Source organism: Crassostrea angulata, chromosome 2 (genome assembly GCF_025612915.1).
Source record: "Crassostrea angulata isolate pt1a10 chromosome 2, ASM2561291v2, whole genome shotgun sequence".
Classification (NCBI taxonomy): Eukaryota; Metazoa; Mollusca; class Bivalvia; order Ostreida; family Ostreidae; genus Magallana; species Magallana angulata.
In genome coordinates this window covers 16,516,858-16,577,805 of record NC_069112.1, presented here as the reverse complement: position 1 = coordinate 16,577,805, position 60,948 = coordinate 16,516,858, and the positions used below count along the sequence as shown (strand labels likewise).

The following is a 60,948-nucleotide window of genomic DNA, read 5'->3' as shown; positions in this document are numbered from 1 at the left end:
GTAAGTTTTTAGCTTTTTTTGTAAAGGTCAATAATATGGTGTGTCGATGTATCTATTTCGTAAATGTCCGATGTTGACGCACGGGTCAAAGTCTAGTATATCTTTAAACTCCAGTACCAGTTTAAACCAAGGAGAACCGCGATGAGATATCCAATTCACACATTTATAGTCTCTCTTCACTGTTATTAACTCCATGTCAAAAGTTTAAAACGTCAAACATGAGTCTGGATGCATGAATAATTTATTTAACAATAACTAATTAGACTGATCAACAAGATAAAAATTCGATCTGGAGCTGTCGTAAATCAAACCTGAAACAACAAAAAAGATGATTAAATGACCTCAATAAATTTTAAACAAACTAACAAAAAATGTATTATTTTGATTTGATATAAAGAGTTATATATACAAAAGAGTCTACAGTGTCAACACTTTATTAATCTCTTGCACGTTATATAATAATGAAAATATATATTTAGCTATTCATTAATATTCTATACCAAAAAATCCTGTCAAATTTCACGATTGATGATTGTATAAAATACATAACATTAATATATATATATATATATATATATATATATATATATATATATATATATATATATATATATATATATATATATATATATATATATATATATATAAAAATTCGAATATTTTAAAGCATAAATGTGTCAAGTCCGTCAAGGCCAACCTGTATACAAATGCATAGGATGTTTACAATACCGAAAAAAGAAACAGGTTCCAGGTTCAAAATTGATTGAATTTACCTCTTCTTAGATAATAGATGTTTATTAATCACAAACGAACGAATAAATGCTTTAATTTGATAAAATTAAGATACATTTATAGAAATGAAAAAGTTGATAATTACATGTAATATTTTTATATAAATTTTGTTTATCAAAAAGCATTTTATAAGACTAAAATATTAACGGTTGTGTAAGCTCTTTTGTAAAACGCAGCCTAGGTTTTTTGAATAACTAATAAATGAAAAAATCAATTTTCAAATGTTATTAAAAAACTCTGTATTTCATTTTCAAAACCCTAAAAATCAAATATACATTTTATTTTGTTAAAAAATAAATTGATGTAAAATGAACTGTTTTTATTACCTGGCTTGTTTAATAGGTCCTTTTGTGTACACCATAGCCACCTGACGAGTAGCTTCCATATCCGCTACCAATTGGGTTGTATCCATATCCACTGTTTAATGGGTTATATCCATATCCGCTACTCAGTTGATTGTATCCATAACCGCTACTCAATGGGTTGTATCCATAACCGCTACTCAATGGATTGTATCCATATCCGCTACTTAGTGGGTTGTATCCATAACCACTATTGAATTGGTTGTATCCATAACCGCTACTCAGTGGGTTGTATCCATAACCACTATTAAATGGATTGTATCCATATCCGCTACTCAGTGGGTTGTATCCATAACCACTATTAAATAAATTGTATCCATATCCGCTACTCAGTGGGTTGTATCCATAACCACTATTAAATGGATTGTATCCATATCCGCTACTCAGTGGGTTGTATCCATAACCACTACCTAATGGGTTGTATCCATAACCGCTATTGAATTGGTTGTATCCATATCCAAGGTAATTATCATCTCCAGAGTATCCATTATAATTGTAACTGCTGTATGGGTTGACACCATATTGATATTGATTGTTGTAGCCGGTTTGGTAGTGACCGCCCACTCCGGAATGATGAGGTCTATCAATCATACAATAAAAAAAAACTCAATCAGATTTGCGATTGCAAAGAAAAAATATATGCTACCATGATGAACAAAATAAAAAAAATTACAAAACATAGCATAAAAAAGTGATTTGTTAAGTGATTTTCTTTTTCTTGCCTCTTTATTGATAACAATTCACAATTCTTTATGGCGGTTGAAATAATTTCATTTTATATTTATATTTTAAATGCTTGTGTAATGATCTTGTTATTATCAGGTAAAAATTGCAATGGAAACCAAATTTCAGTAATAAAAGAATATTGGAGTTGAACAATTTAATTGTTATGATAGTTATCTCACACGATGACATAAATATCATTATTTATAACATACCCATGGCCGTATCCTGCCTTTTTGTCATAAGAAGACGATGGAATAGCTACTGTTAGCGCAATGTATACAGCAAAAAGAACCAAACGCATCATTTTGACAGGATACACTGACAAAACACAACAATCTATAAAAAATCAGTAACATTTTTTAAAAGAAATATTTAATTAATTGAAAGATTTAAGAAAGTGCTCATGTTAATTCTATAATGATTTTGTATTGAGAATACAAAAAAGTTCTTCTCGTAAAACAGATACGTAAAATCTTATTTCGTGATAAAAAAAATCATTTCGTTTATAAAAAATAAATGAATAAATAAAAGTGAACAAGCAAACCAAATTATAAAAAAGTTGAAATGTAATATCTAAATGTAAAAAGAAGAGCTCTTAAATGCTTTAAGACTTTTTCTCACTCAAATGTAAAATGCATGTCAATACTTACGCTCAAGCCCAGCTAGCAACGGACAATTTGGGAAAAAAGAAAACAGTCTTTATATAGCTATCAAAATATCTGGCAAAGACCAATGAAAACAATTTCTTTTAAATTCATGAAAATCATAAATCTTTAATTGTCAACCTTTGGAATTTTTTGACACTGAGTTAATTTTATTAGTTTACAAATTATCTTACCTTATAAAGGAATGCAAATGCACTGTTTAAATTTAGAATGCAATTGTAAACAAAACAATATAGGGGATTTTATCTTTTATTCTGATTTATGAACAGTCTAATACAAACTCACAAATATCAATGAAATTTATCAGTAAATTGATTAAAATGACAGAGGACATTTCTACTTTTTGCACGATGGCATGTTTATTCCCAAACTGGTTTATAAAATTTTTAATTTGACACAGATTCATCAAAATGCTATGTCTCAAGGCCCTTGAGATTTTCGATGTTTGTCTCAAACACAACTTTCAAAATAGACGGTACACTGTTTTTTAACTATAATCGAAAAAAAAAAAACACCCAAACATTTCATTGTTTAAGGTTGTTTAGAACATAACCCACCTTTTCATCTAATCAGCAATCACTAAATATTCTATAAATGACACAATCGGTAAGATATGTTTCTATTTTCATAGCGACGTCACATTTGTATTCATATGAGAGATGATATTTAATATTAAGTAAAGTTTACACGATTAAGAAAGGGCTCGGTCGGTTCTCTCCATCCGCTCTCTTCTTAATCGCATAAATTTTATTTAATATGATTTAACTGTTATATGGGACATGTTGTGAATACTATTTATCAAAATTAACACTAAAATCATAAATATAATTTTATAACTAGTTTCTTTTCCAAAATTGCTACCTAAATGTTGGTTCAAGATTTCGTTACAGAATTCTTTTAGAAATTGGTAAAAGCACATGCGTAATATAGATAACGTATAATTGTTTCTATTCAAGGAGAAGAGTGCAATTAAGTCATTTGACGAGCTTGTCGACGCCAGGTCAAAAATATATTTATAATATGCTACATTTCCTAAATTTCTAAAGCGTATATATTTGGTTAGATATTGTAAAATTTAAAAACTTTAACCCGCTGAAAGTATTTTATTTATAATGTACTTTAATCAACTTAAATATAGACATACTAGACTTTGACCCGTGCGTGCATTGGTTGACATTGCATATGATACCGGGCATGTACAAAATAAATACATCGAAACACCGTATATTGTTGACATTTGCATAACCAAACGTCAAGCCTACAATAATGCTTTTGATTTCACTACACTCTGCTGAATTAAAATAATTTAACTGTGTCTCGGGAAAGGTCATTACCACTGTTGAAGAAATGCCTCCCATATACCCGCAATGTAGCAGAAAATTAAAGAATCGCTCCAAAACGATTTTGGACAAAATTGATAAAGTTGCATTGAAAATAACAGTCAAATTGTTAACAACAAAACATTTTGAAGCTGTAAATACCTTTCTACGAAAAGTTTAATTCTAAAATAGCACAATTCACCATATTTCAACAACGTTTTTTACACACCATGTTGACATTCGAAACTCTCGGGATTTTTATAGTAAATGCACTGGGTTAGAGTAAATCCCGTATTTTCTTTGATGAACAGAAAAATTTCCAATGGAAATTAACACGCATTTGTTTTATCGTTTACAAGATTATCCATGCAAATGTGGAAACATAAAATAAAGAGTCTCCCGTGATTTAGCCACTCGGCACACCTCGGCCGATTCGTTAGCGTGAATGTAATGTGCATGCGCAAGATTATAAAATCTAAAAAAATCAGATGATTTCCGGAATTTTTTGGGGAATTTTCGTTGTTTATTATTAACGAAGCTTGATTGAGAAAAAATAAATACAACTTGGTAATCTTCAAGTACCAATGATGTATTAAATTTATAAAACAAACGACAGTACTCTTCCGATTTATCGGTATTAAAGCTAAAAAATTCGAGGCTATTTAATATAGTAGTATAGATTTCAAACGCCACCTTAAATGACAAAAAAATCACTTTAAAAAGTAAGCAAACGAAATAATTGATAATAATATGCAAGTGAACTTCAAAATAAATAAATGTTTATAGTTAGACAGAACATGCTCTTGATCTGCACAAACACCCGATGTATACATCATTGTATAAAATGGAAAAAGTGAAAACCACACAAAGAACACAGCTTTCTGTCAATAAAAAAACCGTAAAACTTGAATCGTTTGATTTATCAAAAAGATATTGTGCAGCATTAATAAGTTCAAAGGCTTTGTGTGCAATACTTTTCCCTTTCAATATATCAAATCTGCAATATTATTGCGTTACTTATCGGCCTATCGAATTAAAGTTGCTAAAATGACATATTTTCTCCAGGAACATTGATTAAATGATTCCCAGCTCCTTCCCTTCATGAAGGGATGTCACTGTTACTTGTTGTTGATTGATCAAGAATATTTAGATAGATAAGTGCATCCAATAGCTTTAAATTTTTTTGTCATTTTCTTTCTTTTAATTATTGACAAAAGTCACGTTACTTACGATCAGTAAACATTTTAATATTTAATATTTTTCAGGTAAATAAATACACGCATCGATTTGCAAGTGTAAGATAATATATTCCAAAGTTTGTATGAAATTCACTTGTTTTACCAAAACTTGCTATATAGATAGATATTAAGAACGCGACAATTACCACATCTAAAGTGTCAACAGGTGGCTGATAATGTAATGGGAAATTATCATCGAAAACAACAACCTCATTACCCCCAGTGGAGTCCCGAAACATGCATAATTAAGGCAGTCAGGGTTTGTATGTATAATCTGTTGTGTTTGTTTGTTTGTGTTTATGTTGTCTAGTGTAGTCGCAGAAATTGGAAATCCAGAAAATAGTTTGATACTTTTTAGGGTCTTAATCGCAAACCCTTAAGTGTTGTTTGTCTAAGCCCTTAGTCATTTAAATGTTATGCAAGATTATGCAGTTGTCAAAAGTGCTAACAAAAAATCCAATAAATTCCTTAAAGTTATAAGCTCAGTTAATTCATTATCATCTGTGTTGTGAATATCAATATTGATATTGTCATAAAGAGTTAAAACATCATCATCATCGACAGCGAAGTATTAAAATATTTCGAAATGATTAATTTTTAAACTACAAAATTAAAATTGTGTGCATTCAAAAGACTAAGACATCGGCTGGACTATAATATAATGTAAAACACGCAAATAACGAAATGCAAGGGACTCAATCTAAGCGTGTTCGCTATAATCGTGTTTTACTGTAATGTAAAATCTAGACAGCGCAAATTATAAGGTAAACAAATTATTTTTAAACGTTAAATATAAAAGTCCTCTCATTTTTCATAATTTTATAAGGTTGTGTAACTGTTTGCAGTTACTGTACTTTCATAAATAACTTTACCAAATAATTTACTTTACATACCCGGTTCTGTGTAGTAATGCATGTCCATTTCCCCGTAATACCAAGAACCAATATTACAATGCTAGTCAATTTGTAACTGTAAAAATCAAAACGGTCAAGCCATAACAGTTACACATTTTTCTAGGAATTGGGACAATATAGTGTATTTTATTTGTGCCAGACAATTGTCGCTTGAATTTGTCATTCTTTGTCAACTAATGTCCACTTATGTCAAATCATTATCAACGCCTTTGCCAAATTTTTTTTGATAGGTTACAAATAGTAATAGAGCGACAGATCGGAATTCCACGGGTTTCTTATACGGATTTTGTTTTTATGCAGATTCAGGTCTGATAGCAATAACACGAGTCCATGGTTCCAAATGGACATTTGTGTTGAAAAGATAAATGTAATGATTCTTCAAAAATACGCTGTAAATAAACGCTGAAATAAAGTTCATACTTAGTCGTACATGTAAATAACGCATTGTATGATACAGAACAAGTCAATGTTCCTTAAAATATAATGCAAAACGTTCACTTTATACATGCGTTACTAACGGAAACGTAAAATATATCAGAAATCTACCATACTCTACCACTAAGCTTTTCTAGCCCTGAAGTTTTATTTCAGAATTTAGAGAGTTCATATTTTTAACATAATTTTATAAATATGTTAAAAAAGATTGCAAACATAAAATTTGGCATTCGGCAAATTGTTATAATATTTGCGCACATATTTCACCTCGCACTACCTTGAGAACTAAGCAGTGACAGCTTTGTGTGAATTAATTTCGTTTTTTATGCATTTTTCTTGAGAGAAAAAAAAATATATTCAGTGACATATTTATATGGGATGAAGTAATTGAAAAAAGTATTTGAAATTGAGAGTACTTAATTATATTTTTCAAAGTAATTGGAAGTAGTTTGTAATTGAGCCTGTTATCAATTACAAGAAGTTGATTGTATTTAAATACAAACCAAAAATATGTATTTTCAATAACTTTTCAAATACAATGTACATTTCAATTACTTTTTTCCAAGTTTAAAATTTATAAAGGTGTCTTATAATGATGTTTATAGCTTGTATAGTATTACATGTGTGGCGGGGGCTTTTATTTATACAATAATTAAACGTCTTATGAAGTTTAATATGTTTATACAGCATGACGCACTACCCAGGGCAATAGGTTAGGGTGAGTGAACTCCTCTCATACCCAAGAACTCCTCTATTTTAGACTCAAGGGAGTCTAAATATCACATTCTTTTGAATAATAGCCATTATTATTTATATACTGATATGCTTTATTGCCCAAAGTTGTACTTTCTGAATAAATATATTTAGGCAAACAAAAATTCACTGTAGAGATAATCTTGTTCAGAGCCAAACGTGAACTCAATGGCACTGGATGAAGCAAAATCTATAAATGATCATTAAACTGAATTCCAACCTTTGAAAACATTGTGGTACATAAATCCTTGAAAACACTAATGTTGTTCATATACGTTTACGTTCTCTAGATTTTTAAAAATAAAACAAAAGTAATTGAAATGTAATAAATTACATCTGTGATAGTAATTAAAAGAAATAAATTACATTTCAAAAAATAAATGTAATTGTAATTGCAAGTAATTGATAAAATTATCAACTTCACTGATGTATTCGTGAGCATTTAATTACTTTTAAAAGTAATTGACCCCAACGCTGATATTTATTCAATCATGCATTATATACAGCACATACTTATTCATTAATGCTTATATGTCTAGAGTTCTAATCGGGAAATACACTAGTATACAGTTGTTGACTGAGGTCGAGGGCAACAGTTGATCTGTCGGACCGGCTTGCAAACTGTTGCCCAAGGCGAAAGATGCGGGCAACAGTTTGCGAGCCGGTCCGAGAGATCAACTGTTGACCGAGACGCAGTCAACAACTGTTTTGTTATACCCCTTCTAATCAATAACACGTTTTCGCGGAATGGGACGTCCCGGTCAACAGTCTTTTTTAACAGTCTATTTTAATAGTTCCAATCTAACAGTTCCAGTCCAACAGTCAAAATGCTGGACTTTTTTTCGTATAGAGTTATATAGTTACTGTTTTACAGGGGTATAACAATATACAGTTGTTGACTGGGGTCGAGGGCAACAGTTGATCTGTTGGACCGGCTCGCAAACTGTTGCCCAAGGCCTTCGGCCTTGGGCAACAGTTTGCGAGCCGGTCCAACAGATCAACTGTTGCCCGAGACACAGTCAACTACTGTTTTGTTATACCTGTCCTTTTTTAATTAAAAAATCACTGATCTCATTAAAATTTAACAGGATTTTACTTAAACACTTGATATTGAGCAAAGAATAAATTGTTCGACTGTTACCTGAGACACAATTAACAACGGTTTAGTTATATCCCTACTTATATAAGTATGGTATAACTAATTTATCATTATATATTTAATAAAAAGAAACACTCATCTCACTAATATTAACAAGATTTTATTTGAACACTTATATGGAACATATAATGAATAAATAATAGTTCAATTGTTGAATTATCAGGTAAATTATTATAAAAAAAAATATCACAGTACATCTGATTAAAATTATCATATTTGCAATGTGTGAAGATATTTAAAATGTGTTTATAAGCTTGAAGTAAAAGCAGAATTAATAAACAGTTAAACATTAGTTAACAACTTTAAAATAAAACTACAAAAAATGTACATGAAATTAAATTATGATCACAAACATTTTAAAAAATTGCACAAGTTTTAAAAAAATTGAGTACATTAAAAAACATTTGTAGCTAACATTTTGTAAACAAATAACTCCAACTCCAATTAAATACATGTAACATCAAACACCCAAAAGAGTCCTACAGGCACTTTTATCATAAATACAGCAAGTTATGCATACCATTTAGTTATTGTGTATTGTTATGTTGCAGCCATGGAAAGAAAAAACAGATTTAGCTGTTTTAACATTAGGAATGCTGATTCCAGTTTCATGAAGATTTCCAAACATGGGGTTTTCAAGAATGGCAGCTAAATCTCTTTCATCAACATCGACAATGTCCTGGAGTTCTTGCACATTTGAGGCTAAATCTGGCATTAAATTGTTCTCAATTTGTTGAAGGGGTGTATGTTGAATTGGCGCGGACTTGCATACGGATAATTTTGTTGTTAAGGCATCTGACATATTGCGTTTTAGGGAATTGCTTAATTTGGAGGAATAATGTTTTAAGTTTTTTTGATTTATGTTTAGAAATACCAATAATGTGTCGAAACTCGTAGCCACATTCATCCAGCATGGTTTTGCAGGTGGCTCGTATGCAATGATTAGTATACACACATGTCAGTCCTGCATCTTTGCTAATCCTCTGCATCATACTTCCTAAGACATTCTTTCCAACAACCATATTGTCATACCAAACAGGTGAACAATCATCAATGCTTGTCTTTGGACGTTGCCATAGAGAGTCGCAGTCTGTATTTAGCTTGGCGATATACTTCTCAAAACTCATAACTGGACAATTGGAATTTCCTACACAATATTAAACAGAATCACAATTTTTAATACATGTACTTGCATTGTCATTTTGTATATATATCATCTAAATATATATGTGTGTAATACATTTTAGGATAAATTAAATAGAAAAAAAAAGTTTTAATTATGCACACATTTATTTTGTTATATGCACTCACCGGGTTGCTCATACATCTTTCCTCCATCCTGGTCAACATCATTACAATTCAGACCTCTATGATTCTTTGTTAGCTTTGCAGTGGTGCATGCAACATACCTCCTGCTGTCATGGTCCTTCCGGATTACATAGTCACTCTTTTTCATTCCACGAAGATTTTCTCTTCCTCGGTTGCAAAAGTACAACATTATTTCAAAGAAAACTTTCTGTTGAAGGGACTTAGGACTGTCACAACTAAACACACCGTTTTTGTACAAAATTTCCAGGTCTTGTTCGCTTATTACTTCCTTATGCTGCACCTCTCCAACACCCTCCTTCTTTATTTGGACCATGGCGGCGAAGAAGACGTCGTTTGCTGGTTTAAATCTAGCGCCGTTAATGATGTCAACTTCGTGCGATTTGTCGAACGATTTCTGTAATCCATACCTTATTGAAATCATCGACTTTTTTGCATACATGGAGCCGTCTTTCTTCCTCGCAGCGCAATAAAACTTCCTGAGAACTTCCACGATTTCTTCACATGATTTATCTTTTAAAAGATGTAGGGACAGGTCTAGCGTTGATGGATAATCATTCAGAATATTTTCTGCAGTTTTTACAACATTTTTGGTATTCTTACTGTCTCTACTTTCCAAAATTCATCTTATGTCCTCTTCTGAAGCTTCGCCAAACCGAGCAGCGGCAGCCATGTTTGTATACCAAACGACAGGAAAGATAACTCGTTTTCACGGAATATGACGTCACCGGTCAACAGTCTTTTTTAACAGTCGATTTTAACAGTTCCAGTTTAACAGTTTCAGTCCAACAGTCGAAATGCTGGACTTTTTTCGTATAGAGTTATATAGTAACTGTTTTACAGGGGTATAACAAGCATATCTATTAAGGTCAAGATCAAATAAATGATTCCAAACTGTCTTTTTGGTGCTAGAATCATTTTGACATCACAATTGACTAAAAAAATCTTTTCCTGTTTTTTAGGGCTTTAAAGGATTTATGTAGAAAATAAAAACAATATTTTGACATTATATATTTAGTCACGGGAAAAGTTATCCCGGTACCTATATTCTATTTGACATCATTTTAAAGACGGGGGTCAAGAGATTGTTTAATGTCGTTTTTGGAGAGACTGTAGGCATTCTAGATATATTTCATTGATCAAAAATGGACAATATTCTGATATTCGTTACTTTTATTCTTCATGTCATATTTCATAGAAAATAATTGTTTAAAACATGATTTTTCATTGTGTTTACCAAACAAGTAAGCCCCGGTACACCCTATGAAACATAAAATGTGTTATGAAGCATCATTAAAAGAGTTTATATCTTGAATTTTATAATCCTGTAGGCACCTTTCATTTACTAGATCTTGACCTTAAAAAGAAAGTTAAGCTATTACGGGTAACTACAAAACATCGCGATTTGTGCTTATTGATGCATGTTGTACTGTCAGAATAACATTAACTTTTTCAATGATGCTGGCATAGATTTAATTTTACAAGCTGACCATTTCTTGAAAGGAGTACATTTTTTGTACTGATTACCGACAACTTCACAATAAAGCGCCTTTAAACAGATGCTTTAACATGGGATCCCAATCCCGATTCAGATAAACGCGGCCCAGCCTAGTTCCCCAGAGTTACCAACGAAATCTTGCAGGAACTTCTCTAGCCCATGCGCAACCTGAATTTCCACCACAGCATCTGGTTTAACAGTGCTTATTTATTTTCTGAAAAAATGAAATGGCTTCGCTTCCAATAACATTATTAATTATTGCAATAATGTTAACATTTTGCTCAAATATGAGAGAATTAAGAAAATTTAATTGTATACACCCCTGGTACAGCAGGTTGCATACACATAACGTGCATCACCTGTTTTAATTTCATCAACAACTATGTAACCAATTGATTACTTGGTTATCTATGGTAAACATACACAGTGTAAATTGTATAGAAAAATATAACAAACAGAAGAATGAATTGGCCTTATATATAATAAACATACATCATGGGCAGTTTTGATCTGATCGTCGGAAATATGTTGAGGTGTTTTGAAAAAACTATAACGCAAAATGACGGAGTCGGACGTGTCTACATATTCTTAAAAAGTAGCTTTCTTCTGTAAACACATTCTGGGTGAAATAAGTTACTAAGCTACGAAATCAAACAAAAATTGTTGCTTTATTCCGCTGCTTCGAAAGCATCCATCCGTGTACAACATATATTGTTATACTTTCATGTTAAATACTGAAATCTGATTGGTTAAGACGCAGTTAATAATATTTACTATTACCCTCAGCGTTAGCAACGCACTTGGCAACGGGTAACATTAAAAAATGTTACATGCGCGAAAATTATGTGCGTACGGTTCGCTGTAGAATTCACGTTATTCCTATATAAAAGCAGTAAAATTTTCTTAAAAATTTTAAAAAAGACATTCAGTATAACAAAATAAATAGTGCCTGTTTGGGAGGATAACAGTTGAAATTGACACCCCTCGAAAACCATTGTCAACCTCCGCTTCGCGTCGGTTGACAATGGTTTTCTCGGGGTGTCAATTTCAACTGTTACCCTCCCAAACAGGCACTATTTATATAATATACCCCGGATGTAGTGTTATATGAATCGATAAATTCATTGTTGCACTGAATCTTAGTAGTTTGCATTTTGTATTTTCAAAATAGTCAGCTGAAATATACATGTCATAATGGTTTGTTTACTTCAACGTTTGAATTCATCTTCCAACTTATGCATAATGATTTTTGTTCATATTTAAGCTAGATAACAAATAGTGTAATCAAGATATCATTATATAGTACATGTACATCTGTAGCTTTAAAATTTATTTATGTAACAATTGAAATTAGTGTGTTTTTCCTTAACCGAATTTATATATGAATCTGGTCAATATTAATCTTAACGATCATATAATGAGAAGAGAAAATTATTGTTGTGTGCTTCATTTATTAAATACAAAAAAAAATCATGTACATGACAAATGGTAGTTGGTCGGTCAGTCGTTTTTCAATCTGCTAAAAAGAAAAAAAAAACAGAAATAAAAATCAAAAAAGTGCATAAAGATTGAAAATTTCATCATTTCCAAACCTTTTTATTTCAGTTCTCGTGAGTTAATGTATATGGAATTTTTGTGATGGGTGAGGTTTTCTGTCCATTGATTTTTTAACTAAATGGGCCATGAAACAAAGTATCGATGAGTGAATCATGGTAGCTAAATAAAGACCTTTTTTCTCTCATAACCTTTGTAAGATTAAAATTCTACGAAAATTTGTTACACGGAATATTAATGATTCACCAGTACCGTGTTGTCCGTTGAGTATGCGTGGCTTAATATACTGCTCTCTTCCTTAATCCGGGTAGAACTTGTGGGACGGAGGTAAGCAGTGGATTGCCGAGGAAGTTATTGTTCAGATAGTTCAATCCGAATGGTGAATATGATCCGTATCCGTTGTTTAGGTAGTTGTTCCCAAGGTATCCTGGGTAATTGTTGTAACCCAGATTTCCATATCCGAATGGGCTGTAACCACTGTAGTAGTTGTTCAATCCATATCCGTTGTTCAATCCATATCCGTATGGGTTGTAACCACCGTAGTAGTTGTTCAATCCATAGCTATAGCCATTGCCGAATGGAGAGTATCCACTATATCCACCATATAGACCAGGATAGTTGTTATATCCAAGTTGGTTAAAGTTGTAAAGAGATCCACCACCGAGTCTGTATCTAGAAAAACATTATAATGAAACATAAACATTCCAACTATTACTTCTAGATTAAGAGAGCTCAATGGTTGAGGTAATTTTTAGATTTTATTGGTCTCCTTTAAAAGAAGATTGCTCTATAGAAAATATAGGATAATACCTAAATTTCAAAAGTAAGATATAAGATTTTTTTTCTTTGTTCATAGCTCAATAAATCAAATCTTAAAGTTTTAGGAAGATCTAATGTCGACCATCTAGGGTACTTAAAGTTTAAATGTGTCCGAACTTCAAAACTTGTTTAACAACCATTTTTTTTTATAATAAATGTTTATTTATCAATACTTGTATGTCCATTTTCATATATATTTTAATCACAAACAAATTTGTTTTGCTTAATCATTTTAAAATATTTGCACATTGATATACAGTAAAACACGAGAAATAAGGACTTTGATATGGCATTGTGTCATATAAAGCATTTTTTCTGTAGTTCCCGAACACATTAATAATAATATTTTAATAATCTATAGAATCGTTAAAATTTCATAATATACAACGAATTGCTCTATAATTAAAAAGTAAGTAATACCTGCCAACATAGTTGTTTGAATGAGTTTACTCCCCACATATTAGGAACCGAGTTTTACTGTATGGAATGTTTTTTTGAAATCTACAGATGTATTGGTACTTACATGTTATTTACATGTACCTCTTATACACATCCCCTTAATACGAACTTTATTGTCGTTTTACTTTTTATCACGAATTCATTATAAGAATACAACGAATAACAGATCATGCAAGATAAAATACACCGGTCACTTGGAGTGTCACTGTATTAAATTATACTGAAATATATAAATATAACGATGAATAGATTACACGTTTTTCTGACCATATTCATTTCCTTCTAATCCAATATTTTTGACGCTAATCTTATCATTGCGAATAAGTAATACCGATTGAATAAATAATAGATCTAAGGAAAGAAAAAACATCTCCCAATAGGATTATGCTAGATTCGAGTTTTACTGTATTGAATTATTGTGAAATATACAGATGTAACGATATGTACACGTTATGCAGGCCTTTTTCATTTCCTTTCAATCCAGTTTTTTACGTTAATCTTATCATTGCTTATTAATAATGCAGATTGAATAAAAGGGGATCTACGGAAAAAAAAAATCACCTGTCATTAGGATTTCGCTAGAGCCGCTTTTTATGTATTGATACAGATGTAACGATATATACACGTTATTCAGGCCATATTCATTTCCTTCTTATCCATTTTTTTCTTTTACGCTAATCTTATCATTGCGAATAAGTAATACCGATTGAATGAATAGGAGATCTAAGGAAAGAAAAAAAAATTCACCTGTCATTAGCTTTTCGCTAGAGCCGAGTTTTACTGTATTGAATTATGTAATGATATAAACACGTTATTCAGACCATATCCATATCCTTCTTTTCAAATTTTTATTTTATTGACGAATTTGTTATAAGGACTGAACGAATAAAAGATCTAGTAAATGACATTCATCAGTCACAAGGACTTCGCTAGAGCCGAGTGTCTTTATATTTATTCATCGTTGAATCTACAGGTGTAATGATACAAACTAGTTGTTCACACCGTATCCATATACTTCTCATCCAAATTTCTTGACCCAAAACTTATTATTGCGAATCTGATATACAGATTGAATAGAAAAGAGATCTAGTCAAAGAAATGTACCGATAACAAGGACTTCGATAGAGTCGACTTTTAATGTAATAAATAACTTTGAAATCAGATCTAAAAATACATACACGCTGTTCACTTCCTATCCACATTCTATTTATCCAATTGTCGCTTTACTTTTTATCACGAATTTTATATAAGAATCAAACAAATAACTTGCGAAAAAAAGTCACCGGTCACCAGTGAAACCATCGTGAAATCTAAAGAGGTAATGGTACATACAGGTTATTCAGACCATATCCATATCCTTGTCCATATCCATATCCTTGTCCATATCCATATCCATATCCTCCGTATCCAATTTTCTTGTCGTAGTCAGCAGCTGACAAAGCAATGCACACAGCAATGATGGCAAATCGCAGCATCGTGTTGCTTTCTGAGTAATGCCTACTTTGGGAACAACAACCTTCATTGAAGCAAAACAAAGCAAAAAGAATTAGAGTCATTGTATAAAAAACAACAATTTCCAGTTGAAACAATCTCTTCAGTGCAAATTAGGCATTAGTCAATAAACCAAATTTTAAGCTTTCGGAAACTTTTGATGTCTTTTTGGATTTTTAACAATTTGTTAAAGTAGTTTTTGGATAAAACACATCTTTGCAACTTTCCTTTTGAATGAGTTCATAAAACCTAAACTTACCTTTGAACCAAGACAGTGGATAATTTACCGCACATGATAACCTTGTATATATAGGAAACCCTCGCAACTGAGGACCAATCGCAATAAAGTACTTCAAAAGAACAAACATAATAATTCTTAAATTGTCAGACGTTTTTGACCACTGAATTAATTACGATGTTATAAAACTAATGGCCATAAATTAGCCTTAGTGGTAATCAATGATAGAATCGTATATGACATTATCTATTAATCAAGCGAGTGATGGGAATTAGCATTCATTAAACGTTTCTCTTCAGGATCAGGCTGCATCTTTTCAAATTTGCTATTTTTTTTGTCTTGTTTACACGATAAATTGTGTTTGTGAAGTTCAGTTTTTAATTTGCACCTGTGTAATAGAGATTAACGAATGGGTTTTAATTTCAGCAGGTGACATTGTAACGCACACAATACTAATATGTGATACATGAATATCACATTTCACTCGTCAAAAAAATATTACGATGAACATATTTGAAAATTATTTAAGTAGTCAATTAAAAAAAAATAATCGGAAAATTTGTACTGTAAGCAAAATATGTTATCGGGTGTAAAACGCATTAAAAATGAGACTTACTTAGTTGGGAATATAAATGTATAGATGTAAGAAGTTGTTTTATTACACAAAAATATACAATTGTACTGAATTTTTACAAAACGCATTTAACATTCTCCTTTATTAAAACAGTATTGACCATAGGATGTTAAATAAAACACAAGAGGGAAATTCTCTTTTTGCCATTTTAACATAATCGGCATATCTTGTTTTCCAAATATCATTTTTTGACAAATATGAAAGACACAACTAACCAAATTATAGCCCACAAAATATAACTGTGCATGCATTCCGAAATAATAAAGATACGAAAATTAAGATTAATTGAAATACCAAATTACATTATTCAGAGGTTGATAATGATAAAAACTGTATGTTTGCGAATATGATAAAGATAAAGTAATTAGTGTATTGGTTTGTTAAAATTGGAAGATATCGCATTATATATGTTTGTCATGTTATTATCAACTCTTTCTGGTATTATCATGAAATAAAAACAAATGAATGGTGTAATGTACAACATTGTACATGTGTGAGCAATTCAAAACTGTAATGAAATTACAAAGCAATGGATTGCGCCTATCTTTAATTAGCTTTTGGGCGCCATTCAATAAAGATTCTAATCAAGTAGTAATGTAATTAAAAGTACATGTAATCTCTTGAGAATCTGGATTGATGTTTCCTTTTGTTTATCATGTGTTTTATAACGTGTACGACCTCAACATCCCAAACGAACGTGATACTCATTCCGAGTCAACATATTAGCATCAAAACTTCGCATCAAGCCTCTGTCATCTACATACTTCATTGAATATCTGTGATTAATGATCGTAACTGTGCCAATGTCGATTGCTCTGTCATTGGCGGGTTTTTTAAGGAAAGTAAATCACCGTATTATTCTAATTAATTTAAAATCGCATAATGTCATTGTGACATGGCCTTATTATAATGTTTTTTTTTTTAAATTTTATAAAAAGGGAAAACTTTATTCTAAACTTGCTTTATTTGTAAAATCTGTAATAACCGAAATATATTCTTTTTCATTTTTCAAACTGACAACACCTAGGAAAGGATGCTGGCAAAATCCAGCAATTTTGGCCTAAAACTACGGTTTGTTATGTATACTTTACATGATTATCTTTTCAAATCTGTTAATACAGATTACTAAAAAACGCTATTGTAAAGCTAACGGATATTCCAAATTACGTTAATAGTGAAGGCAAATTTTCTGTTTTTTGCACTTTGTTATAAGCTTGTTTAATTGCTTATCAAATAAGATTCATATGAAAGCCTTCAGATATACTTTTTGTGGATATATTAGATGGAATTATATTTTAAATATTTGTTTTCTTTGCAGATGATTAATTTCTACCTTTTATATTGTCATTTTTTATTTGGCATTACAAAAGTACATCAACAGAAAGTTGAAAACAATTCGTATACAAAATTGTTTTACCAAAATTTTAAGAATAAAAAAGCCCTGGTTTTCAATTGGCACGCATCACTGTATTTTACAGTTAAAAAGAAAAGGTAAATCAATAAAAGAGTTCAAACATATTCCGAAACCGTGTCATTATTAATAGGTTTTATCAAATAAAAGTCCTAAATCAAAAAGTTGCTCTTAGGGCCCTGTAACACTCATCGACATATACAAAATAAATGTGCTAATCATTAATGTCATTGTCAACTGAATGCAAGGTGAAGGTCGTTAACAAATGTATGAATGACATAAGCATTTCATTCGGTAACATGGTGGTTAATCAATATTAATTTAATTGATCTTATATATGATAGCCAAATTCAGTTTACATATACTGTAAACCAACTTTTATTTGCGTGCGAGAAATTTCGCGAGGCTAGTGAGAGCCTTGTCGTCGCGAATAATTCTCGCTGCGAACCAATCCTTTGTATAGTTTTTATGACAATACAGGTCTGGATAAGGCTTGGTCGCGAACATTAGTCGTCGCAAACCGGCGTATTGGCAATTAATCGCAAAATAAAGTCGCCGCGAATAAATATTGGTTTACAGTATTGTAATCGGTTTCTTTTCTTTTAAAAACGAAAGCAAGTCGAGGAACAAATTAATAAAACCGTTCTCAACCGGACGGTTTTTTTTAAACTCCATTTAACTTGAGCAGATGTGTTTTATAACCTTGCCTCGCCGAAACTAACTTTCTTCAAGGCGATACGTACTCAGCCTCAAGTCAGAGGTTTGACCTCAAATTCATGCACTTTTCTTTTAAGGATTCGAGTTATGTGATTTGAAAAGGACTATGTGCGGTATCGTCAAATATCTGCCCCGATTTCAACCAATTTTTAAATAGTATCGTATAAAGATAAAACCTTCACAAATCATTGTATAGAGGATGCCTATAACTTTAATAATGATTTTAGTCATCATTGCTCATTCGCTGTGTATCTATGACGTCACCTAAATGGCCAAATTCCCGAAATTTTGAAATCGAATGAAAATATACTCATTTTTGCTCTATATTATGCATTCGGAAGTATAGAGCGCAGGTCTGCTCAAGTGTGATATTAACATATGTTTTTCTTCAGATTGTTATACACATTATACTAAAATATGGTACTTGAGCAAGCCTGCGCTCGATGTTTCCCAGTCGAAAAACCATCGGAAAACACCCATATTTCGCTACAAAACATCAATTTATCAAAATAATGCAATCTTCATGACGTCATTTCTACATTATGACGTCACTTTGGTGATAACCTTTTACACCTTTATTTCCAATATGAATTTAACTATCTTTCACCTTATTTTTAAAGCTCTTTCTAAAACTTTGATTTTGGGGGCAAAAAATGCATAAAACCGCACACAGTCCTTTGGGTAACGGCGGGGCCAGGTAAGATAATATAAGTGGTTTATTGTCTGTTATTGCTGGTTCTCCCAACACCTCCTACAAGTGGGTGGAGCCCACAGTTTGGTATGTATTGCATTACCGGGTAGCACGGGCGACAGGGAAAACGGCATTTACCCATTCTTCGGTCCAGAACGTGGTGACCCTTCGGACGAGGTACTTGTATCTACACTCTATCACCTGAGAGAACATAGTTGTCTTTGTAATTTTGTAGGTATTTTGTTAAGACGTTCATTTATTCTTTGTTTCGTTCTTTCCCCTCAGCGTGTTACTTTTAGAGCAAGTCAAGACGAGACCACATAATTTTGTTTTATATGTGAATCTGTTAAACGGTGATCAGTTTTTGCAAACCAATTACTTTCACAGATCAGCAAAATCTATTCTTAATCATTTTCTTACAGCATGCGATGTTTTACACTGGTATTGTGCATGTAATGTACAGTGTAATACAGAAACATTTCGCACTGCTGTCTCATACTTGACAGTAGTTGATGCGAGTGAGCGTATATCGAACATTTTTCCATCTGATAAAGCTGGGTTTTCCTTATTTTTTATGTTTAATGGTCTGTATCAGGAAGATTTTTACATCTTTGAATAATAATATGATTTATTACTTTTATTGCTTTTTTTTACATCATAATTCAATTCCTTTTAAAGACAGAAGGCACAAACAATTAGAATGCAAATTAAATCCCCCGCCAATTTTAATATTTTAAACTCCCTCATTACAATACAAAATGATATGTTAAAAATATATATGAATAATTGACGAATTGCGTAGCGACAATTGAAAAAAATCAACGTCTTCACCAGGATTATAGATAACGTAGCATAGTAATCTAGTGATTTTTGTTTAAATTTAAAACATTAAAAGTCTTTGTTTAAACATATTAAACCATGGCTAAGATAATCTTACATATAATTATGGAAGATCTTGCCTCGGCGACATCAACATGTAAAATTCAAAGCTCAAAGCCATGGCTCAAAACTTATGACTCCGATGAGATTCTGCAAAAACGGTGTGCCATCAAAGTTTCTCAGAGTAGCCCCACGGGTATTTTTTTGATATATGCATTTAATTTTATGGTACATTTAATGCAATATTCTACTATCTAGCGTCCTTAACAACGTCACGTTAAAACTCAGTCAACTGATGTTAAGGTGCCTCACTACACCGTGAAATAGTTTCTCAAATCAGCAGAAAATCACTTGATTATGATAGAACGCATGATGGATAAGAAGTATATATGTCAAATAGGCAAAAAATGTGCAATTTTAGATTTAAAAAATGATGTTTTCAGAAATTTCATTCAGTAAACATAAACCTCAGGTGGATTCGAACTCATGGCCTGCGGTTAACAAGCCTGATACTTTAACCACTGAGCTATGACGATATACACCTGAATTGATTGATACAAACAGTTTAACAAAGCATTTAAATCGCCATCTTGTGACGTAGTGTCTTAAAAAGTATAAGTTTCGGTGTAGTGAAGTACCTTAACTGAAAGGTAGGTCTCTGGAATTGTCATACAGTCACCTATTATTTTAAATTACTTAATTTACCGTTTCGTCGTTACATAGAAGAAACAACTAATTCTCCCATTAATGTTAAGGTTCCCTTAGTAACGACAACAACTTGAAAGTTTGATATTAACCCGAGCATGTCGGAGGAGATTTTGCTCGATCATAAAAAGCATTGTCCACATCAAAAGTATAATAATGCAATACACAATTTACCGATATAGAATTAATATTTTTTATATTTTAACAATAAAATGCTTTCTTTGGTGAATCATTCGGGATATGAATGTAGCGACATTGCAGGAAAAATACATAACCTGCGTTAGCGTGTTATGTAAATTTTCCTGCAATGATAGCTACCTTCATAACCCGCAGGAATCTTCAAAGAAAGCATTTTATTGTTTATATTGACATCTTTCTTTAACTAATTAATAAACTGATTATGAAAAGTTAGTAAAATTCACTAAATTACTGTTAATGTACAAAAGTACGTTAGCTAAAAGAAACAGCCAAATCGTCTCCTGTGAGACTTTGGGTCTGGCATCGTCATGATTTTTTCGTTCAGTTCGGGATTTTATTTAGGTCGTCTGTAGGTCGATTCAGACCAATCGATAAACATGGCGTGTCAATTTCAGTCCTGTCACTTTCAGTTGTTGTAGATTTCGACCAATCGATAAATAGGGCGTGTAGATTTCAGTCTGGCTGTTTCTATAGAGCTATGAATTAACCATAAGTTTCCGTGAGAAATAGAAGAAATAATGCTTGGTGGATGTTAATATATTTGAATAAACATTGAGATTTTGTATGCGAAAGATTGCATTCAATAGCAGTTTTTTTTCTTCTAAAAGCAATGGCTTTTTAGCCATATAGTAGTACCTAAACCAATTGATTTAATCTAGTTTGATGGATTAACTGTACGAAATTGAAAATTGAATTAGGTTGATTGGGAAATTGCAGAGAAAATCCCTCATTTGATATAAGCAAATGATATTTCTTTCGTATACAAAACAACACATACAGGAACACTGAAGATACTGCGTGCAAATGTAAATACTACATGAAGTCAATATTTGAATGCACTGCAAATATAAAAAAAAAACAAAAGCCAATGGAAATGTGATTCCTATTTTTAACTGCTAGATTCATTAAATTCATAACAATTTTGTTCAAAACCACAACTCGTAAGACGCAATAACCATTTGACCCTTCAAAGTGCATAGAAAATTAAGAAATCATGCCACATCCCAACACAAATCAAGTTGATATGGTCGGAATTTCGATCAGCGAGTAAACCCGCCCTTCTGCATTCTTGCATTCCTGATCCGGTCTTGGAAAAATTCTGTGATTTTTATGTGTGTGTTAGTGTACTATGAGAGAGAGAGAGAGAGAGAGAGAGAGAGAGAGAGAGAGAGAGAGAGAGGAGAGAGAGAGAGAGAGAGAGAGAGAGAGAGAGAGACTGTATTGATATAAACTATGTTTTTATATACAAATTAATGATTGAGCAGCATTTATCCATACTCCCTCACTCTTATGTACTACTACAAATAATAATCGACAAGATGATATTTATATTTTATATACTTATCTTCTGATTTTTGTTATATGGACAGATGCAAAAAAGGCATTCATGTATTCATTTGTTGATATTGTAAGATAGAATATTAGGTCATTCGACATATCACGATATATTAACCCCTCAACGTAACAACAATGTAATCGTATTTACAACTGACTTTCTCCTTGTTCTAAGCAAAGAGAACTGTCGATAGGGGATGACCTGAAATAATAGTATATTAATTAACTCTTGTTCAGTGGTTTAAAAAAAAATGCATAATGTAAAAGATGTGTACTAGCGTGCGAGAAAAATAAGCGGGTATTGCATTGACATTATCTTTAAAATATTTCTATTTTATCGTCATTTTTACTTGTGTTTTGAATAAGTGGAAGATTATCGATTAAGTAGTATTTGTGAAATTACAAGCATTATTGTTATTGTTTTAAACATGCTAATTAATTTCAGAAAAGAAAATAATTACAGTAAATTTGAATAACAAAGACGTGATAACTGTATATTCCTACGCAATGTTTCGCCAAAAAAATAAAGGCCCTGTTAGAGGTTAAAATTTAATTGAAATTTCTACGCCAAAATGAACTATTGTCAGAGAGAAATAAACATAATTATGCTCTTTTAATTTCCTCACATCTTGATTTAAATTAAATACAAGTAGATTACAGATCGTTTGAGTTGTTTCGGAACTCGGAATTTAACGTAAAATTTAAAACAAAATGCACATTTTCTCTATTGGTGATAAGCTATGGCGGTAACCAGGATCTGAACAACAAGATTGTCAGTCGACACTCTGCCCGCCCTCTTTCCTGCTAGTAAATATTCCCCTTACAGGTCGTGGGATTATAAATCACCCGGTAGCTAGATATAGGCGGTCCGCCACATAAAACATCAATTAGGGTCATGACGTTAATTAATCTAATTTATTCCTGGTAAACCACTTTTCATCATTGGTATTCAGTAATATTTACGATTTTTTAAAACTACATGTAATTGGCATCTCTTCTATATACTTTAACAAACATTAACCTTGCACAAATGTTAAAATAATGGTTCATATTTTTCAACAGTGATATACTTGTGCATGTGTAAATATTAACGCAGTTTTATTCCATGATATTCAGTGATATTTGCGATATTTTCATGTATATAAAAGGTATCTTTTTCATCTACACTACAATTAAGAATTAATTATTTCAGCACTGGTGCTGTGGTCGATTTTATTATTTTTTTGAATATATTTTGAGATATGCATAAATATTTGTACTGATATATATTAACGCAGATTTAGTTTTTCAATTGTGTATGTATTTTAAAAGATATTCTTTATATTTATTTTTTTTTTCCGATTGATGATAAAACTAGCTTCATATTGTGTTTGATTTTCAATGTGAATGTATGTAAGGGATATGATAAATACACGTATTTTAACAACACTAATGTTAAGTTTTGAGAAAAATGAGTTCTAATTTTTCTATCAACTCCACTTTCTACCGGCATAATTGAGCAGTTTTAAAATATTTAAAATATTTTGTCCCCCCCCCCAAAAAAAAAATACCCTGTTGATGATTTGAACGTTGCCTTTAAAAAAACCCCCAATAAACTAGTGTTTTAAATTAAGATATCAATTTACGACAACTATGTATTTGAATAAAGATGAATATAATTGGAAAGTGTGTGTTATTTTTAATTACAGAACCTTTTGTCATGAGATAATTACAGAAATGCTAATCCATTTCAACATTTGGGAAATTTCCGTAAATATCATTAAAATGATAAAACTGAATTGAATTGCTATAGTATTATATACACTTAAAAGATAATTTTATCCCGATGACTTTAATAAATAAATATAACTTTTCTATTTTTTTTAAAGTGTCTAATATTGAACATATGAGTTTCACAAATGCATGTCACTTTTGGGCATTTCTGATTTTCATTGAAGTAATAAAATAAAACGCTGTGAAATGCTTCCGTTAGAAGCAGATTAACTTTTGTTTGACGAAATATTTATAAATTTCACAATTAATATTACAAGTTTTGAAACAGATGCATTGATTATGTATGTTTTATCTAATGCTTTTTCTGAAACATGTGTGCGTTAACGAAGGCGACGAATATTGACGTTGTTGCATTTGTAATTTCGTATCTCGAATAATTTGGCTTTTTGGGAAATTTTTATATAGTACATTGTACGATATTTCTAATACATTTACAACAAAATATTCTTTTCATTATTTTTTTTTTTCATTTTAGAAAACTTGACCCTGTATTGTGATTTTTGTATGTTCAAAAAATTATATTAGGTCTGGGTTTTTTCTGCAGTTTAATTTGTATTTTAGTTTTCACGGTCAATAAAAAGAAATCTCTAGAATAATTAGTCTTTTTTTTTCTTATTTAACCATGTCAGTTTCAAACACATATTAAATATTTTTGAACACTGACAAATGATCAGTATCATTATAACCCCTACACTAGTCGTAGGTTTATACTATAAAACTTATCTTTGTCATTAATTAGATAAAATATATCAAGAAGACTTGTCATCAAACCATATGGAACTTAGGCTGAGCTTGTTTGGTAATATCTGAACTAATTAAGGATACTAAGTGGTCAACAAAATAGCGACTAGAACTGTGCTTGTTTGTTTTCTTATATCATTATTTAATCGAAAACTATTATTAAGGTAAGAAAAATGTCATATAAATTCAGCATTTGAATTAAAATAGTTTTCTATATCTATGTGTCGAGCTTTTGTTTATCAAAGAGAACTCTAAACTTTAAAAAGACAACGACGATTGAGTCATTAAGTAAACCACTGGCATGAATAAGACAGACCGTTGCCTTACCTTTCAACGAGAATATATATTTAACGTCTTAAAGTAGCAGTAATAAAAGCTGAAAGAGAAACAACAAATTTTTAACACAAAGATTGAAAAAACAAATTCAAATTTTAAATGTATTTTTTTTTTCAGATCTATTTAGGGAATCATCCATCAAACCCTTAGATATTTGTTTTAAATGATGAATCGATTTGCAAATCAGTATAAACAATGTCAACCCATTATCTGAAAATATGCATTTGTCCATAAACTGGAGCAATTCAGGCTAATTTTTCAGTGAATTAATCGCAAATTCTGTTCTTTATGAAGTACATTAACTTTGTGTTCTATCTCTCGCTCGTAGTACTATTGGTATACTAGTACCACTTACATTTATACTTGTATTTGTGTAGAAAAAGGGTGATGATGTATTTATTTCTTTTATTGTGGAAAAGAATATTTAATTATAGTCTTGTAGACTTACTAGATTTATTAATATTGCACTAATTATATACTCAATTATACAATACTTATACTAATACAATAATAAAAACGTCGGGTCAAAAAAAAACGAAAAAAAAAGATAAATAGATTGAATAAAAAAAAGTAAATAAACAAATAAAAAAATAAATAGATAACTTAATAAATAAATAAAAAAAAACCAGTCTTATGGACGCCGAATTGTTTTCAGAGAGTTAATCACAATTTTTGTTTCCCTTTATTTTTCATTTCCCCTGATTGACAAAGTTAAAATAAGACTATGCAATTAAAACAAGTACAATCGCTCAAACTATGTACTTTTAGGGCAATGCTGAAATAAGAGGAAATATTTACAAACGAGAATAACATGAGGGTAGAATGAAAGTTTTATGTAATAAACGTATAGACATTTACAGTTACTGAAACGTTCTACTTTCCCTATTGAACGGTGAGCGCACGCTGATAGAACGGTGAAAGAACGGTTAGCGCACGCTGAGAGAACGGTGAAAGAACGGTTAGCACACGCTGAGCGAACGGTGAGATAACGGTTAGCGCACGCTGAACGGAATTCGGGGACTGATTAATAACTGTGAACGGTGAGCGAAAACACAAACGGGGTGCAAACGCTAGCGCAAAGTGAACAATATACGCACGAAGAACGATATGTCAACCCTATGTGAACGCTAAAATAAGAATAAAACTACACGTACATCGGATTGTATGTATTGCTATAAGTCTAAATATGATATTATCTGACTGAACGATATGTGAATGCTGAATGAACGGTGAGCACAAAGTTAACACTTTGTGAATGCACGATGAGAGCTTCGTTAACAGTGAGCGCAAACGGAGCGGAGCGCGGAGAGCACAAGTGAACGCACGGTAAATACACTGTACGGTCACTGTGAGCGCACTTTGAACACACGGAAAAATTAAAACGTAGAACGTTTTACGGACTGTTACGTTAGTTTGGAAACTTCACTGATAACAAAATAATAATTAAATATGTAAGCAACATATCTGATACAATGTAAATTGTTAATTGCTAAATCATCAATGACCTTTGGACCAATACATGGACCCTAAATTGAAAATTTGTTTAAATATAAATAGAAAATAATTTAAAAATCTTGAGAAAATAATATTCCTAAAACGATTTTCCATCCAAACTTATTTTTAGTCCAATGAGACTTTTAATAATCAGTATAGAAAGGGTGGGTAAAAGTAGTTAAAATCGTACAACCACAATGCTTAAATTTGTAATGTCAGTATGCATTAACATTCTGATTCTTAATTGCTGACACAGCACTATTTTAGATATTTGTATTTGATAAGAATCAAAGATGCTATCCACATGTTATCCAGGTGAGCAATGCGAACTTTGGGCCTCTTGTATTATTTCCTTTTCTAACTTTTCTAGCTTTCGGAAAAAACCCTGCCTATTCCTGTTAAGGTTGCAAAAGCCAATGCATAAACATCAAAACGAGCAATGATGACAGATTAAGGTTTTTAATCATAGTGAAGATTAAACCACTAGCAATATGCCCTGTCTCTTGATGATAAAGTACTTTAATTGGTCTATAAAAAGGAATTCTGGAGACTGCCCTTGTTATTCATCGCCGTCTTCTTATTTCTCTTGGTTTGATTCTCAGCTTTATTAAGTCAGGTAAGTTCAAATCTGTTTCCATTACTGCATACTTTATACTTTTAATTGTTTTATACCAAAAATGTATATAAGATTTTTTTACACGTACTACCCAACTTTTATGCTGCACGAAATCATAAGTACCATGTGGGTTATATGTAAATGAATGTCAAACATAAATGACTGTAGTTATATTGTCTCTCCTTGAAGAGATACTTGACTACTGGTTAACTGAAAGAGTTATTTCTCATTCTACATCTATTACCTTCTGCATGGTCAAAGTCAGTTGCTTTAAGTTAATAGATCAACGTAATATGACCACATCAGGTGCCTTACTTGGCTGTACATTTCAGATATCAAATTTTATTTTCAGAATGAAGGAACTTGTTATCCTTGCTGCTTTTTGTCTGAGCGTTGTTTGTGCCGGACCATGGTTAGATGGACATTATAACAACCATCAACTATACGGTAACTTTCAGCATAACCTAACTTTAAATAATAATTCTTTAAAATCGATGTTAATCTACATGATCATAAACACTGTCTTTTAATTTACTTATACGTAATTTACGTTTACTTAAATGTTAATTTATTATTCCCTCTTTTTTTCCAATAATATACTTAAGAGAGTTTTTTTTATTATTTACTTCCTTTAAAAAATATGTGTTGGTAAGATCGCTGCAGATTACATGCACTATCAATGTTAGTTTAATTTTGTTTCTTTGATTGTTTTTTCTTTGTGTTTTTTTATTTGGGGGGGGGGGGGTGATTTTTTTGTTTTGTTTTGCTTTGGTTTTTATGACTTTTATATCACATATATTGACAGGTTCATACGACTTTGGCAGTCCATACCAATATCGTAATTATAACCCATTCCAATACCAATACTATGGTTACCCATACGACAACTACCAACTCACACTCAACCCATATGACAATGATTACGATTATAGGAGACCACTCTTTACCAGATCTTTTAACTGAAATCAAAGGGTACTTTAGTAAAGGTTTTATGTATATTTGTGTATAATTGTACTATAATAAAAACGAATCGAGTGAAAACTACTTCTTTTTAAAATCTGTTTATTGATCTACTTTGTTCTTTTCTTTTTTTAGATTTTCAACACGAATAAACTAATGATTAAAAAGGATGTGAATTTGTAGCTTGAAATAATCTAATAAATTTTTATTCAGATTGATGTTTGTTTCTTTTTAATTAATATAATACTATAGCATTCAGGACAAAAATATGTTCCACCTTCTACATGTACCTTGTTGTCAATTTCCGTTGGCTCCCTTGTATGAACATTTATACTTTCTTGGATCAACAGGTATTGTAAAGACATAGAATGGATCTCTGGTAAAACAAATGAATTATTGAAAACTTTAACGGTTAGATGACTTTTCTGAATAAAAATGCCCTTAAAAATATTTTTTTTTATAAAATGGTCTTTTGCATGTATATATGTACAGTATACACCATTTTCGCTTTATAAGTTCCATCTAGTCCTGAATTTGACCATAATTATGCCCTTTGTTTTAATGCAAGTGGTTCAACAATGGTTGTCTCGGGGTGTCAATTTCAACTCTTACTCTCCCAAACAGGCACTATTTATATAATATAGTTTATACAATTATACAGATATTCCTGTTTTTGAGGTCAATACGGTGATTTCGCTACCCGAGAATGAATATTTTTGTCCTGAATGCTATATGGTTATTATGAATGAGGTGACCAAGCTTAAAGAGCGAAGCATATATTGTGATGTGTGCAGACTTTGGTATCATTTTCAATGTGTTAGAATAACTGACAAATAAGTCAAATATTTGACATCATTGCATTGTAAAAAATGCATTCAATCTTCTTCTTGAGCTTCTTTCAATAAATGATCAGAAGCAAACATTTAGAAATTGTTGTAAAATGGTATATTTATGTACACATACATTTTATGTATATCATATAGATTCTAATTGTTACCATTGATGTTCATACTATTATATTTACTATATTTCATTACATGTACATGCATGACTTGAAAAATAATTAATTGTTTACATTTTCTTTTCATTTTATTTCATATAATTTAATTTACACTATCTTCGAATATTAAATGCATTTCATAACATGATATATCAACATGCCAAAAGGAAATATACAGAAGATTCATAAATACCAGACAATATATGCTTTGTATAGACTACTCGGGCTAAAGCTAATTGTAAGTTTTCTCAGTACTTTGGAAGAGGTGGATACATGTTACACACCCCACTAACTATTTTTACAATATCATCAAGGTGTTGGCACAATGTAAGAGGAATTTCAAAGTTCAATATGCGAAAGTACTTCATTCTTCTAATAGCCAGCTCTTCATTAACCCTTCTATTAGCAATTTTTTTTGTTTTCCTAACAACATTCTCTATAAAAATTCATAAACCCTGAGTGAAGTGTGAAATTCTTATCACTGTTTCTCCCACCCCAGCATTCTGAAACAAAGTTTACTATACCTGATGGGTTAATGCTCAATAAAAATTTTGCAGTGTGATGATGCTTGTAATCGCTTCAACACTGGTTTTGGGGTTATTCTATAAATACCTCCGAACAATCAATAATGTGCCTTTTGGGGAGTATTTGGTATTTCTAAAAGAAGAGGTAGGTTATGCCTGACTACATCTTTTTGAGCATTGAAGACTAAACAGCTCAGATTGCAGTGGAATGATAGGATGGACCCTTCCAATATCTTACATTTTTAAGAACTGGTTGTATTGCATTGTAGAATGCATTAAAGGCAGACTTAGTAGGGATTCCTGTATATAATTGTATTTTCCTATCATTGACGAACAAACTCATCATGTAACGCGATTTGAGCTGATGTTGAACAGTTACTGAATTTTTCTTTTTAAGATCATTTAATTCTAAAGTGAGACACCTTATTTGATCCTTATACTTCTCTATCTCTTCTTCCTTTTACAAACATGTATCACAATATTCCAAATAATCATGGTCAATCAAATGACTTTTAACATTGTTTGTCACATCAGAATCACTGTGACAATTATTTCCTTTTCTTAGTAGAAATTTCTAAACATCTGTCCTTCGGTGGTTGCCTCCCAACAACTATGTCCATGTGTCCCATATGCAGTGTTGGGTAAGGATTTTTAAGGGTAGGTCCAATATTCACAAAATGATTAGAAAATATTCTAGAATCATTATTTTGTACCCAAAGTTCTCCACTTAGATTGTGGCAGTTTATGTTTCTAATCATGATACTTCGGGCATATCTTCCTCGGGATTCTGTGGGAAATGTTAATAATTTGAAGGGAGGATCACATATACATCTCCCAGTTCCAAAAATACAGGAATGTATCACGCATAATTGCGATTTCCATGTTTTTTTTTTACCTTTTTGTAACCATTGTAGCAAACATTGACACAACAATGTCTTCCCGGCAGATTTGTCAACAAATTTTCACAAACAACAAATTGTTCTTCCACACACAAAAAAGAACAGAAAACTGAAAACTGGTTTAATGGGTTTCTTGCCACTATATATAAGCTCTAATATTCTGCAAACAAATGAGAATCAGCAATAATTAACGGTCTAAATTCTTAACTTGGTTAATATATTTTTAAGTACTGGGGTGATCTCTGATATTATTTTGTTAATCATGCCCCCTCCTTTTCACAAAAAAGATAGGCTGGCATTTATGTTTATGATTGTAATCATAATTCAAATTGCTACAGCTTTTTTTAATATTATTATATATATTTAAAGATACATGGCAAATTAATCAAATATGCGTTTCATGAGACGGTTAAAAATATGTTGTTGATTTTGGATTATGTAATCGGATGGATACGGTATTTTATCAGCAGCATGATAAAGATTTAAATTAAGAATATTCTTGAATGAAACTCAATTATATTTTGTTATCATCGTAATCCGCATACTTAAAACATACCAATGCGATATTTTCAATCATAAGAGTATGCCATTGAAATTGATTTATTGAGTATTTCTAATCATACTTATTAATAAGCCTAGCGTATTTTCCACTGTTTACTAGAGCGGGATACTCGGATGTAAAGTTTATCCCCATTGACCTTTGACACAACGTGACGTCAGTGAGTGCAATAGGACTATTTTGAGCGATGCCATAGTTCATGCCAAAACATGAACATACACATACAATCACTTCATTCAGTATACCTTATTTACAAGTCTCTTAAGATTTGATGCAAAATAATGGCGTAATGTGTGTTAACATAAAAACATGCATTAATGTTCGATAAACGGATTCATTCTCTGGTGGAGATAGACATACGTCGTCCTAATGTTGTGGTCGTTCGTAACGGTGGACATTCTGTACAAGTATAACTGGTGATATCTCTATAGTCCAGGTGGCTATCAATTGATTTACACACTTTTACAGCATCTAGAATACAGAAAACAGTTTCTTTAGCTCCAGTGACTTTGTATCATCCATTTCGAAAGGTTTTTGATATTATTTACTGAAAATGATATTTTTCACACACTCTAAAAATCATCAATTTTTATATATATTTTTTTCATTTAATAATATTTTTCAAAGCATTTTTTAATCCTTAGACTGCATACAATCATTTCTTCTATTCAAAATGTGACATAAAATACTGCAAACTTGCATCTTCATGCAGATAGTTAAAAATTTACTCTTCTCATTTCTGGCAGACATCATCACAGGGAGTGTTGAATCATATGTGGGGCATGCTCTTTAGCCATATCTTGAAAAGAGATCTTCAGAGCCCGTATATGTGATTCAGCACATGACAGTAGGTATATCTGGTGAATTTCCTTTTTCGTTTCTGATGATGGAAAATATATTAGTGGAAATCCATTACTCCCTCGTGAAGCATTGGGATGGGAAATGCCGAATTCTCTGTGTACTTGTACTAATGAAGTTTGAAGCATTTTCTATTTTTTTCAAATTGCAATGCATGTGCTGGCTTTCTCCCTTAGAATAGCACCATTCTGTTTCATATATTTCGAAAAAATAATATATTTCGAAAATATCAAGACAATCACCACAACAAGTATGTCACTCAATGCATTTGTATATTAAACGTTGTACCACATGTATTGCGAACAGTGCAATGTTTTTGATGTTATATGCCAAGTCCCAAAATTTAACATGCATCTAATGATTAGTCAATGCTAGTAATTCAAAATGGAAATTAACGCACTTGTTTTAAAGGTTAAGAGGAAATTTCACAATACAAATTTATACTTTTTTTTTGCTATTTTTAATGTAAATACAATAGCTGAGCTACCTTTACTAAGCCAGGTAAAGGGTACACTGTTATTGTACCCTAATCATAATATTGTTAAAAACATCGGCAGTAATTGCTTTATTTTATCATACTTTAACGCATCAAAACAGTCCTACTTAATTTAGTGATTTCAAGCAAAAAAGTTCGTAACCTGTATTGAGTTTAGTATGGAAAGTTATTGCCAAAGAAAGAAACCAAAAAAAAGAAATATTAAATCAGGAAGCCAAAAAGTAAATCAGCCATATAAGAAGGAATTAGAATGATACAGTATTTAACAATTATACAAAAAAGCCTTCTGGAGAAACTTTTTAGATACTCTTTTTCGTTATCGGGTAACTGATTGTAACAATTGATTCATATACACAAGATGAAGTTAATTTCACTTTTTGAACATATTATATATCGTGAAGTTTATAAGATATATGTTAGGATATCAAATAAAAATGAATAAATCAAATGTAAGCAGAATGCGATCGTGATTTTATTCTAGTATGTAAGAAACTTCATTTCTGGTTTAAAGGTGAAATCTTTCTTATTCGTATAATGGGTTATCTGTATTCAATTTATATCTACTATGGTTTTTATTATCACTACAATAGGAAAACTAATTCTAAGGAAAACAAAAACTACACAAAAACCCATACAAACGTGTTTGCCACAAACCCAGTAATTTTAGTGTATATTTGTTTTTAGGTAAATCATGAAAAATGTATGTATTGAGAAATTGTAACAATGCAGAAGTCCTAGAGTGAGAGAATTCTGTGAAAGAGTTATATGAAAATTAACGAGAAAAAAAATGTATGCGACCCTTTTTTCATCACAGAAGTCCTCGAGACTTAAGATGAACAACCAATGAAGTGTTTGTATTTACATAAAAGAACAACTACTTCTCCAAATGAAAAACCCTAGAACTAAAAATAGCCACTACTAAAGTCAGATACTCGCATTCTGGTTGCACTATTTCACAGCTGAACGCTTGTATTCGGCATCCTGAAAAAAACCAACATCAGTTATTCTAGGTCTTCTTTTTTCACAATGGTAAAAGAGAAATGCCTAGTTAAAGTCACTCTTCACACACATTTCATGACAACCAAAGTCTTACTTCTTTCACCAATCATTGACCCTTTTGTAAAAAAAAAATACAAAAAAAACCCCAAAAAACAAAACAAAACAAACTTTCACCTTCTTTTATAACACAAAATCACTGCCTTTTCTACAACCTTCACCGATATTTGACAGCATTGGGCAAATAGGATCGCCATGTAGATAAATGTGTCTTGTTAAAAGAAGATATATGATGACTTTTTTTCTTGATACATAAACCTGTCTTCATTTCTTTTATTCAGACTGATGGATTTATTTATTCAACTATTTCTTTATACTGCCAGATAAAATATAAGATCATATGGCATTTATATAAAAAAAATTCTTTAATTATTTGTTTATCAAGATATTTATTTTACCCTAATATAATTATAGGATAACATATATTCCTACTTTTAATTACCTTTTTAAACACACAATAATGTAACTTCTGCTATTCGGGATTGTAAAATTTAGAAAATTACCCATGATAATGAACTTGTTCAAGCTTGCGAGAAAATATGCGAGGTTTGCAACAACTTGTTGTTAAATTGTTTTTATATTCTTGACAAATATTGTCTTATGATTTAAATTTACGGAAGATTTTTAATATACTTTTCGTTTAATCCAGAAATAAAGGCAATAGCTGTCTATGTTTTTTTTCTTCTTGTTTGCTCTCTTTTTTTCCCATTATGTTACGCTATACTGCAGCATATCAATTTAAAATTTATTGAAGGTAACCGATTTCATGACTTTTTGTTACAGTAGCAGTTATCAATTTATAACGTTGCATGTTTTCCTTTACAAAAGAGTATTGAATTTCGCAGTTTACAGCGAAAAAAACCACCTGCTTTGACAATATTCAGTATTCGTCAACTGGCATTTTATCGCTGTATGCAAATGAGATTTTTAACGTGAGTGATAAATGTAAGCTAATTTGATCATGGTTCGTTAAGTTTTTGATAAAGATACAATTAACGAATCGTAAAGTGTTACGATCTTTTGTGTGTGGCTCCTTGTTTTATCATAATAACTCATCTCCCTTTCAATTAACAACTTCAGACGCAGTTATCTCTCTTTGACTCTCTCTCTCTCTCTCTCTCTCTCTCTCTCTCTCTCTTGTTTTCTCTCAGTATGCTTTCAGATACGTCAAATAATTGTGAATGTTTGCCTTTATATAAATTCTTTTAAAAGTTTGTTAATCAAAAATAACCTTGCTGAAATTTTCATGTTTTCATGCAAATTATAATTTCCGTATCGCGCACACATTTTACATGAAATATTTTTGGTGGTGTAAAGATGTTGGTACCAAAGACCTTAAATTGATTTTTTTTATTTTATATTATACTAAGGGAGAGTAAATAGGAAATAAAACAGAGTAACAGCATTGAAATGTTTTTTTGATGCGAGTTCCCGACAAACCTAAGATTTTTTTTTATCCGTGTGCGTTTCTCATTTTCGCTGAATTAATACAGTTTCATTCATTTATGACGCGTTGGTGGTAGCTCTGGTTTTTGGAAGCAATGTATTAACATTGAAAAACAGGATAACAAATTATATTTCATGCCGTTTTATTAATATAATGCAAGACTATATACTTGTACATCTTTTTTTTTTGGTTTTTCAACTTTGTATGTTCCACAAGCCATGTCTGTTTGAAAGAAAAAGCACAAAACATGAATTTATAAGCATAGATAGCATACTTGGCAAATTAAATTCAGGTTTGTATTTTTTCATCGCAGACCAATAAAAGGTAAACGCAATATTAATGCAAGTAATATTGATTTTAAAATACATACTCTGTGGTTTTTATTTCCAATTTTGCTGAATAAGAGTAATGAAATGAAACACTTTGTTTATTGAGAATTTGACAACTTAATCTTTTAAGAGGAATTTCTTTCTCCAAAAACTCTAATCTCAGAGGATATAGGAAAATCAACACCTACTGACAATCACTAAATTGTAACACCAATTCAATACGCACCTGTTTAAAAGACCGAAGAGGTTTGGGAGCCGAACACTGGGTAGCCACCAGACATGGAGTCATAACGCCTGTTGTAATCATTGTAATCGTTGTAATTATTGTAATTGTTGTAGCGGCTATTATAGCGGCCGTTGTAACGGTTGTTGTATCGCCCATTGTATCGACTGTTGTAATCGTTATAGTTGTTGTACATGCTGCCGCCTCTGTACATTCTGTCGTTGTCGTACATGCTACCGCGGCTTCCCATGTAGTTATATCTGTTGTTGTCGTAAGGGTCGTATCGATTGTTGTAATCAAAGCCCGATCTCGAATATGGATACATACTATCTTGGTATCCTAAGCTTGCTGAAGTAAAAACAAAATTTTCCTAATTATATTTCCTTCATAATGTTTGTCTTTTTTTTGTAATATCAAACAGAACCATAAAGTATTAAATAAATTTATAGGCATCTTGTGACATTCGTATTAATGTACACCACAAAAAGGCGGGTGAAAAGTAACAATAAAATATTTTATAACTTAAGTTTCCTAGTTCTTTTTTTTTTGCGGTTTTATAAAGAATAATCTAAATTTGTTAAAAATGTTTATAGACACCCTTTTACATTCCTTTCTAAGGTACACCGTAAATTGATTTGTGAAATGTAACGATACATGTTTAGTCTAGTATGATTTAATTTAGTTATCAGTGTTACATCTAAAGTTTCTTGTGATCCCTATTTTTTGTTAGATTAAAAAAAAGATTGAGGCAAAACTACGTATATTTCTGTTTTACATACACCCAAGTCCTAGCCGATCATTTAATTTTAGTTTGATTCAATTTAGTTATTTGCGTTTCATCTAGAGTGTCTTTTGATCACTACTATTTGATATTACCAAAACATGGAGGCAAAACTACCTATATTTCTGTTTTACTGACATCCAAGTCCTAGCCGATCATTTAAGTTTAGTATAATTTAATTTAGTTATTAGTGTTTCATCTAGAGTGTCTTGGGATCACTACACTTTTTTGATATTTTATATAAAAAAAAGTTTGTGGCAAAACTACGTATATTTCTGTTTTACTTACATCCAAGTCCTAGCCGATCATTGTAGTCGTCGTACATACCACCTTGGTTGTTGTAACGTCCAACGGAAGGATAACGGTTCTGGTACCTATTCCTGTAGTAGTTGCTTCCGCCTAGATATTTCCCACTGGTAGAACCACCCAAGTATTTGTTGGAAGAATGGTACTTGTTGTAGGTGTCGGTATCTCCAAGGACAGAAGCAATGCAAACAGCGGCAAACAGAACCAAAGTTCTCATTTTGTCTGTAAGAAAAAAGGGCTATTTTTAAACATTGTATACTTTTTATGGCTGGAACAACAGTGTTAAAGTTCAGAAATTAGAAAATATCATTTACAAACATAAATACTTGTGATTAACATCGTCATTAGAAACTAGGTGTTTTAATCTTTTATTCTAGCGTGCTTTTAAAATATTATACTAATTTGTTAGTATTTTCAGTTATCTTGTTCAATCATTATCAACAGCGAGTACAATCATCTTTGAATTTTTAAGATCCGTTAAAGACAGAAAACCCCGCCATTGTTTTAGTACTTTTTCCTTAAATTCAAATAAACAAACTGTTTTGCAAGAGTTTGCCATTTTTAAAGAAAATTTACAGCTGTATCCAAAAGCACACAAATTAATCATGCAAATCATTGGTTGAAAGTTTATTTTTTGCAAACCATTTTTTCTTACCTTTTAACGACTGCTAAACTGGATCAGAAAGGTGACAAATGTTTGTGAGGATATCTTTCTAACAACCCCCTTATATAGCAAACCTTTGACCAACACCTCAACGCAAAGAGGCCTTGTTTTTCTAATCCGTCTTCATCTTTTTTACTTTCACTCACATTTTGCTCTTTCATCGAGTTGCTAATTTGCATAATATTTAATAGATAACGATTTATACGCAATTAAATGATCTTAGATGCGTAAAAGAGTTGTTTTAAAAGAAAAAAAAGATAATTGACCTTGAGGAAACGTAGACCCTATTATAAACCAGTGATTGCTGGTCTGTTTACTGCTACCTGTTTAAACCAGCATCATCATTGCAAAAACACCGAAACAACTTTTTCAATGTATATAATAATCAACATTAGGAAGATTAATTGTGTTATCGTCAAATTATAGTTTATTTGTTCGCTTTTTTATCGAGTTTTGAGTACAAAATTACACCTCATATATGTAGGCATGTAGGAGCTACTCATACTGCATGTATATGTTACGTTGCATAGCGCTTAAAAATGTTACTGTATCAGTTTTACCTAGCGATATTAAAGAGATGTTAAAGTGTTGATTGGGTTTTGTTTGTTACATGTATAACCGTATATGGTATTATTCAATATTTTTTTTTAAGAAATGAGGAACGAACTTTTTTACGCTGTAACATGTTGCGTTAGCGTGGATTTGTTATTTTGTTGATATGACTTACTGCAGTGTATGCAGAACCTGACTTGTCTTATCTTTTTTTAAAGCAAGAATCTATATAGATTTTTAAAATAACGCAAGGTTCAATATAAATTTCATGTTTTATTTTTGATAAAAAGTCACTGTAACAAAGCACATATATCTTCCTATTTCTATCCATGCGATTTAGATTTTAAAGATTAATATTTATAAAATTTACATTGTTATATAAATGTGGACGTACATGGCTAATCGTCTCACATAAAGTTTTTTTCTCCCTCTCTAAAAAAATTTGTAAAATAAAGAAATAAATACCTATGTATACAAAATCATCATGGAATTTTGTTTTAATTATAACGGATTATAGACCACTCAATACTGAGATCATTATGCTAATGTTTTCATACTTCATTATCCTATTTTACAGCATTAATCAAAGTGTCAACAACAACAAACAAACAAGACATTCTTTAGAAATTGCTGACTGTCTTAGTTCTTTCCGAAGTTTTATAAACAGCAAATAGCTGTTCAACTTTGTGAACTGAATGCAAAATGGGAGATAAAACAATATGACCTCGCAGCAACTATTTTAATTCAGTAAACTGTTTAATGATTTCCTAAAAGACAATAAAAGACACGTTATAATAAACGTGCATATAATCCTGTATTTTTATTGTAAAAAAAAGAAAACATTCGTTTATGTGCAGGTTTTAGATGATATCATATTCAATGCATACGATAATAAAGTCTATAAATGCAAAAAACAATGTTTCTTCCGTGTAAGTCATATTTTAAATTGATAATTATTTTTCTATTTACCCAACTGCTAGTGATTTTTTTTTTAATTTGAATTTTATCATCTTTACGATAATGTGTTGTCATATGTACAGGCAGTGTGAACTGTTTACTGCTAAACTTAACATAAATATTTATTGTTTTTCTTTTGTTATTTCGGAACCAATTTTCGGACACACTGTTAGAGGAAGGATTGTCTTTATTGTGCTCAATCTTAGATACAATAAAAGTAAATGATAATAACATATTCTAGATTGTGTCTTTTTTATATATAAAGTCGTTATTTTTACAGCTTTTGTATGGTTGAAACATGGGATTGCACAGATTGGATAATATGAACATAGTTTGAAAAAAGATCATCAACTTATTGCCTTAACCGCAAAAGGACTTTTTGGGCATATATGGGGTATTTAATATTAATTTTTTTTATGTAATTTGTTAAATAATGCCATTTAAAGAAAAAATCGCTTTCTATACATACTCACTTACTCACTTTTTTTTGGAAAATGATCATGTGTTCAGTAAACATAAAACAGGACAAGTTAGATACTTTGAGGAAAATTATAATTCTTAGAACCCAATATAATATGTATCATGCGATTGTTTTCTTTGACGTTTGAAAACTACTTAGACATATTAATTTGCAATATTTTTTATATCTTTATCCTTTAAAATGGGATGAAGTTATACTATTAATCGAATTTTGTGGACTCGTAGATCTATAATCTACTCGATCAGTGTTGATTTTTTTGTTTTAAATTCTTTTTGTTTTTTAATGTAGGTTTATTTTATGTTTTTTTTTTATATGTATATATATTTTTTAGAACACAAGTTTGTTGTTTTAAAAAAAAGTTAGGCAGTAACTCCGTTTCTCTAGATTCTAACAAAGATTTTAACGTGGCACGCTTAGTATAATGTTAATCTTTTATGTTAACTCTTTTAAGTAATGAATTCTTTGTGACAAAGACTTTTGTAACTGACATTATTAATCATTTTCACTCCATCATGAAGGCAATACCGAAACAGGCTAATTGGGGTCATAAAAACGGTTCTTAAACTGATAACGTGTTTGACACTTATTTGTTTTTTAATCAGGCATTTCACATAATGTGCATAATTAGGTAAAATATGCAAAAACCAGCGGTGCTACTTTGCTTTCATCAGTATTAGTTGAATACCAATCTGAGACCGAGTGTTAGGTAGTTTTTGAATACAAGGTCGTTGTATCGACCATGAGACTTACAATCATTTCATGCATAACTTTTACAATTGTATGCTATGTTATTGTATGTAATTTTAATGATATGCTATGATATCTGTATGCTATGCTATGCAATTTGTTTGATATCTTTTGAGAAATTGAAATGAAGGGCTCAATGATATTGTATGCTATGCTATGGTATGTATTGGATTTGAACAAAAACGCCTCCATACACAGAGGAGTTCCACATATTTCGAAGTAAAATAATATGAGGCCAAAAGTTTACCACAGATCGGTTATGTGAACATTTATTTTTTCAAATAAAAACATTCAAAACCGAGTTAAAATAATGCTGCATGCTATGCTATGGTATGATATGACGAATGCGATTGCATGATACTGTATGATATGGTATGAGATTCCAATGCTATGCTATCAGATTTCAATGCTATGTTTTGAGATTCCAATGCTACGCTATGGTGTATGTTTTAAAGGATATGCTTGAACCGACTGTACAAAATGATGACCTTAATTAAAACTATGAAATGGAGAATGTAATGAGATGCAATACGTGTTCAAGTACATGTGGAAAACTATGAATTATGCCATTTTGTTTATGTCTATTTTATGGTGAAAATACTGCTCCTAATTACAAATCATCATTTCAGAAGTAGTAATTGTTATAGCTTCTGAAATATGATCAGTGATAGTAATATCTCATATAACCTTATCTAAAGCCTCTGTAATATGGACGTCTGTAAGAGTTGTATCCAGTCATGCCTAAAAAAAGATCAGTTTTAACTATGTAGTATTTATTGTAATGAGTCGTTAAAAGACACGTTTGCTACATTATTATTCTAAAGAATAGATAATAATACGAAGACCATACTTCCATGTTTTCCATTTCAACATACAATTTAAATAAAGTTAAACTTAGTAAAGCGTAATCTCAGTGACCAGTTTGTAATTTTTGCTCTATCTGCATTTGTAAATTCTTCCAGAATTTTTTTTTATAAATACAGATAATTAGCTCAATTCATTTACCTGCATTTAAGGTTTTTTGGGAGTTATACAGATATTTAGATAACAGTATGCTTTACATTTCCCTAATTTTATAGGTTATATTTGATTCAAAACCAAATTATAGCTGTACATTTTTTTTTGGTTCATCTTAATTTTATAAATAATTTTTCAAGTATATATTTGCATCTCATATAATAGCGATCGTCATGTTGTTCATGTTTCAAAAGTGGCGAGGATAATAAGTGCTACTACAATAGTTTTTCAGGAAGCACAACACAATAAACAAAATAATTGACTTTTTTGATAATATCAGTCGTTAAGGTGCTAACTAATATAAGAATCATAATGTAAAGACCTCAACATGAACAGCTGTCATTCAGAAAGTTTCAGCTATAATTTGATATATTTCTATCAGTTTTGAATGAATTTGAAAACATTAAAGATTTGTCTGAACCTATTTATAACATTGTACTAGATTTACATAGCTTTATGTCTTTATAGCTAAACATGATTTAAATGGATAATATATACAGGGAAATGTTTGCCCCATCTATTTTTTTGTCCCATTTGCTCTCAATGTCAGCGAGAGCAAGTTGAAGTCTTAGTGAATTCCTTTGTCTAAAACTAGCTATCTTTATTTACAACTATGTATGAGCAAAGTCAAAAATAAACAAACACTATTTGCAAGTGTGGAAGTACGAAAATTTTACGGCCAAGAAGATAACTCTGTATGGAGTATATGCAATAGATATTTTACAGTTCTTACCAAGATGCTTAAATTATCTGGTACTTTGGTTTAATAAACAAGGAAAGCAGTTAACATTGCTTGATGAAAGAGTTTTCTTTATACACTTTAAAACATACTAATTAATCAAGGGAATATCTTATTTAATTCATTTTTTAAACTTCTTATCGTTAACTAACATCGTAATTTGAATGACATTTAATTGATATAGATGTGTTCCTTTTTGTTACGGGGTTTTATTGCGCATACTTCTTTTTAATGAAGTTCCGTCAAATAAACGAACTCAAACTCAATTTCATTAATTGGTTTAATTTGTTTTATTTATTAATCTTACCGTTTTAAGATCAGAAAATATGGAGTTTAAAAAGAATTCTCAATGTTTTTATTCATTAATTTCTTCTGATAAAAACTCTACGATTCTTTTAATGACCGCTGTTGCTATATTTGCAACAGTTATATAAATGTTTTGTTAGGAAATGTTTGTCCTGGTAAACAGCTTGTTCAAGTAAATTAAAATTAGAAAAGGATTACCTTTAAAATACTATTGATAATTTTTTGATGTAAAAAAGAAGCAAACAATTTCATCTCCACAAATGACAAGTGCAAAAGTAAAAAGATATGTATTACACAAAAAGCTATAAAGATAAACAAAAAACCTTTTTTTTTTTAATAAATCATACTAATATCAAACTTTAAGTGAGTTTTCTTGTTATTTAAGATACCTGCTAATTTGGTTTAATCTCAAAAAGTAAAACAAAAGAAGTTATTTTTTAAATACTTAATGGTATCATATTCTGTATTTACTTTATATTTAACAAACACAAAAAAGAGATAATTTTTTATTGTTTTCAAAGATAAGAATTTTCATTTTTGCAAATTCATTTTCTACGTTTGAAATGGGTTTATCTTTTACGAGTTCTCGTTCCTTGTCTACTCTCACTTATTCTTAAAAAGGTCTTAACAAACACAAATTTAACATGCATCATGAACATGAACAAAAGTCTTTAAAAATATGATATGAAACAGAAATGTGACTGAAATAGGATTTCCCCCCCTGATAGCTCTGTCATTCAGATACATTTCTGTAATATGCAGTTACCTGTAGCATTCAGTTGATTGAATGACAGAACTTGATCCTGTGTCACAAATTTGACTTATTCAAAAAGGAAAATGGTAATGTTCGAATTCGCTACGATAGGTCATTAATAAAAAGGACAGTGACATGTAAATTAAATTTCTTTATGATACAACTGTGAAAAATATATGTTACTAGAGGCTATGAATTTATTGAAGAGCAAAAGTAAGCGGTTTTATCTGTGAAACCGATTTCATAAGAAGATTGTTTTCATTGAATGGACGAGTTGCATAAATTGTACATCTTTTTATGACGATATTGTTCATAATCTGAATTCCAGTCAATTGCTAAAAAATGCAACACCGAACAAAATAGCAATTGAAATAGTTAGAACTTCAAATAACTGCAGCCTCGGTTAATACATGTTTTGCATGCCTCTCGCAATTTGATAACATATACTTTATAAACAGTAGCCGAAGGTAATTTGGTTTTGTTCAGCTGTTTCTTATTTGCATAAACAATCGATTTTTATCAGTATTCGGAGAAAAAGATAAAAACGACAAAAATGTTGTCAATGCATCTGAATAAAAATCAAAGTTAATAGAAATATTCGATTTGTTAAGCTAAAGACCCTCGGAATTAATAAACCCTACAATGGTCAATTTGTTGTCAGAGTGATTGTTGTAATTGCCAATCCGGGAAAGATAGTTATTTTGTAATAACAAGTTATCACTCGAACGTAGCAGCGCTTATTTTTGCAACCGTTTCTCGTTGTGCTTTGGAGAGTTATTCTTTTAAGTACAACTTATAGTATATATATATATATATATATATATATATATATATATATATATATATATATATATATATATATATATATATATATATATATTGACATGTTGTGTATTTGTTTTTGACCTTACCAGTTCCTGGTGAAAAATTGTGTGGAGGCAACATTTAGAAAATAATAGAACCTTATGTTATTCCTAAATAATATTAATTCCCAGTAGGCCTTTCCAACTAATGTGAAATAGTTATTCCACTTAGAGAAGAGGGGTAGAACTTATCAAACAAATTCAAGACAATTGCAATGTGTAAACTCCTCCCCTTAGGTTATATGAATGGTAACAGAAATGTAATAAAAGGGTGTCTTAATGACATTGTTTTGCATTTTCGTCACAATTTATAATTATTCAGCGAACTGCTTTGACTGAACGGCAGTATTTTTTTTTTGTGCGAGATTTTACATTTCATTATGTACATTGCATTTTAATAAGACTTTTTATTTACATTTCTCATTTCAAGAAAATATATGTTCTTTTAATGCTGCACTTAAATTCCCGTAATGCCTTCTTGTTCTTTGATAAAGCATTTCACCAGTTGCAGGTTTTGTAAATAAGTAAACACATTCAGTTCATATCAGAAAAATTAAATTTCTTTATTCAAACAATAACAAACATTCATTTAGATGAATCATGTTTGCTTCTACAAAGAAAAATAAAATATTTTTTTAGATAATGAATGAATGTTAGACGTAAAAATAAAACTTAAATACTAGGAAAAATTCGATAAATTCGTAAGATTTACTTTATATTTTGTAATGATTTGAAACAAAGTCAAAACAATGAAAATTACAAAAAAAATGTTGTTCGAATAAAATTTATAGCAGTTTTAAAAATTATGAAATGTCTAAATCTGCTGAAACACATAAATGCAAACAATGACTATGCCTTGTTTACGTTTCAGATAAAATTGTTATAGTAATTGTTGTAGCCTCCGCTCTGGTATGGTCTGGGATATCCTCCCATGTTATTGTATCCAAAGCTGCTGTAGTAAGGACTTCTGTAAGAGTTGTATCCCCTCATGCCTGAAAAAGAATTAACTTTAATAAAGTACAAAGGCAGTGTTAACCGTTAATATACGTATGTCCCTTTTTTATTTTAACAATAATTAATTGCAATCAAAAACGTGTCATGTTAAGTAGGTATTAACACATGTTTGCCGATTTAATTCATTCTTCATAGTGAAATACATCAATTTTGTAGCGTCTCGTTCAACCAAAAAAAAAAAAAGAAACGTACGCTGGTATGTTAAGAAACCGTTTGTAACTTCAATTTTTTTGTGACGTGAGTAGCATATATTTAAACATATCTTTGTAAAAACTTTCGTAAAAAACGATAATGATACTATAATTGGTCACAATGAATACAATACTTTTTCCACATTCAAAAACAAAAACAAAGTCTTAAAAAGGCGATGATTTAGTATATGTAATCTGCTTCATTAACCGCCGAACATAGATACTCTCTGCCTATGCTGTATTGTGTTTTTTAAGTCCTTTACTTTCTAAACTTGGTAATGTTTACTTTTGAAAGACTAACCTCCCATGTAGTAGTCATCGTCATAATAGTTGTTTCCATAATGACGGGGGTAGTATCTGCTGTATCTGTTGTAATTGTTGTAACCGCCAATGTAGCCCTGGACAGAGGCAACAGCAATGCACAAAGCGATAGCGAGAATGACTGCCTTCATCTTTAGGATTCCTCTCAACAAGAACCAAACACAATATAAAGCCATTTTGAGGCAATATTAAATTCACAGCATGCGTAAAATGTATATTTAATTTTTTTTTTAAAACAAAACATTTTAAAAATTAAGGTAAGAAATGTTTTATTCAATCAATATTAGTGGTTAGTAATGTTGAAAAAAGGAAAAATAGAAGCATAGGTCACCATGGTTAAAATGGTGCAGTGCATTTTTAATTCTTACCTTTGCTGCAAGATGTGGTACGATGGTCAAATTAAGGCTGAACAATGTGAATGTTTGATGTTGATTCTTAGCTGTATTTATATTGTTAAACCTTTGATGGATGGCATTCACCTTGAACTATTCATCTTATTTCTTTTTAATCTTTGAACCAATTCACGATTTTAATGGCGTTTAAAATAGTATTGATTATATCCAATGCTTTATATCGCTGCTCAACGCAAAATAATAGTCTTTCACAATTCTTTCTTTAAAAAAAAATCCAAAAACAAACGTATTTAGATTACTTTACTCTTCTTAAGTATTGTGAAATGATTCAGTTGTTCTTTGTACACGTGTTACATCACGCACGTGATTTAAACTAATAAAACTTGATTAATAACGATAAATATTGTCAAGCCTCGTTTCTTTGATGAACTGTACTTATCAATTTTGTAGATGTGTGTGCTAGCTTATATTGTTTTATATTTGTGAATATATGTACTAAGAAACTTGGTGATCATATTGTAAAGACGTAGAATCATAGACCGAAATGATTCATTTTTGATTGTATGTTAATATTTGTTATGGAAATAGCAACTTCGTAATTAACTTCATTTAAGAACGTTTCAGTTAACGAGCAGTAACATATGCGATCACACCAAAAAAACCCCGAATGTTCGACCGTTATCTTTTTAGATTTAAGTTTATATAGGATCACACTTCTACATGTTTGTTCATATTGTGTAAAAATAATAGTATAAAACATGTGCTTTCACTTTGTTAACCAAACTTCAAGCCACTAAATATATTTCAAAACAAAGTTATCGTTATCAAGCATCACAGTGAAAATTGTATTGTGAATTGCATTATTCAGTAGGCACCTTACATTTACTAATTTTGAACTTTATAACAATTTTTTTATCGACTCATTAAACATCAAAATGCATTATTCACACATTAAATACGCTATGAAAAAAATGAAGATTTAATTTTTATCAATGAAAAATTCCGTTCAGTTGTCTGATTACCTGGATCAATTTTGAATATTGCCAAAGTAAAATTGAAGAGTGTTTCAAAATAAAGCAATATTATATAAAAAAAAAAAAGTAGGTGTCCAAGTAGCGTAGTGGACAATGCATTCGCTTGTCACCGCTGCGACACAAGTTTGATCCCCGTAATTGACAATGGGTTTATGTGATAGGGTATGGCGGTCGCCCGCTAGGAAATGTGGGTTCTCTCCGGGTACTCCGGCTTCTTCCCACACCAGTGACCCCCTCGCGCTAACATCTGTGCCAATGAGAGTAACCAATATAAGTTTAGAACTTGCTTATCAATCGTTATGAAATAAATAAATTTAAAAAAAAAAAAAAAAACTCGCCAATAAATCAGCTGTTCCTGCTTATCTTTAATTCTATTTTAAAACATGGATAAAATAAATAAGTAAGTTTTAATCAAAGGATTAGGTACAACGCCGTATGTGTGCACATTTGATTCATATCTAAATGTTAATCCTCTTAGGTTATTTTATTTCTAATTTAAATTTTACGAGAAATGACAATTCATATGACAAGTTAGATACATCTATTTGATACGATTATCCTTTCGGATGGAAGTAACATATCTATACTCGGTTTAGACAAGAGTATTTTCTATGTAATAAATTGATATTGTATTAAAAGGGAAAACAATTAAAATAAAATCCCACTTAACATAGGTACGATAATGCTAACTCCAACGGACTTGGCAGTGATAACAGTATCATTCATCGATGATTTATGAAAACCTGATGATAAAAGACGGCGGTGCGTTGTGTTAACATTCATTATGATTAACCTCTACTGCCAAATTGTCGCCCCTGAGCTCAGCCCTGGGTTTTAAATGTACTGAAACACAACGAGCAAAATAAGCTAAAACTTATCTTTTTGAAATAGTGTTAAAATATTAATTAATATATACATTATAATTGTTTTATACGATAACTAAATTTGTAACCGTTACTATCATTTCGACCGGTAACAATTTAACTATTAAAAATTCTCTATTTTTTGTTTGTTTTTTTGTTTGTTTGTTAGTTTTTTTAACACGATAATTAGAAGATTATTACAGTAACTACCAAAGTATACGTGGCCAAAGTTTATGCTACGAACAAGTCCAATTCTACATTTGCCATGCTTTCATAAAGACAATCTGGATTATAGGATAGTGCCAACGGAATGTTATCAGTTATTGCTGTATATACATGCTTTTTTGTCAAAAGATGCGTGTTAAAACAAATTACATTTAATTGTTAATTTATCGATTGACTTTGTGGTAAACGTGTTGTTTTGCTTTGATCCATTTCCTGTCTTCAAATCCGTCGTTATATTTCAATAAAATGTATGGAGAGTAGCTTTCCTATCATTAATTAAATGGTACTTTATTGTATTACTTCCTTTCTTAGAAATAAAACAGTTTGGTGTACATCTAGTGGCCATTCATACTTGTGCAAGTCATTCGTAAACGGAATCAAGCTTATGAAATGAGGATTAAAACAATACTATGCACCAAAAGTAGTTTTATTATTTACCAGACGCCTTAGACGAGTGCATTTTTTTAAATTTTCAACAGGATCAATTAAAAGAAAATATTGCACATTGATACATTTTGTTGTCTTTAGGGTTTTTTCTTTACTTAATTCTAATTCACCGTGTGATGTTGAAATACAATTTTCAAAAACGGTAAAAGGTAAAGTACCGATCAGACCCAACCAAACAGAAAGTAAACCGCAACTAAACCCTGGGTTTACTTTTGGGGTTTACTTGGGGTTTACTCTGGATTTACTTTTAGAAAATTTGGGTCCACTCGGGGTTTACTTTGGGTTTACTTGGTAATTGCTATTGAGGTCAAATTTATGCATTGAAGTGTGAGGCAGACATGTCTTCTATCTTTCCAACCCACTGCCTGTAATTCCTGTCTCTTGTATATTCCTAATACACAGTTAGTGTCTGCTTTCAGAGGTATACTTCTGACCGGGTTTACTCTCTGTGTCCACTCTGAGTTTACTCAGGGTTTACTCTGGGTCCACTCTAGCAAACCCAAAGTAAACCCCGAGTAAACCCAGAAAGTAAACCCAGGGTTAAGTTGGGGATTACTTTCTGTTAGGTTGGGTCGGATCGGTACTGTAATAAATTGATATTTTTTTATAATGAACAGAGTCATGGTGGTGTAACACTAAAATAATTCGTCTGTATGTTCTCCTCAAATCCACAGAGCCCAAAGGATGAACTACAATTAAGCCAGCTGATTGGAAAATGAGAATTCTTGAAGGGTGGCTGAATAACACAGCCATAGTCGGACTTTGTCGAAATAACATAAATGTTTTATTGATTTGTTATAAAAGTTATCTATACCTAAGAATATAATTTTTTTGTTCGTCAGAAACATTCCATCATAATTATCACTTTAAAAATATCATGGTATCTTCTTAATTCTTTAATAGAGAAATCAACGTGAAATAAATAATTAATAAGAAAAATTAGATAAAAAGTCAGGTAAACTCAACGATTTTGGCATTTTTTATGCGTTCTTGAAATCAAGTGATCAATAATTTACATTTAAATTGATAACTCATTGTTTGATTACATTGTGTCATGTAAAGTAAACAAGTAAAACACATTTAATCAAATTCAGAAAAATGATAAATTTATTGACTTATATGAAATATTCATTTTTCGGAAGCAGGTTTGTTTCTGAAAAGAAAAAAAAAACATGACATGACACAAATATAAGATATTTTGAATTATAGAGGAAAACGTTGACATGATTTAAAACTTGAAAACGAAATTATTTTTATCCATTAATAAAATTTGTGAAAAACAGGGTTTTGCACTTCACATATACCCAGTGGTTTTTTTTCTGATGTTAAAACTTGTAACAAAAATCTACTACATCTGTTTTAACCTCAGTAATTATATCTCCCACCAAGGTATGATCCTGGATAGAATCCTCCCATCCTATTGTATCCAAAGCTTCTGTAGTAAGGACTTCTGTAGGAGTTGTATCCACCCATGCCTAAATCAGATTCAACTTCAATAATGTTCCGACAATGCGTAAATATTTGTCAAAGTGTTTTAAACGATACTATGGTAAATAATTGCAGCCACAAAACGTGTATATAAAAGTAATTATCTTCACATGATTGTTAATTTATTTTTTTTCTTCACAGTTAAAATGCATTCATTTTGTAGCGACTCATCAAACAAAAGATCATTATAATAAGTTTAGTGTTTGTTTTTCTAGAAATTATAAAAATAAGCTGAGGTTTTATGAAACCTTGAATAACTTTATTTCTATGTACTTCGAGTATTTTGTAGAACGCATTTTTTGGCTAAACATTTACTGAAAAAAAGGTGATGAAATCAATTCTGGTTACAATAAATACGCCATTTTCTCCACATAGGCCGATAATCTGTGGATGCAATATGCTTCTTTAACAGCCCCAAATAGATAATCTTTCTAAATGCAAAAACGATTTTTTTGAGTCGTTAACTTTCCCAAATAGTTATGTTTACTTTGAAAGACTAACCTCCCATGTAGTAGTCATCGTCATAATAGTTGTTGTACATGTTTCCATAGGGACGGGTGTAGTATCTGTTGTGATAGTAACCGCCTATATAACCCTGGACAGAAGCAACGGCAAGGCACAGAGCGATAGCAAGGATGATTGCCTTCATCTTTAGATTGTCTATCAACGAGATCAGCACACAGTGTTATGATTAGCAGCATCATAGAGTCAGGACTACATTATGAATACTAAAATCCAATATTTCGAGATATATATAGCATCGAATACCTTTAAAAAAAGCATATATGCATAGCGTTGTTTAATGGTTCATTTAATTGCCAACATATTTGCTATTGTTTTTTGTTTTTTTATTATTATTTTTTATTTTAAATTATAGAACAGTTACAGTTCTTCATTGCAAAATATTACTAGTGCTTACCTTTACGTTGAAGCGGGGGTACGTCGGTCAGATAGGAGTTGGTAGCTGTGTATAGTGGTCGCTCAAACAATGCTTTATTTATAGTGTAAAACGTATCTTTTGATTGATGGTGTTAGCCTCGGTCTATTTTTTTTCTTTTAATCTTTGACTCAGTTCACGATTTAACTGACACTTAAACAATATTGATTTTAGGTAATGCTTTAAATCGTTGTTCGGCGCAGTACGGTTTGGTCTTTTACAATACTTTCTCTGGGAAATAGATGTCAAATAATTCATCAAGTTGTTTTTTTTATTTAAGAATTTGATCTGTATACGTAATTATTTGTATTGTTTTACACGTGAATGTATGAAATAACACAGATTTTATGATATTTTCACGTAAGCTTATCTAGTACATTTACGTAGTTTGTAGATGCCTGTTAGTGGTTAAATAATTTTGTTTCAATGTATAAGACTATACTTTTAAATCAGTATTTTAAAGACACAAGAAAAAATCAGTATCAGTGCAATTTCTTTTTGAAATGACCTGTGATAAGTCTGTAAATTAGTTGTTTGTGGACATTTGCTTGGAAGAAATATATCTTACAATAGCAATAAATGCAGAAGTATCATTACAGGTACATTTTTGTTCATTGTTTAAAGTGTAATTTTGCTGAAATTGCTAAACAGTGGTGTTATAAATTTGATAAACGTGATTTCATAAGAAATTGATACAAAACAGAACGACGAAAATGTTTTATTGCGTCGTCACAGAAACTTAATTTTTTTTTCTATCAAATAATGATAAATAAATGAAATTAATTGTTAAACAAAGTAACATAGACTATTCTTAAAATAGTACTTACAGGAGGAAACAGATATAATTGATCAATTCAAGTTACATACAATTAAATACAGAATAAGCTACTTATGTTAAATTAACATACAAGTTTAAAGCATTTTTTACTCACTTAGGTTAAATATCTTACCAAGTTAAACAGGTTTAAGTTGTACAGTTGTAATGTATATACATTTATAAACAGAATATTCGTAATCATGTGTACAATTTATTGTTAAGGGATTTACAACGGTTTACCCATGTCAGTTACGAACCACTTGAATGGCAAAAAGCATACACAGTTATATTTAAGTTTTAAAAGACTTTTTTCTTTGCTGGTTGTTATTTGAATATATTTTAAGAATATTATCAAAAAGTATATTACTAGCTATTTCTCGCATACATATTTTTATGTATTTTCATGTTTTGTTTTATTTTTTAACCAATATCATATCATTTTTAACAGATTGATGTAAATATGTACGCCTTAAGGTGTATGACGTATCAAAATATAATATAAAAATGAAATGATACGGTCAGTTGTAGTTTTTCTTAGCTTTTCTCTCTAAAACTGAATAAATATATGTTAATAAATAATATTATTTGTTAAAAAAATCATATCCAGGCAGGTAGCATCGCTTTTTTTTATGGTGAGGGCCAAACTTGTTCAAGAAAAAACATTGACATGGTGATCATGATAAAAGGCAACTTCTCAAAATCAGGAAATCCTAATCCGTGTGTGTTGTGTGTGTTTGTGGGGTTTGGGGGGGGGGGGGGGGTATTGGTCACATTTAACTTCGTATCATATAATGGTTACCTTTAACTTCGTATCTTATCGTTTTCTTCATTTTACTACAAAGTGTAGGAAGGGGGTGAAATCTCCTTTATGTAAATTAAAAAAAAAAGTTTGTTGCAAGTTAAAATGGGCTCCCCTGATCTCCTCATGGGGCTTTGGGCCTTTTATCAAATAGAAAACCAACTCAGTTCGTGGAGGGAGGCACCTTGTTGTCATTTATAACAAAGTCGATATAAGATTAGGATTAATCGTTATTAAGGTCAATAATTTTTTTTTAGTAAAATAGAGTATTGGTAGTCCTTAACAACATGTATACCAATCGTTTACGTTTTATTTTATAAAATGTTACACAATCTGTACATTCCCTATATTACGCGAATATTTATTTCCGCGTTCCCGCTGTTTTGTATCAGGTCGCGAGAATATAAAATCGCGAACGATAAACATTAAACAACATTTTTTATTCTTCCCAACTCTCAGAAAATAATGGGGTTTTTAAAAATAAGCGAGGGACGCTTCTCGCACTTTTACGCGAATAAAAAAAAATCCTGGCGTTTAATAATGAATTTACAGTATATGGGGATAAGGATCACCACGCTATAAGTATATTAATCAAAATGTACTCCAAATCAATATTAAAATAATACGAGAAATTTTATTAGTCATTTATATTCATTGCTCATTTTGTGAGTTTTAATTTGCCTGCAAACAACTAAGCATACTTATCAATTTCTTAATGTAAGGATCTACATGTAAGGTAAAACCAATAGTGAAAACTTCTTAATGTGACGTAATGTTGTACTTTGGCTTTTTTTAGATTATGTAGTCTAATCAGCATAATTATTTTCATTGTGTTGTTGGATCTGTAAAAATGTCTAATCAGTATGAGGGGAAAATATTTAATTGAATAAATGCAAAAAAAAAAAAACGATTTAAAAGAACACAATTTGAGATCAAGATTTTCATTTCATTTTTTCATTTTTGGGAGTTGATTTTAATCAACTCCTCTATGCAGTTACTCTGACAAACCGAAAGTGAAACAGTGTTTGGACCAAAGCACAAATCATCGCCCCTGACAAGAATTAGTTCTTGAGAATAATTGACAAATTTGAAATAATGTATGCTAAAGCATTGTTTTTCAAGGAAAGACATTTATAAATACCTTGAAAATAGTCAGATTTTAAATGGTACGAACAATTTAGATATATTTTGTAGTTGTATGTATTCTTACGCCAGAGTTCAATAAAGTCTCGTTCAACTCGACGCTCGGCTGTCTCCGTAAATCTCCGACAAGCAGAGAGTCTCTCTTGCTTGTCGGGGATTAACGGCGACAGCCGAGCGTTTGGTTGAACGAGACGAGAGTTCAATATTGCTTGGATCCGTAAATTTTCCAGAAATATTTCTATCACTGATACATAGTTTGATTTCATTTATTATATCTTTAAATATTACTAAACATGATTCATATGGGGTTTTATCAACATTCTTGTGTCGAAAAAGTCCGCAAATTCATATTATAAAAATGTGCGTAATTCAAATACAGATTAGAAACTACCTGTTCCTGTCATGCAAAATAACATATCATTGATTTTAAAATAAATAAGCATCGATAAAATCAACTCCCGTCAGTTCTTCGGTACTTTGATTTATGTTTGGAATGGTTAATATGGATTTATTTAATTTGTTGTCAAAATTTGAAAGTAAAATATTGAATAATAAGCAAGATATAACGTTTGAAGCGTAAACAAAGCTTGTGCCTTTTATTCTTTACAAAAGTATTTTATCAGTACAAGTCTCAATCAAACGTTGCTTTCTTCTGTTTACATTATCGATGAACATATTGAATCAGTTTACCTTGTTTGCCACGAGTCATTTTGAGAAAGATATTGTAATTCAACATTTTTCATTATCTGTAAACAACCATAAGACTCGATCTTTGTTTATATAACAATGATTTCTTAGCGGTGTATCTCTCTCATAATTTGACTTTTAACATTCAAATTTTGGTCAATCATTAAAAATGCGCAAGTAAACCATTTTATACATTAAAAACAGAAAATCCAATTTGTCCCCCCCCCCCCCCCAAAAAAAAAAGTTTGCGCACAATGACAGTGAATATAAACGCCAAATATAGATTCATCGAGGTAAAATGAAACTTGTATAAGATGTAGTCAAACTGGTTAGCTGAATAAAATACATTATCATATCAATTTCAATGTACAGAAAAAATCTTTGATTTCTGACATTTGTCTTTTTGTTTTTTTACACTGTACGCTTCGAGAAGATAAACATTTCTTAGATATTTTAAAAAAAGTCAATCATGTAATCTTGAATGAAAACCAAACCATTCATATGACAAACTGAAAAATAACAGTTGTGATGAAAGGTGGTTAGATAAATCCTTCCCCGACCAACGAAGATCAATTTCCAGATTTCATTGTGCTATGAGGATGAAAGTCACTGACATCTTCTGAATTGGACACAGGTCCATCGCATATTGATATCAAGCGTGGGTGAACTACGACAATGTAGATAACAATTCGAGTGGGGGTGGGGAGGGGGTGGGGGGCTGGATAACAAAATGTTTCTTGAATAATTTATTATAAAACAGTTTATAATTTATGACCATATACTGCTAACGGCGGTTTACTTCTCCTACTAAAATGACTAAAACTAAATCACAAATTTCTTGAAATGTGTTAAAGCTTTAACATTAAAGTTATTGCCAATAAAAGAATTGCGTTCATTTCAAACATCAACACATTGCATTATAAACAAACAATATCAACACTGGCAGAAATATGTTATTTTTCACCAAATCAAAGAAAAAAACCCACAGATATATGTGTATAATGTTCCTTCATAAAATGTTATAATACCCGCAAGAGTGAATTACACATTCGATTTCATCATCCGAACAACCTCTTATTCAAAACATTTTTTAAACGTATATACATGATTGGCTTTTGGTAAAGTATATTTTTATATATTTCTTCTTAAGTTATCACAGATTTTGTAAAGTTATGATTTTCATCAGAACAATGAATTTCATTGACTTCAGTTTCCGTAATGTATTTTTCTCTTTTTTGATTTGTTTAATTTCTAAACTGCCTGCAGTTGCTGGAACTAAACATCATGTAGTTCCTACAGAGAGTGCATGTCTTTAATAATTAGGGCACTAAAGAACTGGATCACATAGGCACAGATTTTAACAGCTTTAATCTGTAATGACTCCAGAAAAGTTGTATTTCCATATAAGACAATGTGTTCCTGAGATGTATGACTTTGGATTCATAACAGCAGATCATCCAGACTGTCATAATTTACCATGAAGAGATCAATCCATTTCATCATTCATATACTTAGGAGTATGTAATATCGTAAGCTTTTGTTGGAAAACTCCATCCGTCGGATACCTAATATTTTCGAACGAGGCGTGGGAAAAAACAATCGACAATATATATTGGTGTATATGATTTCAACTTTATTTTTATTGCTTCTGATCCCCTAGCTCTGGAAACCTGTTTGTCTGACCTTATGGATTATGGATATGATTTTTAAGATATGAATACCGCATTATAGTTCATGTTCTGCTGTGTAAATTTAACCAGTCTAATTCACATTTTGACACATTCTTATTAAATAATGATATGATTTTGTCATTATCTATGTGCTCGACATCCCACTTTCACGCATTGTTTACGTCTTGTGTATATAAAAAGCGAAACCGGAGCCGATCGTAAAACAACATATTTAATTTTTTCAATGGAGGCTGCATGCATATACAATCGACAACAACATATTTTGAAAAGTGATTTTTTGGCATTTTGATGTTGTTAGTTTTGTATCTACAAATTTACACTATTTATGTTTTAGGTATCTTTTAAAAAAACGAAATGTAAAGCTAGTCTTGATAATGAAAAAAAATAGTAAAATGTGATCAGCATACAACATGTTGTAATCATTATATCATCACGGATAGTTATCCCTCTTTTGCTTGTTCATTATTAATGAATACATAGAAGTTATCGTTTAATTAAACATGCCCTATATGACAAATAAATACAACACATCCAGCGAATGTCAGTAAAATGAATATATTTATTTGAATCATAACACATATTCATTCTGCTGAACCAAAAATCTGAAAAGAGAAATAATGAAAATATGTATTTATGAATTGACAAATAAGCATCATGAAAAATCTCGAAACATACATCAATGGAAAGAAAAAAAAGGCATAATTTGATTTATACCTCAAAAGTTGATACTCTTTTATTAAATAAGAAAATAATTTGAGGAAGAAAAAAAGCAGTTTGCGTCACATATTCCAATTGTTTGAACTGCAAAAAATATTGAAAAAAAAATCTAATTCACCTTTTTCTTATTTCAGTAGTTGTATCGCCTATTGAGGTATGATCCGAGATATCCTCCCATGTTATTGTATCCAAAGTTTCTGTAGTAAGGACTTCTGTAGGAGTTGTATCCCCTCATGCCTAAAAATGAATCAAGTACAATGATACACGTAAGGTATCCGATCCATAATACCGGTAACCCCAGATTCAATAAATCTGTATGCTTAACAGATATCTATGGACATGACACCAAGTTTACTTGGACATTATTTTAATGTTTAAGCATCAAACGGTAAGAACAGCATGTGGTCTATTAAATGGCCTTTTTCTTTTCTTGAAGATTTGCTTCCCCTTGGTTTTAATCTATAAATATTAATTCTAAAAATATGGTTTCGATAGAAACATTTTTTCAATAGTTTTTGTGTGCATTTTTAATGAAGAAATACACATTTCCAGCAAAGCAATTTCCTGATATTCTTAGTTTTTAATTTTTTAATAGGCTGTCCTCATTGACCTCCATGCAACACTCATTACTGCTTAGTTAATAATTTTTTTTTTTAATTCTTGGAAAATCTTTTTCTACCGTAAATGCTATAAATCCATATAAGATTTATAAATATCATCTCCTTTGTTAAAAAAACCATATCCAATCCTACACATTTGTCATCATACACATGCTAATTTTAAAATGTATCATACACATGCTGATTTTAAACTTTTTTCTAACAATAAAAATAAATATAATTTACTATACTACAAGGCAATGTAAGTAAATGATGCAACATGTAGGAATACATGTTATCTATAGTCTTCATTTGATCATGCACCAAAGTTTCCTTTATGCTAACCGATATATGTACACTTATATCTAAAAAAAATACCTAAAAAAAATTCAAAATGATAGCAAAAAGCAAAGCAAATTAATAATTTTTCATTTTGTGTATGACTGTTTGAAATTTAGCTACTTTGACTTAAACGGGTGTTAATTTTTGCCTATGCAGTTAACTGTATATTTATTTTCATTGATTTGAAAGACTAACCTCCCATGTAGTAGTCATCGTCGTAATAGTTGTCGTACATGTTTCCATAGTAACGGGGGTTGTATCTGTTGTGATAGTAACTGCCCATATAGCCCTGCACAGAGGCAACGGCAAGGCACAGAGCGAAAGCAAGGATGATTGCCTTCATCTTTGGGATACCTTTCAACAATAGTGCCACATAATGTCAAGGCATTTTTACAAAATTCTAATGTTCACAAGTTATGTTAAATGATGTATTATTATAAAATACATTTGACTTTGATTAGGTTTTTCAGGATACAAAATATGATATGATTTGCTTTTATAACCTTTTTGATAAAATCTTTTCTGAAGTTGTTTTTATCAGAAGCAGAGATAAGGCATTACATATGAATTTATTTTTAATTCTTACCTTTTCTTCGAAGTTTGGGTACGAATGTCAGAGAGGAGAGATGGCGTTTTATGGTGGTCGATAAAACATTGCCTATTTATACAGTAAAACGTCTCTGTTGATGGAAGATGTTAATCTTGACCTGTTTGTCTTTTTCTTCTAATCTTTGAATCAGCTAATGATTGTACTGACGTTAAAGATAACTGATTGTTCTACTGCTTAATATTGCTGTGCAACGCAAAAAGGTCCTGCAAAGTACTTTTATAAGAAAAAAACGTAGTTGCATTAGGGAAACAGAAAACGTAATTGCATTAATCATGTTTGGTTTTGTAACAAAATTGATTTTAAAGTTAATTAACGTACATATGTACTATTGAAAACGTGAGCTAAACTAATAAATTTATTTAATGAAGAATAATACTTTGTCTTTCTTCGGTTGATGAACTTTATTTTTTTTAAATTTGTAGATTTTAGTGTCAGTTAACGTTTTTAAGTTTAATGTAGAAATCTGTTAGGGGAAAAAAGTGATTGTTACCCTATTTAGACGCAACTTTCAACACGTGCACAAGGAATCTGTTTCCATAGAGACTTTTATTTTTTCTCTGTGGTAAGTCTGTTAAATATACATTTTCTCTTCATCAAATTGAGCCTTGTACAAAACGTCTCAGCAAACCAATGATACGTCTATGTATTCAGGCAAAAAAACACCTTTAAACATTTCCCATGAAAGCTTTGTTGCTAATGCATAGTGGTTTTCTGTTGGATCATTTGGTTTTTATTCCTTTCTATTTTTACTTTATTCATGGTCTCTAAATAGTTAATGTCATAAAATGTCATTAAAGTTACATTAAAGTTGCTTTCAAAAAGTTGCATTATGAAATGGAAACACTGTATGATTGCAGGCAGCATTAAGCAAACTATAATCAACCTCATGGGCCAACATTTAAAGTGCCCTTTAAACCCCAAATAACAGAAATAACACCCAAACCAAATCTTTGTTTACGTTCGAGGTTTTTTACTGATTTACTCCGGGTTCATTAGAGCAGAGCCAAAGTCAACCCTGGGTAAACTCACAGTAACCCCAAAATGAACCCAGAATGGACACAGAAAGTAAATTCCGATGTGAAAGACGTCTGAAAGCAGACGCTATATATGTATTTGCAATATAAAAGGGGTGGGGATTACAGATGGTAAGAAAAAAGGATCTACTTCACACTACGATGTTTGAAGAGGACCCCCAAAAGTCAATCCTTAGCAAATCAAAAGTACACGCCGAAAGGAGGGATTCTTTTTATCCGACACAGTGTTCTAAATAATTTTTTTTTTTTAAACCAGACACTGAGTAATATACTTTTTAACACCAAAAGTAAATCCGGCCTTTAGTTGGGGTCTGTTTCAACTGATAAATATAATTAACCTGTATGCAAACTTTTTATTTATCACAAAAAGAAAATAGATGTAGCTGTACGTCTGGACAAATGATACATCTGCTTTTTACATGTTGTTTATACATGTGTTATTTTCTGGTTTATTCTTAGGTTGAAGAAATAATGAATTTTCAATCAGATATGAAATACTGTGGAAAAGGTTTCTGTACAATCGTAGTGGTTTGTCAGTTTAAACAGTTTTTTAGTATATTGTGTCTACCGAAATATTTATCATAAGATTCGGAATCAAAGTAAAGTGGTTTTGATGGTTTTACCTAAAATTAAACGACAGCGTGATTTTATTAAAGAGTCACGATAAAAGTGTAGGGTTCTGTGTATAAATGTGTTATTTTTCATTCAGTTTTTGAATATGATTATTTATAGGATTTTTTTAATGAAACATATCAAAACATCTTAATATTGAATTATTGAGTAGTCAGTATTGCGTACATCATTTTCCAGCGTCATTTGAAGCCGTTTTAAACAGACGACTACTAAAATTTACTATTGCAAGAACATGTTTTTGAAAACTCCGGATAAAAACGACGTCGACTGACTGGACTAAACAGCACTCCATCATTATGTTTTAGTCGACTTGATGAAAAAAAACCGGTAGAGGCGAAACAAATTATGGAATAAACACAAAACAATCGGATTAGTTCAAGATCACTTGACATAATGGATTTTCTTTAACACCTTAGAGTCAACGTTAAGCTGAACCATGTAACCTGTTTACACAATGTATATATGATGGTAACTCCAGTGTAAGAATGCGTATTTACAGGATGAATCTTTGCCATTCAGTCAACTGAAAGGTGACTGAAAGGTAACTGAAAGGTAAATGAAATGTGACTGAATGGCAGAGCTGTGCGATTCAGTCACATTCCCAGACCATTCAGTTAAAGGCCGAGGATTTTTACCGGGTGGTTTACCTTAGGTAAGTTCGGTTGAGGGTGGAGCCTATATTGATAAAGGTGTAAAGCTCCAAGGGAAACACACTCGCTTGTGTTTACATGTCTATATACACAGGGTGTTAAAATGCTCTCAACATAGTTTTTCCGATGATCTAGAAAAATATCGTATTTATATATTTAAAGGAAAAGAAATTGTAGATTGTTTGTACTACTTTTCCGATCAGCTGCTAAAGTGCACGATTTTACCTGCTGCGCATGTTCCAGGGTTGTTTAACTTGTTTCTTTTCCAGTTTTGGCTCGTGAAATCCTCAAAGAAAAAATGATAACTTAAGCTATAAATCGTAGACGCAATATTTGATTTAATTTAATTCTGTTTTCTCAATTATTCACAAACATCTTTATCAATAAAATAAAGTTCTCATGGATGATCGACGCCATGTGATTTTGACAGACTGCAAGTGATCAGCACGTTTGGTGTTGTACATAAACCAAGTACGAGTAAATTTTAATTCATATATTTCAAATGCAGAACATTTTATTTAATTCAATCGCTGTCAAAAGTTTCTTTTGAATTTAAA

At 31.0% G+C, this 60,948-nt stretch overlaps 6 protein-coding genes and 1 long non-coding RNA gene across 9 annotated transcripts; 1 reads left to right on the top strand and 6 right to left on the bottom strand.

Annotated features, from left to right (window-relative positions):
* Positions 1-223: 223 nt before the first annotated feature.
* On the bottom strand, positions 224-2,551 carry LOC128174942 (prisilkin-39-like). 2 transcript variants are annotated; one of them, XM_052840363.1, is made up of 4 exons: positions 2,531-2,551; positions 2,093-2,216; positions 1,119-1,734; positions 224-311 (listed from the first exon to the last, which is right to left on the bottom strand). In XM_052840363.1, the coding sequence occupies exons 2-3, from the start codon at positions 2,182-2,184 to the stop codon at positions 1,128-1,130; spliced, it is 699 nt and encodes a 232-aa protein (XP_052696323.1). In that variant the 5' UTR covers positions 2,185-2,216; positions 2,531-2,551; the 3' UTR covers positions 224-311; positions 1,119-1,127. The 2 variants fall into 2 exon arrangements, with proteins under 2 accessions (XP_052696323.1, XP_052696324.1); XM_052840364.1 differs by having other exon boundaries at positions 2,093-2,198; positions 2,531-2,548.
* Positions 2,552-12,618: 10,067 nt separating this feature from the next.
* LOC128174937 (prisilkin-39-like) lies at positions 12,619-15,534 on the bottom strand. 2 transcript variants are annotated; one of them, XM_052840359.1, is made up of 3 exons: positions 15,352-15,534; positions 12,994-13,413; positions 12,619-12,706 (listed from the first exon to the last, which is right to left on the bottom strand). In XM_052840359.1, exons 1-2 carry the CDS (start codon positions 15,492-15,494, stop codon positions 13,020-13,022), a joined length of 537 nt encoding a protein of 178 aa, XP_052696319.1. In that variant the 5' UTR covers positions 15,495-15,534; the 3' UTR covers positions 12,619-12,706; positions 12,994-13,019. The 2 variants fall into 2 exon arrangements, with proteins under 2 accessions (XP_052696319.1, XP_052696320.1); XM_052840360.1 differs by having other exon boundaries at positions 12,631-12,703.
* Positions 15,535-27,623: 12,089 nt separating this feature from the next.
* LOC128171246 (uncharacterized) lies at positions 27,624-28,453 on the top strand. Its single transcript, XR_008242047.1, has 3 exons — positions 27,624-27,725; positions 28,084-28,250; positions 28,374-28,453. It is a non-coding gene; the product is annotated as an uncharacterized LOC128171246 (long non-coding RNA).
* Positions 28,454-35,202: 6,749 nt separating this feature from the next.
* Positions 35,203-37,452, bottom strand: LOC128173483 (probable serine/threonine-protein kinase clkA). The gene is made up of 4 exons (XM_052839184.1): positions 37,372-37,452; positions 36,699-36,938; positions 35,633-35,977; positions 35,203-35,299 (listed from the first exon to the last, which is right to left on the bottom strand). The coding sequence occupies exons 2-3, from the start codon at positions 36,931-36,933 to the stop codon at positions 35,637-35,639; spliced, it is 576 nt and encodes a 191-aa protein (XP_052695144.1). The 5' UTR covers positions 36,934-36,938; positions 37,372-37,452; the 3' UTR covers positions 35,203-35,299; positions 35,633-35,636.
* Positions 37,453-44,379: 6,927 nt separating this feature from the next.
* On the bottom strand, positions 44,380-45,819 carry LOC128173833 (uncharacterized). The gene is made up of 3 exons (XM_052839509.1): positions 45,691-45,819; positions 45,303-45,464; positions 44,380-44,788 (listed from the first exon to the last, which is right to left on the bottom strand). The coding sequence occupies exons 2-3, from the start codon at positions 45,451-45,453 to the stop codon at positions 44,664-44,666; spliced, it is 276 nt and encodes a 91-aa protein (XP_052695469.1). The 5' UTR covers positions 45,454-45,464; positions 45,691-45,819; the 3' UTR covers positions 44,380-44,663.
* A 3,778-nt stretch (positions 45,820-49,597) lies between these two features.
* On the bottom strand, positions 49,598-50,713 carry LOC128170482 (uncharacterized). The gene is made up of 3 exons (XM_052836254.1): positions 50,652-50,713; positions 50,234-50,392; positions 49,598-49,719 (listed from the first exon to the last, which is right to left on the bottom strand). Exons 2-3 carry the CDS (start codon positions 50,379-50,381, stop codon positions 49,610-49,612), a joined length of 258 nt encoding a protein of 85 aa, XP_052692214.1. The 5' UTR covers positions 50,382-50,392; positions 50,652-50,713; the 3' UTR covers positions 49,598-49,609.
* A 5,632-nt stretch (positions 50,714-56,345) lies between these two features.
* LOC128172262 (uncharacterized) lies at positions 56,346-58,111 on the bottom strand. The gene is made up of 4 exons (XM_052838064.1): positions 58,051-58,111; positions 57,660-57,818; positions 56,642-56,760; positions 56,346-56,408 (listed from the first exon to the last, which is right to left on the bottom strand). Exons 2-3 carry the CDS (start codon positions 57,805-57,807, stop codon positions 56,654-56,656), a joined length of 255 nt encoding a protein of 84 aa, XP_052694024.1. The 5' UTR covers positions 57,808-57,818; positions 58,051-58,111; the 3' UTR covers positions 56,346-56,408; positions 56,642-56,653.
* Positions 58,112-60,948: the final 2,837 nt, after the last annotated feature.

Bases quoted from the DNA above. Each gene is read 5' to 3' on its own strand.
- LOC128174942 (XM_052840363.1), bottom strand. From the start codon at position 2,184: ATGATGCGTTTGGTTCTTTTTGCTGTATACATTGCGCTAACAGTAGCT. The intron at 1,735-2,092 runs GTATGTTATAAA...TATGATTGATAG, and splicing joins AAGGCAGGATACGGCCATGG to ACCTCATCATTCCGGAGTGG.
- LOC128172262 (XM_052838064.1), bottom strand. From the start codon at position 57,807: ATGAAGGCAATCATCCTTGCTTTCGCTCTGTGCCTTGCCGTTGCCTCT. The intron at 56,761-57,659 runs GTTAGTCTTTCA...ATTCATTTTTAG, and splicing joins CGATGACTACTACATGGGAG to GCATGAGGGGATACAACTCC.
- LOC128173833 (XM_052839509.1), bottom strand. From the start codon at position 45,453: ATGAAGGCAGTCATTCTCGCTATCGCTTTGTGCATTGCTGTTGCCTCT. The intron at 44,789-45,302 runs GTTAGTCTTTCA...ATTCTTTTTCAG, and splicing joins CGATGACTACTACATGGGAG to GCATGAGGGGATACAACTCT.
- LOC128173483 (XM_052839184.1), bottom strand. From the start codon at position 36,933: ATGAGAACTTTGGTTCTGTTTGCCGCTGTTTGCATTGCTTCTGTCCTT. The intron at 35,978-36,698 runs GTAAGTAAAACA...TTTTTACTTCAG, and splicing joins TGATCGGCTAGGACTTGGAT to CAAGCTTAGGATACCAAGAT.
- LOC128170482 (XM_052836254.1), bottom strand. From the start codon at position 50,381: ATGAAGGCAATCATCCTTGCTATCGCTCTGTGCCTTGCCGTTGCTTCT. The intron at 49,720-50,233 runs GTTAGTCTTTCA...AATCTGATTTAG, and splicing joins CGATGACTACTACATGGGAG to GCATGGGTGGATACAACTCC.
- LOC128174937 (XM_052840359.1), bottom strand. From the start codon at position 15,494: ATGCTGCGATTTGCCATCATTGCTGTGTGCATTGCTTTGTCAGCTGCT. The intron at 13,414-15,351 runs GTATGTACCATT...ATGTTTTTCTAG, and splicing joins GGATATGGTCTGAATAACCT to ATACAGACTCGGTGGTGGAT.